Raw genomic sequence first — 56,197 nt, 5'->3', positions numbered from 1 at the left:
AACTGGATTTAACTCCATTCACCACAACTCTCTGGGCCCGGCCATCCAGCCAGTTTTTTACCCAGCGAAGAGTTCTATTATATGCAGTTGTATTATATCTGCTCATGTACTGATTAAAATTGGTGGGAATGAGCTGCTTAATTATACTGGGGGTGTGTGTCTCAAATCTTTGGCAAAGATGGCCCAAGAAGTCTGTGGTATGGCAGGGAAAAGAAAAGATGGGTGAGATTCAGTTCCAGTTTAGGTGTTCACAATGCAAGTACATATGTTTGAGTTTATTTTCTAGGCTCCCGTTATGCTGAATGGAGACCAGGTCAAGAGTGTCAGGGGAGATTGGGTATGATACATCTGGCCAGACATAGACATCTGCTTTAGGATCATTTTAATTGTGTGCTATACCCCATTAACAATACTGATCACAGTGACAAGGTGCAGGCAGTCTTGGAAAGCTCCTCTCCAGGGGTTCCTATAACACTGTCTATGTAACGAGGAGTGGCACTTCTCCACCTTTGTAAAGTGCTTTGAGCAGCATTAGAGGAATGCAACGTGACATCTGAATGCAACATTGAACACAATCCACCTCACATTCAGATCCCACAGTGATTTACAAAATCATATCATTATGACCTTTTAACAAGTACGAAAATGGAGGCATGGAGCGGTTACCTAACTCACCTGACTTCCCACAGGTCGAAGTCCATAGAAATGCTGGGACTAGTGTTCCCGTGGGTTTATAAAATGATTAGCCAAAGCTGTGACGTTTACTCTGAAGTGCTATGTACAATCTAGATTCCTCTAGGCAAAGGAATGAAAGTAAGAGCCATAAATCAATAACACTCTAGGATGTTACTTCCATGTTGAGTTGGCTTTACTTTTATAACTGTCCTGTGAGTGCATTTGAATAGACAAGGCACAAGACCATACTGTTAAGGCAGGGAACGGTTTTCTCATAGGCCCAACTTCTATACAAATAAATTATAGTTGGAGGACCTGGAATGTGAAACAAACTCATCAGCAAAAGTCTTGACCAAGGAGGCTGAATGACAGATATTACTCAATTTCAGTAAAGTCAAGAATTGACCCTGCATCGTGGCTTCTCTGACTGTGCCAGTTCCAATCCATTCATCCTGATGGAAACAGAGAGAGAGGTCCCATCCCGTACGTTGAAGTCACTTAAGAGCACTAGTGTTGGATCTTAAAGGGGGCTTATAAAATGATTACCCAGAGCTTTGACATTTTTTCTAAAATCTGTGTACAGTTCAGATTTCTCCTGGCAAAGAAAAGTCATAAATCAATAGCTCTATAAGGTTTTACCTCCGTCTTGATTTGTTTTTACTTTTATATCTGCTCTTTGATCTGATGAATCAACAGGTGTAAGATGTTTTTTAATACACAATGCATCAGATTTGCTTGTATTTGCCTTCCTGGATTTTCTATCTGTCTTCTATCACTTCCAAAATCCCATTTAACTGCCAGTGTGTGGGAAATGCCCAGAATTCATAGAAATGGCTTGACTGTTCATTTATATTTTCTGATCTATTTGAGGGTTTCACATTACTTCTCATCAGCTGCTGAAAAGCAAGCATTGTCGTTGGTTAGGCTGCCTGCCCACATCACATCAGAGTTAGTGCAAGTCAGTCTCACACTGGAAACAGAAGCTCTCCCCTTATACCTACTGCACGTGTACATCTGTGGCTGTGGCCTTTGCACTTCACTTCTGTGTTTCTCTGCATAATTACATTGACAGGTGAGCACAATATGCTGTGTGCCACAGCAGCATGAGTTCCAGTCCTAGCATTTCTATGGACTTTGACCATCTGAAATGAGCTGAGTTAGGTAGCCACTCCATGCCTCAGTTTCCCTACCTGTTAAATGGGCATAATCACATATATCCAGTTTTGTAAAGCACTGTGGAATCTAGATGGGATCATGTGGATCACATTGCATCCCTCTACTACTCCTCAAAACACTCTTTGGAGGTGAGAAATGTTATCCCCTGTAACACAGACAGTGCTTTAGGAATGCCTGGAGAGGAGGTTTCCAAGGCTGCCTCGCATAGCCGTTGTCAGTGACAGGAATAGCTGGGGAAGCTCTCCCATCTTCTTCATAGTCACTCATCTCTCATCTCCAGAACAGAGACTAAAAACAAAAAGTGGTCTGATACAGAAGATACAAAATACTTTTTTTCCCCAGGAATAATAGAAATCAGGTCTGGAAGGCAGGTTATCTAATCCGTCGCATGTTCCCAGACTGAATCCCTTCCTACTTGATTTTATGACATGGTCTGGAAACACTCCAGACCTGCAGTAATGGAAACTCAGTACCTGCCCTTGCCGGTCCTTTCCAGAGCTTCACTTTTTCGTTGTTAGACATTTTCAATGTCTAATTTACATTTTTCTTTCTGGATTATAAACCCATGACTTCTTGTTCTTTCTGTTATTGACACAGAAAGCACAGTATTTTTTTCCTCCTTGCAGCAGCATTTTATACATTTGAATACAGTTACTATGTCTTCCCCCAGGTTTCTTCTTTAAGGCAGCACTTGGTATCTGGATCACAATTACTCTCATCCGTTTATTGGCCCAGTTCTTTTCAAACCAGTGACTGAGAGAGGAAAATCTATGAGATATTGCAGAGTACAGAGCATGGATGAGATCCAATGACTCAAGCTGGTCTGTGCTCATGCTGAGGTAGTTAATAGGGCCTTTAGACAAACTTTCCACCAAATTCAGCTAAAGAAGTAAACAGAGCAGGAAAAAGCATTTTTCATATGAAAATGTAGTCCTCACATGATGAACAGTTAAACCTAAATTATTTTGGAGACTGGCAGAGTCAGGATTAGAGCTCAAATGCAAAGTTCATCCTCCTCACATGAGGAAACTTCTAGACAACTGTGATAAGAAATAAAAACCTTTCTGAGACCTATGACTTTGAAGAGAAATAGTCATTCTCAAGCAGCCTAGTGTCTCCCTGCCCAAGTCTATGACTAGTTCTCACACTTCTCTGCTGGAGGAAAAGGATGAGGACAGTCATCCCTGAGGATGCTGGGTAGGACATCATTCAGAAAATGGCTCCATTCTGAGGTCACCAGAGAAGGCCAGGACCATTGGCCTCAATGTCTCCTGTTTTGGGGTTTGTATGTGACAGAAGTCAACACCTCCACACGCCAAAACATCGCTTTCCAAAATTCACATGCCTTATATCTTCCTTTGGGAAAAATACAACTCCCAGATGGAGCTGTGTGCACAGGAGTCACTGACAAAGGAAATATACTGGAAAGACCTGTCATCACATTGTCTCTGCTCCGTATTCAGAGAGGATGTACGCAGGACTTTCCAAGAGCCTCTATCTATAGCAAAGCACAGCTTCACTTTTCATAAATCACTGGAAGTTTGTGGAACCAAGTCCAATCTTTGAATCTTGGGCCCCTACAGCCAAAACCAGGCAGAATTGGACTCTCTACTGCTTCTGCTCCTACAGCTGTGATTTCTGCGCTGTTTTATAAATGGCAAAAAGAAGTATCCTTCGCTCTTTCTCATCAAGGGACATCTTCTGTCTATAGGTCTTTAAGTTTTATCTCATCTGTTCATCACAGACTGTATGGATACTAGCAGTTTGGCTAGAGTCAAAAGTGCCAATCCTGAATGACCATTAAACAGAAATTGTTTTTTCCACTATGCTTCCTGCATGGTACATTGGCTCTATGGATAGCATGTAGAAAGCACCACAAATGTAAGAAAGAGGATTGGTCCATGAAATAAAAGCAGATCAGCCATTCCTCTAAACTATTGTTATTTTTTTTTTCATTAGTTTTGCTAACAGCGTTTATTGCCACAACCGGTTGTCATTTCAGTTATGAACATCAGTCACTGCTGGTGCTTATAATCTGGAGCTGTGGATGACTCCAAAGCCAAACATATTTGATTTTCAACTTAATTTGCCTATCCTACACCGGATCTTCAGGACCTGTACTCAGAAAAAGAATGTAGTTTCTTATCCAGGTCAGTCAGAGTCAAAAGTATCTAAATGAGTCGTGAAGCTACATCCCATCCTCAACAATGGTTTCAGGTTGATGGCACTTTGGACATATTACTCAGAATGCCATTTAACTGATGACTTGATGTCACAATACATTTTTTACCCAATACTCTCAAGTGAATTTATTAATACTTATCAAAATCTCATATTTTATCATTAACTGTGAGATACTATAGACATCTTTGTAGACATAAGAAATTGAGGAAGACAGTTTTCATGACATATTCAAACTCAAACCAGTCAGGCAGTACAATTTTTAATGTGCAGGCTTCTGTTCCTTATTTGGTCATTTTTTTAAGTCGGGACCTTTCATCTGGAGCACCAGAGGTAACACAGTATGGCAGCATCTGGTCTGACATCCTTTGCTGGCCACTTACTTACTGACTAGATTGCTACCATGGTCTCCAGTCAAGTGATACCGAAGAGCTTTAAGCCACAGGAATCCAAGAAGAGACCAGACACTGTCTTTTTGCTGGTTTACTCCCAGTTTGCAGACTGTCTGCCAAGCAGCCACTCTTTAAATGTAAGACCTACAATTCACCTGTCTTTCACTTAAAAACTCATAGCCTTCCCTGGAGGTCTCACTGGATGTGCAGATCTCATGCTCTTGGGTCTTTAGGTGTCATATGAGCAAGAAGGCTTTGCAGGGAGGATCTAGTAACTCAGATATTTTGCTTTTTTGGCTCAAGCTTGAGAGATGACAGCCGACCGGAATATAGTGGATTTCCAAGTGAAATGCTCCTTGCCTTGGCCTTGCCCTCCCTAGGAGTATTCTTGTGGTTTCCATTTGTGTTTAGGAAGGCAGGAAGTTCCTGTTGTCTGCTCCGAGTGTGATTGATCTTGTTGGCCAGAAGAGGTCACAAGCAATAAATCCCTCCTATCCAAAACAAGCTGTCCTTCTCTGCGACCTATATCAGACACTTCTGAGACCCTCCGCCAATTCTTTTTTTTTCTTCTTTTTTTTTTTTTTTTTTTTTGTTCTTGCTGCTGCTAATGCCCTAGTCTCCTCATCTTGCTTTAGATCAGAAAGAAGCTCAGCAAACCTACTGAATTCTTTAACTCTATACACTCATCTGAGTGGCACACACCTGACTACCAATGAAGACTTGATCTGGCGGAGACACAACCCACTCCTGACTGCCCATGATGGACCCCAAAAGCATGTTTGGCATTTCAATGACTTCCATAGCAGTGATTTCATCACAGCAAACAGTTTTCACCAACTGTATAGGGCAATTCCAGATAGAAAGGGTCTGTAATTGAATTCTGAGCAAGGATAAAGCACAGGGAATCTGAGTTTCAGTTGCTTTATCCATCCTGAAATGAGACATCTATTTTATATACATTTTACTGGCTAGGGAGGATTATGGCATCTTAGAGCTTAGGCCCATTTTTATATAAGCTGTTTTAAATCTGAAGCACAGTGCCAAGAATGATCAGTACTCACAGGTTGCCATTTGGAGAGCAAGTTACGAGAGTTTTCCCTGTATGTCACTTACATATAGGAATTTCCATACCGCACTAGACCAACAGAGTGTCTGCTCTGCTTAGTCTGTCTCTAACCTTGATCAATGCCAGATGTTTTGCAGGAAACCATATACTACCATGCACTATGATACTCCCTGATAGGTGAAAAAGGTTTCCTGTCCCTCCTGATGAGGAGCAGAGCACGTTTATCACACAGTGCATGGATGTACAGCAGAGAGACTAATTAGTTGTATAATGCTTGACCTGAAGCTTGTCCAAGTCACCGACAGCCTTGACTTCAATGTGATTTGGATGAAATCAGTAGGATAACACTGAGCAAGCAGTTTAACTCCATGGTCACATGTTTTAGGGTCTTTACCTGGCAGACATGAACAGCTCCACTGAATTTGCTGGCATTATGTCACTTAGAGTAACTGAGGATCAAGTCCCACATCCTGCTTGCAGCTCTGACTCACCCTCTTTTTTTGGTGAGGGTTTTTTGTCAACATGTAGCAATTACAGTATCCTGTGCTCCTCACTGTTAGTTTACACTAGAAAAATTACCTTTACACTGTCTGAACAGCGAGTGAGGACAGTTGGGGGTAAAAGTAGATATTTGGACTGCACTTAGTGCTTTGGCAAAACACGGATTTTCCTCTTGGAATTTCCCATGTTCTAAAATGCAGGATTTCCTATCTGCCTTGGCATAGAGGGATGGAAAAAACAATTCACTTAAAATAAACAGGTCCCAGGAGATGTGGAGCCAGGGAAGAGCCTGCTCAAATGCTGAGCACAAGGCCTGAAGGTCCAGTTCAGAGCTCATAAAGACAATAGCAAAAAAAAAAAATCCTATTGAGTTGAATGGGATCAGCCCTATATTCATTAAGCTTCGAAGTTCTCACATGCTTATGCACAGATACCACATAGACAGTCATCTATAGAGAACAGAATAAAAGCCATCAGCCTTTATGATAAGACTGAATTCTCACCACTGAACCGCATGGAGTTCATAATCCTGAAATCCCTTTCATGTTGTAGCCATTATACCAGCTTTCATGAACCTGGTGATTGCCCTGCCAGTGAATGAGGGATCTCTAAATAGAAATTGCTGATGGCCTGCAATGCTTAGAGACTTGCTTGTCACTCAAATGCAGCCACCTCTGGGGTGGAATGTACCTGTCATACAGTGAGTGCAGCAGGACTTAAGAAGGGAAAATAAAAAATGTATCTTTCTACATAAAGTCATAGATGGAATTTGCCAGAATAATTTATGCCTAATGAGCTGCTAGCATTCATTTTTCTTGGTGTCTTTAAGAGATGTGTCCTCTAGTTTCTAATACAGTCTTGACCCTAGACAATGCTGCTTTAATACAATATTGGGGTTTTACTTAATGCCCCATTTGGAGCAGAGGGAAAGTGAATGAAACACCTTGGAGAACTCCCAACACTGCCAGTCCAGTTCTTGAGAAGTGATTAAGGCCCCACAAGTAACAGAACCACGGGTCATAAAATCTCTCCTTACCTTCAACTTTCCCATTGCCTTTATGCTTGCTGTTTCGAAGGGGAGGCACTTCCAGTGAAACTATGCCTGAGTTCTCCAGGATGTTCACCTCCACTCGTAACCTCCCCACCAGCTGCTGGGGCCGGATGCTGACTGTATACTCATATTTGCCCAGTCGCCTTTGCAAAAGCTCTTCATAATGCAGTAGGAACTTGGCCTGCATCTTGCGAGGAATGAAGACAGAAGCTTTGAATGTCTCATAGCCATTCTCCCTGGAAGGAAAATCCAAAGACACCTTCACACCCCATACACATCACATACCACCTCCTCCAGTGAATGATGAATCTGGATTTCGTTGGTCCAATGAAAGTATTTCCTATCATTGAATATACGAAACCAGCAAGAAAGAAAACATCCTAATACTTCACAAAGCATTGGGCACGTAGGAGGTTTCCACAGGAGGAAAGGTCTTAAAAGATGAGATGATTTCTTACAGAGAGGAATATGACAGACATATATAACATGGAGCAGGGCCAGAGGAAAGGCTGTCTGTTGGTTCCTTACACAGAGGATTTGCAAGACCCATATTTAATTCCTGACTTTGCCACTGCTGCCTCATTGTAGTATCTTAAGCAAATTAATTCCTCTTCCCTAATATTAGGTGTTTATAGCTACAAACTTCTCTAAAAAGACTCTTCTCTTCTGATTGACCACAGCGTGCCATCAGTCACCCAGCGTACAACTGACAGTCAGCTTTCTGTTCGCTAGTTCAAAGTGAGATGAATTCCCACCTTTAGCCTTTATTGGCTTCGGCTGCTCTTCTGTTAAACAGAGATAATTTAAGATGCTCTACCTCCCACACAGTGTACTGTAGCGTCCAGCTACCAGGCACTGATGTGATGCCAGGCACTACTATTTGTGAAGGGAAAATAAAAAAGCCATATAACAAGAATGGAAACCTTTAATGCCATATAGGGGTAACTTCAGAACTCACGGATGTGAAATTTTGGTGATGCCCACAATTCAGTGAGTATTGAAAAGGATTTGAGACTTCGATTTCTCTAACACATATAAAAAGATATTTTTTTTTTAATGTTAGCCTTTAGGACAGTTGGAATGACATCTCTGGGTCATACCAGTGGTCTAACAATGACAGGTAGTAATTGCCTACAGAAGAGGATGCAACAGGGCAGGACAAGAGAAATATAGTGCTTCAAGAGAAATACAGAACTCCCTCAGGTTCTGCCAGTCTGTGTCTGGATCCTGTGACAGCATCCTTTGCTAATGGTTCCTGATGGATTTTTCCTACCAAAAATTCATCTAGTCACTTTTTGAACCCACATGAAGTTTAGCATCCACAATTTCTAGTGGCAAGAAACACAATTTATGTGAAGAATACCTTATTTTGGCCATTTTCGACCTGTCATCTGATCATTTCATTCAATTTTCCCTAGTTTTTCAATGAAAGACAGAAAATAAAAATTCCTTATTGTCCTTCCACATACCACTCATGAGTTCAGCTCTCTGACAGACCTCTCTGTCCCCACAGTTCATCGTTTCTCTGGTCTGAAAATCATAGTCTATTTAGCTGTTCTTGATCATGTGTTTATGTTGGAATAGTGCTACTGTCCCAGGTAACTGGGAATAGTGCAGGATTTTCCAGAGCAGCAAAATCCATCCAACAGTACATATCTTTGGGAGCTATTTGGGTGAAATTAGAAGGAGGAAAATACCCCATAGTGCTTCCGAAGAAATGCATCCAGGTGAACATATAGGTTTTAAGATTATTAAATGGATGAGACTTTCTGCCAGTGCTTGGCCAAGAGGACTAAACACAGCCAAGTGCCAAGAACAGAGTAAGTAAGCATGATTGCAAAAGGCTACCTGTGGTTCTACCACTGACTAACTTTATGGTCTTGAAGTTGTAACTCATTGAATTTCTGTGTGCCTTAATTTTCCTGCCTGTTATTTAGGAAATAAAAAGATTTCTTTCCCTCTCAAGTATGTCCTGGAGCGTCTTGGACCTGAAAATGTTGTGTAACAGGGCTAGAAAAGGCCACATGCAATTTTACCTGACTTGGAGTATGGGAGTGACACCAGGCAGCGTGAATAACATTCTATTTAGTTCCTTCTTCCTGTAAATCCAGGAAGAAAGATGGGAGGAGAGTGTGTCACTTCCCAGAACACAAACCAATGCACGACACTTACCTTCCATCTGTAGGGCTCGGAGGTTTCTTGTGCCTTGCTTTGTCGTCACTGTTATGTTTCTTTTCTTTCCCTGTGACCTCCCCATAATAAGTCTTGTTGCCGATGCTCCTGGAGAGACCAGATATGGCAGCATGACCACTCTGCACCCATATATATACAGTGACAGCTTGTCATGGTTTAACCTCAGTCAGCAACTGAGCACCACACAGCCGCTCACTCACTCCCCCCCCCACCCAGTGGGATGGGGGAGAGAATTGGAAGAGCACAAGTGAGAAAAACTCATGGGTTGAGATAAAAACAGTTTAAGAATTGAAATAAAATTATGATAATAATAATAATAATAATATGATAATAATAATAATAATAATAATAATGCACAAAGCAAGTGATGCACAGTACAATTGCTCACCACCCGCAGACCGATGCCCAGCCAGTCCCTGAGCAGCGGCCCCCCCGGCCAGCTTCCCCCCGTTTATGTACTGAGCATGACGTCACATGGTATGGAATGTTTCTTTGGCCAGTTTGGCTGTGCCCCCTCCCAGCTTCTTCTGCACCTCCAGCCTTCTCAGTCGGTAGAGCATGGGGAGCTGAGAAGTCCTTGACTAGTGTAAGCACTGCTCAGCAACAACTAAAACATCGGTGTGTGATCAACTTTGTTCTCATCCTAAATCCAAAACACAGCACTGTACCAGCTACTAGGAAGGAAATTAACTCTATCCCTGCCGAAACCAGGACACAGCTGCACAGCTTGCTGTAGAAGGGTTCACAGACTGCGCACATGTGAATAGGCTAAGTGCTGCTGGTGTAACCCTCCTAGAGTCCACTCACCTCACTGAGACAGAAGCCGACTTAGAAGTTCCCTGGCTGGTTATACCAGCAGAGTACATTTTTAGTCCAGGAGTTTACCTCTCTAAAATGCCAGTTCAGTAGATAATCTCCAAAGAATAAGAATGCAAACCAGAAAGCAAAGCAATTGCCAAGAATCCCAATGAGCGCTTTTTTTTGTCTGCTCTCAGATCCACCATCTGTGTCAATACACATGACAATATTCAGGATGACTGCTCTCAGTTAGCTGCCTCCCTATCTAAAATGCTTCTCCCTGGGAATGAGTTACAGGGCCATGGATTCCATAAGGAAACAGCCCTTAACATACATTTTGGCTGGTCGATGGCAAAAGACTGTTTTTCCTCCTATTCAGTCCAAATGGAAGTCTTTCTAAAAGAGCTGGTCCCCTATCTGCTATGGTCAGGTCCAAAGTTGTGGCCCCAATATCTACCCATAGGGGGATCTGAGCATAACCAAACCAAACATGTTTTTGAAACCAAAAGCTTAATTTATTCCTTAGTGAGTCATTTCAGTATGAGCTTGGTTGCCCTCTACTTGCTCTATTATCCACAGAGAGTGACTAGCACCTCCAGCAGCAAGTGAACCTATCTGCTAGTTGGAGTTGATTCTCCTCCTCCATTGACAGTATGGAGAACCTGGAAGAACAAGGATGCTTCTTAGGCACCACAGACAATTAGGAAAGATAACTATAGTGCACCAGTGTTGCTGAAACTTTAATTGGAAAGGTTTCTGAGGGCTAGGAGAGATTTTTTGGTCCAAATCAAAGAGAGAGATGGAGAAGGAAGTTGTTAAAATACACTCAGATGGGAAATAGAATAATTTTCTTTCCCATGTACATTGAGGACTTGAATCTTAGCATCCTGTCATCCAAGGACTTGCTCTGTGCTTTGGGGCCATGACCAGTCTCGGATGGAGTATATCATGTGTGTGGTTTTATTTTTCCCAAACAAATGCAAAAAGGCCTTGATATAGTCCTACTGCAGATTAGCCAGTTTTTGAAATCTCAGAGCGCTATCTGTGGGATGAGAGAACCATTGTCCATCCAGCTGTCAGCTTTACTTACTTACATGGTAAAGTTGGAGATGAAGGCGGCAGCTGGGATCTGCATCTCAAACACAGCTTCGCGTGCCTCAGATCCACTGTTCACCATTGTGCACGACACCGTGGTGAAAGCATACCGAGAAATGATTGTGGATTTCACAGTGAATTCAGACATCCGAGGCCTGGTTTCCTGTAGGTATCAAAAGGTTACCTATTAACACTGACAGCTAGATAACTCACCCCTTCAGTGTTTCAATGGCTTTAATACTTAATATGCTCAAGCAAATTACCACCCTATGAGTATTAGACTCCCCTATGAAAAACAGTCAACAGCAGGCAAAGTGGGCTTGCCCTCAAAATTTCAGGTGAGCTGCAAAAGGTAAGCCAGGAACATGGTACTGCCTTTGTTCACGTGCAAGAGCAAAGGCCACAGTCATTCTCCAACACTTGGGAAGGGTCTGGGAAGGACGAGAGCTCTGATTATTCCAGCCTTTATGTTGTGAAACACACTGACAAAATCCACCTGTATCCTAAATTGCACCCTTCAACTCTGACTGTATGAGAGGATCAAGATTAGTCCTTTATGGCCTGGGAAGAGAAGCCCAAAATATGTCCCCATAAGGTCCAGAACTGATGTCAGAGAAACTGCCCCGTGGACTGTGCACAAGAGCAGATGTAAGACCTCTTGAAAGACTGAGATCACTGTATATGAAGCAGCATCTTCAAATTCACACAATCAGATCCATAAGTTATGTAAACAGAAAAACTGCTGTCAATGGAGCAGGTTGAGTCCTCCTCTGCTGAGAATCCATCCTGGAGGTCTCAGCCAATGGATGGAAGAGACTTAATAAGAAACACTGACACTGTGACATCTCAGGCAAAATATTTTAAGCCTTTTAGACCACACTGGATTCCTTCCAGGAGAGAAGCAGCAGAGGCTGCAACGAATGACACATGATGTAGCAATAGAAGCTGAAAGCCAATTTCAGCTTCTTGGAAATATGTTTTTGTGCACAATTCCTGGGTTGGAGCATTCCTCCAGTCTAACATTGACAGCAATGTCAACAAACAATTGACATTGATTTTTTGACAGCAACATGGAGCTCAACAGTTTTCTTCCTGGAACACTTCAGTGTATTTAACCATAAGCAGTCCATGTAAAAACAATTTCTGTATGTTGCCTTAAACAGTCAAAGACCAAACCCTCAAAAGCAGAAGGAAGCTAAAGAGTAAAATACATTGCAAATACAGAGCAACTTCACTAAGCCAAATAAACTGAGACTCTTCCTATTGAGGTTGATAAAAAGTCACAGCCACTTAAGACTTGTGAAGACAAGAATATGCTCTTCAGCTGCACTTCCAGGCTTTTTTTCTGAACAAAATTCATTTTAACGAAAAGTCATTTTGACAAATGACTTAACAAAGAGAGCAAGTGGTTGTATGAGTAAGTATGAAACAGGAACATTTCTGCAGTAGCTGATGGCACCAGAAGCAGTAATAAGTGAGCATCCAACTAACCAAGCTGCTGGGCTAGTGAATTCCAGGCAAATGATAGAATGAGGATCCACTGGAAACAAACACAAAACCGTCAATAGCCTTGGAAATAAAGCCCCACCTGTCTACACTTTCAAGGCTTGGAAAGACTCTGATAAATGTGTCTCAAATGAACCTAATCGTGATAGATATCTTTAACAGCTGGAGAATGTGTGATGTGCTCTGTGTCCGCTTAGCACAGGCTCAGCTCCCACGGAGAACAATGGCAAGAAATTAACACTTCTAGGGTGTGATTCATCTCACTGATTTCAGACAGCTCAGTGCGATGGATCTAGACTAGAACACATCTGCTCAGATCTAATGTCTCCCCCTTAGGCCACTAGTGGCTTTTACTCAATCGCTGTTGATTAGAACTAGATCCTGCTGTTCTTAGGACCTTCCCTGATACATAGGCATGGCTTTCCAGTCTCGTTACCCTGAAGGTGGAGAGGATGGGGAGTTTTGATCAGAAGTAGTGTTGTAGGAACGTGTCCAGATATAATGAGCTGATGATTCATTTAGTCTTCCATACCACTAATTGCCTGTGGCATAGCAAGAGATATAGAGGATTTAATAACAGAAGCAAAAGAATGAATCTGAAACTACAGCAAATTCTTTGGTTCTAGATGTCCTGCATCCACTCCCATGTTCTGCATTTCATCGTAAGCTGTGAGTTCAAACACAGTGACAGCTCAACAGCAAAAGAGAATCAAGCCCTTTGCCTTTTACTTGAGATACAAGGTGGTTCTGCAGTGACAGATTTGACACGGAGTCTAACACTGTGAATGCAACGATGGATTTATCTGAAGTCAGAAAGTCTTTAGCATACGGCAGAGGACATGGAACTTGCCCTTGTTATGACAAGAACATAAGAATGGTTGCATTGGGTGAGAACAAAAACAATTCTAAGCCTATAGCCTATCACTGGCAGAGATCAATAGAATCATAGAATCATTAAGGTTGGAAAAGACCTCCAAGATCATCGAGTCCAACTGTCATAGCGCATACTTAGAGAAGAGTGTAAAATCAGTCCAACCTGCACTGATACTACCCAGAAATATTCTCTCAGTTTTCAGTAATTTATGGCTGAAGGAACTCCTGAACCAAGGGTGGTATTTTTGTGCTTAGTAAACCACCTTCTACGACTTTACACAGCTGCTTTTTGAATCCATGTAAACTTTTAGCATCCCCAACATCTTGTAGCAAGGAGTTCCACAGCTTAATGATATTTTATATGAAGAACCACAACGCTTAGTGTTTTTTTCTGAATCTACTATTTGCTGGCTTCACCTGATATGACAGAGTGTCATATCTCTCTATCCCACTGAACAAGCTCCAGCTCTGATATCCTCACAGACTGAGAAATGGCAAAACCAAATGAAAAAAAGACATTCAACACCTCTCCCTTTTCCTGGTGGATAGGAGTTGCTGCTGGAGAAAGCAAACACTGAATAAGGGCATCACATACAACTGAGGATGAAAGAACTGATTCATCTTCCCATCCCTGGAAGGGATCTGCCATTCCTTGTATATAGAAAATATAAATGGTGGGGGCAGAGGCAGTTTCCAAACAGGTTGCTAGGCTGGGCTTGGCGGGCAGCCCAAGTTCCAGTCTGTGATCCTTGCACATTCCCTGGAGCTCTTGCACAATCCATCAGCGCTTGATGCTCTGACTTACAGCTGCGCAAATGCCTGTTTGTTTTCTCTGCTTTTTATTAAGGCCTTCAGAAGATGAGAGGCAGCACAAAGGAAAAAACAAACCAAACCATTTGTTTAATATTATTATTACTGTGATTTATTATCCCTATTAAAAATAAAGCTAGGGATTGCCAAGGTGGCAGATTAGCACACTGCTATGAGGCAGGTTGGCTGGATGCTTTATGAAGGTGTCCTGGTGATTATGATGAACTGGGAGCTGAAATTTTCTTGCCAAAAAAATTATTTTATGCTTGTTTACATCAAATGTTTGGAAAGACAGAAGAGGGATGAAGATCAATGAAATACACTCCGTGTTTTTACCTTTATCAGTTGCTTTAATCAAAATGAATTGACTGTATCTCCGATTAGAAGTAATAAACTGGTAATAAGACTGAGAGTTGCTCTCCTCTAGGCTCCTGACTCAAATATCTCAAAGATCAAAGAGACCAGAAGCTATTAACATGTGATGGCTGCTCAGTGTGTGAAATGAGTTCCTCCAGTTCTAAACTGGGAAGCCCCCATGCCTCAGAAAAGCCAGAAAAATAACTGGCTGTGAACAGCAATTTCACTGGCTGCCTCTTTAGCCAGTTTTGATCTAAGCCATGCAACTCTTAGCGCAGAAATATAGCCAGATCTCACAGATTTGCTGTACATCTCACAACTGCAGGTAAACATCTTAAAGCTTAGGTTCCCATGCCAAAAGAAGGATATTGGCTTCCTTGTTTTCTTCCTTTCTTCAGTAAATTTTTGCCTCTGCATCAACAGAGAACAACAGAGATCTTCAAATTTCAAAGCAAACTGTCCCTTTCCCTTCAAATTCAACGAGATTTCATCAGGCTTATGTTCACTGCATGGTTGAGGTTTGTAACACTGGATGTTCTCTCTCCAAATCTGGGGTTGAGAAGATGTTTTGGGAAGTATTAGAAGAACCTGTACCCATTGCATTGATCAAAATGAAGATTTTTTTTTTACCTAGAATCTTACCCTACCATCACCCACTGACATAGTTCATTCCTGGGCACTGGGATGCACACAAACATACATATAGAGAGCAAGTGTAACTCCCATGAGGTAAAATAAAGACACAGTGTGATACGTACCAGCCTCTGCAAAAATTTGGCCTGTCTTGGAACACGGCGTGCAACCTGCAAAGAGTTAAGGGAGTTAATAGAGCCTAGTCAACTTACAGAAGACATGTCACTTGTTTAAATCCAGACATGGGTTTGTGTGACTGATCACCCATGGCCAGGTTCAAATGTTCCTCTGGTTAAAATTAAAACCTAAATCTCTTCTGTATTAACAGACCCACTGATCAAAGCTCAGCAGTGGAATGCAGCTCTCGCAGGCGAGGAGGTACTGTGTGTTTTGCAAATGCTACTTGTCAAGAGACCCTCTATATGAAGGCAGGAATCTCAGCCTTTAGCCCTGGCCCTGGACACTATGTCTTGGCCCTGGAAGTGTATTCCCCTATAGCTTCCTATGGAGCCACACAAAGGCTCTGTGTCACTGTTTTTGCCCCATTGCGTGGTATATGGCACATGATAAGAAGGGCTGCTAAACGGTCCACAATCCTCATCAAATGTCATGCAGGACCCATCTACATCCTCAGGCGAGTAAAAGCCAAAGCCCATTCCCCAGTCCAGAAGTGGTCTACATCCGTGCAAGAGCACTCAGCACTCATCATGGGTTACAGACACTGGGCAGGGAGAGGGCTGAGGGCACAACAAGCTCGGTCACCTGAGGCTGTCCTCAGCTCAGCACAGTGTGGCTGCTTCGGGCTTGAGCAGCGACCACGTTAACACCTAGCACCCATGAGGTGGAGCTTAGCAAGCATAACCCCATTCTGCTGCATGTGTGGACCTGCTCCAAGGGAGGACTTGAGTAAATTAATGTTACAGCTTCAGCTTTATTTATACTACCTCAATAGCAGATCTGTTGCCTAAAAAGTCTCCACAGGTGCTATGGATTTATTGCACAGTGACAGAAAAGCACTAGTTATGTGCAAAAAGGGAAGGGAATAAAGGTATTTAAACTCAGCCACAGATTTTATTATGAAACAGAGTGCGTCACCTATGACAATGCAATCGTACTCATTGTATCGCCCTTCACAACAACAACTCCTCTGACTTCTTCCCTGCACATGGTGTAAGTCTCAGCTTAGCAACATCTCGAAATCAAATCCCTCCCAAAACAGAGAGTACAAGTCTCTTGTCAATGAGGGAAGCCAAGTGACCTCTTAAAATGTCGGTGAAACTCCAGAGAGCAGAGGAATGCAATGATATTTTTACCTGATTTGCCCTTTCTGTTGATTTACACTGAAATAACAGCACTCCTTGCCAAAGAGATTATTTTATGTCTGTTTGTATCATGCATTGCAAAGCTAAGGAAAGCCCAATAGAGAAATTAAACAGTCTCCTCTGCTAGAATCCTTATTATTTCCTTCTTCATTATTTTAGCCAACATCTTGTAAATTAGAACCAAGGAAAAACAGCTCCCTTGGGAAATTCTCAATGGAGAGGAGAGGAGAGGAGAGGAGAGGAGAGGAGAGGAGATGAGAGGAGAGAGGACTGTTCTGTGTTTGAACATATTCACATTTAGGATTGTATCAACAGTAAAAAATTCTTCGGAGAGGAGAGGAGAGGAGAGGAGAGGAGAGGAGAGGAGAGGAGAGGAGAGGAGAGAAATTCCCTGCAGTTTAAATTTTGGAAGAAACTTTCTGTCTGGGTATATTATGTCAGGCAAGTAAAGCACCTCAGGAGCCTGCTGTGAGAGGCTGCAGAGTTTCCATCACTGTAGGTTCTTCAGAACAAGCCAAACAAATGTCTGTGAAGTTGATCCTGCTTGGAGCAGAGGCAGGGATGAGAGATGAGTGATCCTCAGTACGTTTTTTACTAAAGGATTACCTTTTGGAACAAATCCACCTATCATCCTGTATGGAACAGTCACAATGGTTTTTACTGACTAATCAGTGAAACTGGAAATTTGGTTACTGGTTTTATCTTCCCCCACCACACACCCATTTTGTTTACTTGCTGATTTGCATAAGAAGGTGTTGTATGACTTGGCTCCTTCAAAAGCTACCTTTTGAAGTATTGAGGATAGCCAGTAGACATCGGTGAGTAGCTAAGGATCACCAGATAACAGTATTCTGTTTGCTAGGACTTCATGACTACTGCCAAAGCACTACTGCAGGGTTTGTGGTACTGATCAGTCCATCGAAATGTTTTGAACAAGCCAGCTTCACAAGCATCATCTAATGGAACAATTTCCAAGTTCCCATCAACCTTTATCTTTAAGGCCTTCCAAAGCGCTCATTAAAGCCCAGTAATTGCTACTAGTGACCCCATAGCTGTTGCCATCTGCTAGTGTTAGCATGGTATACAGAGAATAAGCTGGGCAGTAGCAACCCAACTACCCGTGAAGAGCTGTCCAGAAGAACTACCTCTAGTGTAACGGTAATAACTACCAACCTTGTCAACTACCTTGGCAGAGTGGTCAATCATTGGATGAGCCAACAAGTAATCCACACTCATTGCAAATACAATGATCCTGCAAGGACCTGTGTCTGTACTTGCCTTTGTGTAGGAAGATCCTTCCAGTTAAACACAGTTTTATAAGCTCTCAGAATTAGTTAGAGATTTGCTTATAGGGGATGTAGTACGTTGATCTAGGGAAGCATTTGCCTCTTCTTAACCTGGCTTACGTGTTCAATGAGGATGGACAGATGTCCTCTTCTAGATCTGGCTGTGCCAGGGGACTAGATCACCACCTCTATTTATACATCACTGCTTTTCTGTTGGAAGTTACTGCTGCCACTCATCTGCCAGCAGCACAGCTCCTGTGAAAACACCTTTATTTGCCTCAAGCAAGATTAGCCAGGTTACTTCAACGCTGTGAGCCAGTTGCTTGAGCTTCACAACTGTTTTTCCCCCTAAAGCAGATGAGTGAGTGTACCCAGATACCACTCCACTGGCAGGACAGTAGTGGAGATATTGTCTTCCACTTGGACAGGTAGGTCTGCAAGACACTTGGTTTGTGGCTGAATTCCCCAACAAGGAATATGTGTTCACAGTAATCAGGATTGACAACAAAGTTGCTGAGGTCCTCATACTGGAGAGAGATGGGCACTTCTGGAGACAAATTCTTCTCATTCTAGCATGGGTGGGATGAGCAACTGAATGACCAACTCTGAGACGGGTACAGATACATATGAAGAGCCTTACTCTTCCCGCTTATGGTATGGCAGAAAATGTCAAATACAGGTATCTAGTGACATTTTAGACACGCTAGGGTATCCCACCTGGCCTCCAGCAAGGCACAGGTCTTCCATAGGTCCTGCATTGTATCTGCCAGTCCCACATGGGTGTCTCAGATACTACAGAACCTCTCAGATCTGATCAAATTTAGATAACTGATTGATGCCCTAAGTGACCGAAAGTCACACATGATAGCTCATATGGACCTGAGGGATGTGAGCACAGATCTGAAGCTCAGCCTTTTAAATCACAGCCTCCTAAACCACTATCCAAACTCTCTTGCTAGCCTGCAAAAAGTTCATTGCCTTTTCAGCCCTATTTCCCCAGAAAATCTAAGCCACACAACGACACAATACAACAGCCTTTACTTGCAGAATATTTTTTTTTCTCCCCTGGTCAAGAAGCATTTTACAAGCTGAAACTCATGTGGTTCATTTCATCCAGCATGAGTTAAAAATCAAGTATGGTGAGACTGAGACCATAGGCAGAAAAACTTTCCTCCGAGCTTGAAATACTCTGAATTACTCAGACTGGCGTGCAGCCAGGACACTGCGTTAACTCCCTTGTCCCTGCGAAACGCCTCGTTAGCACAGCTCTCGGGATGTCGGCTTTGAACCCAACCCCAGGCAGTAGCACCCAGAACGGGAGGGTGCCAGTGCTCTCCTGGCTTAGCACCTCCAATAACTGCCTGCCTCGTTGGTAGCAGCCTCGGCGCCTGCCGCAGCCATGGGCACACTGCAGGGACGGGTGCAATAAATGCAGTTTTAGCAGACTGCCCTGCCTGTCAATACTGATGGTTAAGAAGGAACAAGCCAGCCCCGGCCACCAGATGCCCCCGAATGACGACCGCCTTAAAACCTACTTGCTCCATGATGCTGTAGTCTGCCATCAGCTCCTCTTCCAGGTACCTCGCCATCAGCTCCGAGTCGGGCTGCCCCGCCGAGATGGAGAAACCCCAGCAGAGCCACAGCCAAAGGATCATGGTGGAGGGGGAGCACTGGCCGGGGCTCCCTGCCCCGCAGGTGAGAGGAAAGCCCCGCTGCCTGCAGCTGCTGCCTGCGCTGCCGGACGGGCTGTGAGGAGGCTGACAGGAGGCAAGACGACCCACCCTCTTCTCCTCCTTCCCAGCTCGGGACCGGCCCCTTTTCCACTCAGGGCGGCTTCCTGTGCTGCCAGGGGCTGCAGGAGCGGGCTTCCCACCCTGCAGCTCCTCCCCCCAGCCGGGAGTCCCGTGGGCCGCTGGGCACGAGCCACCGCCATGCCCCTCTCGACGCCGGCCTCAGCCTCCATCTCACCTCGTGCGGCGTAGAAGGGTGGCGGCGCTGGGGGTTCCTGAGGCGCTGCCACCTGTCGTTGTGGCACCAGCAGCACCCCAGCCCCGTGGTGGCCCTCGGCTGGGGGGAAAGGCTGAGGAGACATTTCCTCCACCTGGCGAGGCGCTGAGGCAGGGCCTAAGATGGCCGCTGTCACACAGTGCCCACCTGAAGGGCTGGTGCCCAGTGCCAGTGGGAGCTGGAAAGGCGTGATGGGCTGCTGGGGTGTCTCCTCATGGGGTCAGCCATGGCATCAGGCAGGCCTGAACGGCTTACACCACAGTCCATATTAAAAAGCACCCTCCTACCCACCCCCTTAGGGAGCACAATCCAAGGACACACTTCAAGGCTGGGGCTTTACCAAGGAGTGGTAAGACCCTCCAGTTTCACCCTCTCTGAAGGGACACCTTCTCCTACTCCCTGGTCTGGAGAGCCCTGGTTTGTTTGTGAAAGCTGCCCCAGGGCCCGCTATCCTGGAGCAGGGCAGGGCTCCCTCCGCACCCTTGCCTTGGCACCCCGCCGGGCACCCAGGTGCCTCCCCGCTGGCAAAGATGGCCAAAACCCATACTTTCACCCCTCTCCCTTATCATCTGGACTAAGTTTCTCAGCTGGGCAAAGCTGGGGTGAGCCTCCTGCTCTTCCCTCCATTTCCCAGAGGCAGAGCCCTCTCCTCCGCGACCAGCCCCAGGGCAAAGGCGGACACTGGCTGGGCAGGCTGGGTCCCCACCGCTCAGCTGCCAGGGACGTTCCTCCAGGCACAGCTGTGCCAGCTGGCACGGACCAGGCACATCTCACCCCCAGGCATTTGGGAACTTGCATCTGCAGCGCTCACCTAACCCCAAATCAGATGCATTTACTACTTCATTTTTCTATGCCAGCAGTAACCTCTTAAAACCAGCAGAACCAAATTTCCTCTTTTTGTTTGATTTTTTTTTTTTTTTTTTTTTTTGCAGGTGCTAGGTGCTGCACGCACAAACCTGTCAGGATTCGAACCACTATATTTTCTTTTTCCTTTCCAGCTCTGGGTCATCAGGGACTGAAGCTGTTTTGCTTCAGCTCCAGTCCATGGCAGTGACAGTCCAGTGAGCGGCTCAATGTCTCTCCAGCCTTGCTGGGATTTATAAACACACCCTTGGGCCACTGGAGTTTCTCCTTCTGGACAGACACACGTGCACCCACCTGAAAGCATATGTCCACTAAAAGCATATGTCCTGGGAGCATTATGTCCTCCAAATCTAGCATGTGTAATGGAGGAGCAGGAAGGTGCTTGCTCCCCATTCAGAAGGGATGAGGGGAGCTGGAGCTGGAGTAAAGGGAAGGGGCAGCAAGGTCAACACCTTTGGAACTTCCCTTTAGCAAATCGATGGCTCAGACTTAGGCTGAGGACACACTATGTTTACACACAGGCCCCTTCTGGCATTGCCAGCAGGAGGGAAGGAATCAAAAGCCTGGCCAGCTCCTCTCCCACTGGGACCAGTTCACCACTGGCAGGTACAAAGGCCTCTGGAGTGGCCACATCCCTGATGGGAGCTGCAGAGCTGGGCAATGACAAAGGGCTTACGTGGCTGGAGAAGAGAAGATGGTAGGAAAAAGCTGGAGCGAGGCCAGGGCAGGATGCTTCAGGTCCCCAGAGACACTCCAAATGGTTGCTGTGCTGATCTGGTCCCTGCCAGAAGATAGTCAAGGCATTATCATCAGCTCCTCGGCATTTCAAAGGGATATGGAAGAGGGCTCAATCATCAAGCTGGGAATCAAGAAAGACTGGGAAGCAATGGTTCAGGCTGAGACCTGGTTTAAGGACACCCAAAGAAATGGTTTAGAGGGTTTTTCCTCTGGCTCCAGTTTGTTTCAGCTCCTGCATGTCTTGTCTAGCTCAGACACAGAAGTGCACTGGAGTAGCACAAGAAGTTGGGGTGCAGCCTCCTGTGCCCTCACTACTGACATTAGGGTGGGCTGCTCCTCAACCTGCTCTGTCCATGTTTCACTAACCAGGGGACACAGATGAACAAAAGTCTTACAGCATATGCTTAGAAATACTGGAAACGAGCATTTAAAACAATATATAGAGGATGATTTTCCTACTGTTTTGGAAAACCTAGAGGAAACCAAGGCACCCCTGTAAAAGCAAGTCAAAACTACCCTGCTAACCCTAGAGGTAACAGTAGTTCCTGGGCAGGAAGGGGAGATGTTTGCCAGTATGAAATAATCACTGGGGACTCAGGAGGCATTTGGAAAAACATCCACATCTCACCAGCTATCACTCTTTGCCTCCTGATCAGTATTCAGCTTGTTTCTACAGCCACTCTGCTTCTCCCACTGCACAAGTGAGGAGCTGAGGGACAGAGTAAATCAGAACAGTGAGACAGTGCAAAGATATTGCAATAAAGCTGATCCTAAGCACATCTGGTGAAAGAAAGATATTCAGACCAAAACAGGACCCTAGAGCAGGTGTGCGATAACCAAAGGGCATGAATGAATGAGCTGGGAAAAGCACTGCCCTTCCCAAAGTGATTAGGAGCAGCCAGTTCTGCTCATGCTCTCCTCAGCAAGGGCACATAAGGACACAGCACGTAGCTAAATAAGGCCAAGGTGTGTTTCAACGTGGTTTAGATGGGGTTTGGTTTGGTGAGTGAACGTTAAGCCTGGGGTCTTAGTTGTTCACATTATCCCCTCTTCCCCTTCCTTGGAATACGGTCTCCTGATTTTGGGGGCAAACGTGGCAGGCACTGTTCTGGGGATGCCGTTGGAGACCAAGATAAGCAGTTACTCAGGTGTGTTCACATTAGACATGTTTGATGCTGACTTTTGCCGACTTAGCAAGATGAGCAGCTGTTCTTTGGGTGGGAGCTCAGCAAATTAAATTGCCTGGCATGCCTGCGGCCAGCATGAGCAGAGAGATTGGGGAGAGGCATGATCTAACAGCTGAGCTTCCACACGCATTTCACCTGGAACCGATCATGTTATATCAAGGAATCTCTCTGTGTTGACACACAAACACATGCACCTTGGTGATGCTCTGCCATCACACATCTGCATCCCCCTGTTTTTCCATGCAAGGCTCATGGGTAGGACTAGTCTTCCTCATTTTCACCATACCAGTTAAATAAACCCTGTAGGGAGTGTTGAAGCTAAAGAAAATGTTGGCACCTTCTAGCTCAAGAGCAGGGGTTTTCCAGACTCCAGACTGAAGCTGAGGGAACAAGATCAGAGCTGCATTTGGCCATAACATCGGTGCCATGGCTGCATGGATTCATAAATTAAAGATTTCCAGTTCTCTGTTCTTCTAGGTAGAAGAATGGGACCCCAGACACACACCTCATGCAGAGGCACCTACATTAAATGCCCAACTAGAAGTGTCTGAACCACAAACTGAATCTACCCAAAGCACTACCAAACCGTAGAATTTAGTGGCATTCAAAGCCAGCAATTTGATCAAGAAATTGGCAAGAGTCCCAAAGGGTTACACAGACATAGACATAGATAAATGTCCAGAGGTAAAATTAATTACGGTGAAGTTCAGGGAATTATATTAAATATTTTCTTTCAGGTCTTAATCTAATCAATCTCCTCTGAAACATCTGGATGGGACCTGATGGTCCCCAGTTCTCACACTATTTGGGAGGTTCCTGTGTTCCTGAAAGGTCTTTTCTGGTGTCCCAGTGCCTGCTGATCTCCCTGTTGCCATTAGCTGTGCGCACCATGGCCCAGCAGAGCATTTCAGAACTCCAAAATCTGGTATTCTTCTGATGAAATACACCCGAAGTCTCTGCCAAAGGGCCTTGGTGCTGGGGATGTCTGACTCTGTCTGGGGGACTGCTGTGAAACCCACTTTGAAGAGGTCATCAGGACAGACAGGCAGGTTGCCGAGTCCTGGTACCTGGTATGTCTCCGTTGAATGGCAGTACAAAGAGAAGAAAGTTGAAGCACCAAGAAAGCCTTTTCTATATGTCTGTATATCGTTTCTCAGAATGGTTGGTGTGTAGTGGGATGAATGTCAGGGCAGTAGGCACCCTGGGTAAGTGTGTTGCCTTGCAGGTACACCCTGTTCTTACCTGGATCACTGGAAATTTTCAGACAAGAAATTCAATATGGGAAGGGGAAACTGGCTATCTCATAAGACACAGAAATTGTGAGCATTTCTCTGCGGGCGCAAGCCAAGTTAACACAGTTTAATCATTCTGAGGGACAGACTCTGCCCAGCAGTAATTCCAAGTGCTTCAGGGAGGACACTGCATGAAAACTTCCTTCCAGAGGAATCCCAACGATGAGAGGACAACTCATGAAACAGCCCAATGGACACATACCACAAAACATCTTACTGAGATCCTGTCCTCTTCATGAAATTCTGGGGAAGTTCACCTAACCTGATAGCAAATGGTAGGGCTCTGAGCATCCTCAGCACTTGTTCCTCCCATACATTTTCTGTATGTTCTCCTTGAGAAATTTCAGCTTTTTGGACTCTCTCGGACAGTATATTTGAGCAGTTCGTGCCATCTAGTGGTCACATTGATTTCCCAATCTTGTTATTTTTACCGAAAAAAAATTAAGCCACATTTGGTGATTATGAAAGCACTGAAATAAGGGGTTACAAAATTAATGTTTAAACTAAATTCTGTTCTAAAAGAACTTTTTCATCTCTTCAGAGCAGCAGTGATTAAATTCCCGGTCCAGGGTCCCAGATACCTCCAGAACAGCTACCTTAAGCTTTACATTTCTGATGAGAAAGGACTGGTCACTCTGAGCTAGGGGCACGTGTGTGAACAGAACTCAGCTGAGATGGAAAATTCAAGCTATAGTAGATACTGTCAACACAACAAAGACTGGGTGCCCCATGCCTGCTGCTCTTGCAGCCCTGGATAAGCCCTGTCATAGCCATAGCCCCGACAACACTCATGGAGGTGTTCCTAAGCTAACTTTAAGGTAGCTGACTTAAATACTGCTAGGACTACAGGCACACGGCACTGAGCAAAATCCACCTAAGAGACTGAGTAAACACTGAGTCCAAGGCATATGGTTAGATTGTCAGTCCCTTGACTACATGGTTTAAAGCCAACCTGGATGTTTTATGTACCACAGAGCTGTAAGCCAACCTCCTGTTTGAAGCAGCATGCCTGGGATCTTAATGCTGAAATTCCCCTCTGCTCAAAAAGCCTACAATGGTGATAAATGCAGAGCAGCTTACTCCAGGAGGTAGAAGTCATCTGATGAAGCATAGATGCCCCCAGAGCTGGTGTCCTCCTCTGAGCTCTCTGACTAGACTCCCTATATAGTACATGGCATGAATTAGACCCAGCAAGGGCAGAATTCATCCCATTCTATGGTGCAGAGTCAGGCACCATATGGTCAGAAGAAGTCTATTTATTTCCATGGACTAAAAAGGGGGACAAAGCTGTACAGTGGGGTAATCCCATCCCTCATTATGCTACTTTGGTTGACAGCCAGCTGAACATGAGCCGGCAGTGTGCCCAGGCGGCCAAGAAGGCCAACGGCATCCTGGCCTGTATCAGAAATAGTGTGGCCAGCAGGAGCAGGGAAGTGATCGTGCCCCTGTACTCGGCACTGGTGAGGCCGCACCTCGAATACTGTGTTCAGTTTTGGGCCCCTCACTACAAGAAGGATGTTGAGATGTTGGAACGTGTCCAGAGAAGGGCAACGAGGCTGGTGAGGGGTCTGGAGAACAAGCCTTATGAGGAGCGGCTGAGGGAGCTGGGGTTGTTTAGCCTGGAGAAAAGGAGGCTGAGGGGAGACCTCATTGCTCTCTACAACTACCTGAAAGGAGGTTGTAGCGAGGTGGGTGTCGGTCTCTTCTCCCAAGTAACTGGCGAAAGGACGAGAGGAAATGGCCTCAAGTTGCACCAGGGGAGGTTTAGATTGGATGTAAGGAAAAATTTCTTTACTGAAAGAGTAGTTAAACATTGGAACAGGCTGCCCAGGGAAGTGGTTGAGTCACCATCCCTGGAAGTATTTAAAAGACGGGTAGATGAGGCGCTTAGGGACATGGTTTAGTGGGTATGGTGTTGTTGGGTTGACGGTTGGACTCGATGATCTTGGAGGTCTCTTCCAACCTTTAATGATTTGCCCAGGGAAGTGGTGGAGTCACCATCCCTGGAGGTATTGAAAAGATGTGTAGATGTAGTGCTTAGGGACATGGTTTAATGGTCAACTTGGCAGTGTTAGGTTTATCATTGGACTCGATGATCTTAGAGGTCTTTTCCAACCTAAATGATTCTATGATTCTATGATTCTATGATTATTGAAGAACCCTGTTCCCATCCTCCCCATTCTCCTCCTGTACACTCCCCTCCTCCATGCACATCACTTACCCCGACCTCCATGGGAAGCTGCAACACAGAAGATGATCTGGAGTAACATAGGGGAGGGGAAGACTGGCCAGGTCATGCCATTTGGGTCTGAGGGATGCAGAACTGCTTATCAAGTGACCTCTGCATTCAGAAACTGTCTTTTCAGGAGAAGCAATGATGCAGGCTCTACGTGTGCACCGTCTGAGAACTGAACCAGAGCTTAGAGAGAAAGTAATAAATAAGTGGTGTGGGGAACCACTGTGTAGATGGATCAATGCAAAAGCAAGATGCATGTGCTGTGAAGGCTGTGTACTAGTTTGGGTACAGCCTACAGGCTCCTAAGCTTTCTAGCAAATCTGGAGCTATGTCATCTCCAAGTTTAATATCCAGGATTGCCCAAAAGACTGTGGGAGAGGGCAAATCAGGACTAATTATTCAATGCCTCTTCCAGCGTAACATCTGTGAAACAGTATATGGAGCTATCATGTGACAAGTTCGAAGTGATCAAAAGGCCATGGCTCGTTCTGCATATGCTTAAGGTGTGGAACTTCTCACAGGATGCTATGAATGATAATTTTTTATCCAATCTCTTCAGAGGAGATGATAGGTTTTTGGAAAATAAATTAACTGAGGACTGTTAAATAAATGGAAACCATCTCCTTATCAGGGGGTACCACAGCTACAAGTAGCTGGAGACTAGGAAGGTCTTTGGAAAAGACCTTAAGTGCTTGCTCCAGTTCTTATGTTCTCTCCTAAGCACCTTTGGCAGCTCTTACATGGCAGTGAGCTGAAAGGTCACTACTCTGCTTGGGTTCCTTGTGAACCTCTGAATGAAGTTTCAGGTCTCAGGCTGAGAAACAATCTATTGAAAAGATGGAGGAAGGATGTGTAACAGCAGACTGGTGCTGCAGAAATCTTTCACTGAAACATCAAAAAGTAACATAACATAGGGTAAGATAACAGACTATAATTAATATAATATAGTTAATATAATATAATATGTAATCTTGTCTGCTGTTTTGTCCCTGGGTTCACATAGTAATTTTCCACTGAGGTTGCTCAGGTGTCTGCAAATTTCTTTTCTTCCTGGAAGAGTGGAAGGGGTACCCTGCTCCTTTTGCCAGAAACCTGCTTCCTCCCTTCTTTTCCCCTTTTGCTTTGCTGGCTTACTTTATCCCATCTCTTGAAGTACCCAAAGAGGCAGGGAGGCCAAAACAGTTTCAAAAGCACCCAGGAGCCGTACAACATGCATCTGAAAATACCATCAGATGTTTTCACATGACTAAACTTTGAAAAACTAGAGCTATCCCACCACCAGCTATGATCCTTTCCCAGCTAGAGTGGAAGAAGGGTATTTGTGTGGGTCAGGATCCAGCCCAAAGGTCTCTGCCAACTCCTGTGAGATGGCTGGGTGGGAGGACCCTGGGAGAAGCAAAATGTTGCTGCCTCTATCACTCTGAGAACCAGTCTTCACTTCATTTACTATAAACAAGCTAGGAGTGAGTTCTTGCTTTGATCTTTCAAAGTTCTGGATACTCCAAGGTCTGAGCCTAGCAGGAAACTAGTCAAACATCATGGGAAGCTACAAAAGCAAGAAGTGAGCCTATCCAAGCCTGAGCTGTTATCGAGGGCAGAGGCGAGTGAAGACACTATTTGGATAACCCTTGCTCAGGCACCACAGCTCAGACTTACGTTGCAGGGCAAATATTTACCTACGGCCTAAACAAAGTCAGCGTTTCAAAACTTTGTTCAAAATACTGCATAACCCGGAGCCGTTTCCTTGAACTTGTCTCAGAGAAGGAAAGATCTTGTGTCTAGTACCTATGCGGGCTGTTCTCAGGAGACAAGCAGGAAGAAAATGAAGCATCTGCTCTGCTTCCTGGTTTTGTTCCTCATTTCTGGAGTAGGAAGCTTTGATCTTGTTATCGATGAAATCCCAGATGTGAGTATTTCCAGGCAGGGCCTAGGTCTCCCTTCCTTGCTGAAGTCAACATCGAAGCTGCAGCTGGCTTCTGTGGGAGCAGAATTGGGTCATTGCTTCACAGCTCTGCTTGTATCTCATGATTTCTCTTCTACTTTTAGCTGTAAATGGGATTGTTCTGATAATTGGTTTTCACCTGTCATTTGTAGTGTTGCTTTTTTAATATTATTTAAGATGAGATAGTATGAGCATAACTCCAAGTTTCTTTTCAAGCAGGATTCATATTTTTACCTCAACTTTGCCTTTTCTGGTGGTTTTAACCTTTAAACATTCAAGTGGGCTTCTATGTTCAGACCTTCAGCATATTTTATATCCTGTTTCCCTGGAATAAGCAGAAACAGAGCATCTAGATATCTTTGTGGATGGGATCTCCTGTATGAACCACTATGAACTTCAACAAAGCTTCATATGGACTCAGGTTTTTGCTAGCAGGAATTCAAATAAGGAGTTAAGAGCCTATTGACCGTACATTCCTCAGCAGAGGGGTGAGGTAATTTATAAAAGAGCTTGTAATTGCTTAGGATAATACAATGATAAAAAGAAGTATAGTTATAGCTTTGACTCTGAAGCTGAGTCCAAATTTAAACCCCCAGACTCAGGTGAACTTAGGTTTGGGTGTCTACACCCATTTCCACATTCCCTTATTGCAATATTTCTGTGAACTCAGCAGGGATGGTGTGAAGCTTTCTTTTCCTTTGCAAGATTAACAAAAAGAATTAGTGAGCGGGTATATCCTCTTTTTTTATCTTCTTACAGCACTTTTCGTGACACAGTGAGATTTTTATCCTGAGTTTGTAATTCCCAGGAAAAATATTCCGGACCTGTGGTCCCTTCTAACTATAGATGCCGTATCAGTTTAACATCAATGTGCTTGAACAATTTCAGTTAATTTTGTGCAAACCTTTGTGTATATGCTATCATATAAGTTGGAGAGCAACTCATGAACTTAAACTCCTTTATTGCCATAAATTAAACTTCTAACGGACTTTAATTAAGACTATTACTGTGGTGTAAGAACCACGCTTCTAATTGAATCAGTGCAGCTTTGCACTTGGAAAAGACCTGATGTTCCTTTGCTGTCAATGGGACAAATTCAGTTCTCACGTATATTAGTATAAAACCAGAGACAATTTCTACTGGTTTGAGCAGAAATTCTTTGAACTTGCTGGTTTAAGTGAGATCAGTATCTGAAATGCTATAGTTACCATGGCTGGACCCATCCTGATGATAATCTGCCTCTTGTTCTTTATGGGCATTTCAGCGTGTTAAATATTAGTCCTTGTTTCAGAAGGAAAGGTTGTAAAATGATAGTAAAGGTCATGGTCTTATAAGAGTGTATAGAACTAGCTGGCCACAGATGGAAACTGAATGTGTGAAGGTGCAGCATTTTGGTCTCAAACGTTTGCACTTTTGCTCCCCAATTGCACCAAGGGGAGATAAATTCCCTTTGGAACTCTATTAGAGTGTTAATCAATAATAAATCAAGTGATAAACAGTAAGGCAGCAGCAACAGCTCTTTCTTTCTTCCTCTTTCTCCTCTAGGAAGTGGAAAACCTGATTGACCTAGAAATTGAGGGATTTCCTTCAAGCTCCAAGACGAGAAATGGCAGGTACCAGGTACAGTACCCAGAAATGCTTTAAAAAAAGGGAAGCGAGAATGCCTGGGAGCTCTCTCCAGGCAGCCTATTCCATGTCAAGGATTGTGAGTGTGCAATCAGGTGGGACCAGCAGGTGCTTATATGCACTGAGACCTCCATATCTCTTGTTGGGATAAGAACTGCTGCTATCGTTTATGCAGTACCTAGCATAACAAGGTTTTGTTCCATATCTGAGCTCCTAAGGAACATAATACAGATGATAAACAATGGAGATACTTGTCTAACTTCATGTGTCGGAAAAATCCCATTGATACTGCTGGGGCTTTTCCATGAGAAAATGGAAAAGGACTTCAGACACTGGCAATGTAGGCTGAAACCTTTCAGTACTGCAGGTAGTCCATCCATTCATATTTAACTCAGGCCAAAAGAGTGCAGCACGGTGTCACATGGTAATGAGCTGGTGGAGTCTGAGACCAGGGAAGAAAATTTGCTTCCAGCATGCTGATGGGTTGTAGATTATTGTATTCTGTCGGCTTTTGAAACAGAAACATTTAAAACAGCATTGCAGGAGTTTTCTTGTGTTTTACACGGTAGTAATTAACGATAATAATAATGAAATCAGTTGTTTGAAAGTATTAACTTTTATTACACTGAATGACAGAAATGGTGATCGGAGTGGACCTTGTCCTCCACCAAAGCTCTGGTGCTGCCCTTCTTGAGTTTGTTCAGTATAGTGAAAACAAAAGATTGTCTTGAGTAAAGTTGGATTTCCCAGCATCTTTGAAGTTAAGCACAGGCAAACATGATTATTCTTTATCGTAAGGCTTTTCGAAAAGGGCCTCACACAGAGTGTAAATGTAACTTATTGACACCTAAAGCCCCCATTACCCTGCCAGAAAAATGGAAGATTTTAGCACAAATATGAATCAAGCCAGCTCACATTTGCCAGACGAGTATTTAAATAATTTCATCATGATCTACGCAGAAGTCCTCTCTAGCTGCACTCCTTCAGGTCATCATTTCTTTCCAACATGTCTGTATTAGTGCCATATGTATTATGTTGCCTCTGTTCCCCAACTTTCCGGACACATAGTGGTATAAACATATGCATGCAGTAATTTGCAGTTCTACTGGTGGTTTCATTATACCAGTTATTCCTTATATTCCTATATATTATTTCCTGTCCTTTACCTATCAAATGAGTTTTTGCAAACCAGTAGAACTAAGATCTCAGCTATAGGATGAGCTAACCTTATGTTAGTTGAGTCACAATAAAATATTAATAAATGAGATTAAACTGAACTACGTGAAACATCTTGAGACAGTAGCTCTTGGCCAACAGCAGGCACACAGTTATTTACTGTTAATGACTAGAGGGAAGCTGTCTTCCAAATTACTGTTTTAGCACTGTGTTTTTCTACAGTGAGGTCACTAGCCCATTGGCAACAAGATGACAGAACTCCTCTGCAGACTCTACTGATTAGCTCTAAATAGAAAGAATTGTTTTCTAGGTCCAGATCAGGTATTCTGGTGAAAAATATTTGCTCCTGAGTAATTCCAAAAATACAGTGTCTCAGGTATGTGAATGGTCCTCGTGACCACAGAAACAGAGCGCCCCATGGGCTGGAATGCAGGTAACCTTGTGAACCTCTATGTGATGGTGCACTGCCGTTATCTCTGTTTTGGAGATAGATAACAGAGCTTGCGTCTAGACTGTGAGGCAGGATGTTCTGTAGCATGTCCTCCAGTCTTGGTCCTGATCTCTGGCTGTCCAGAGCCAGGTGAGATCACACCTATTTCCTTACTGCTCTGCCAGCCCGGTTTCCTTTCCATGAGAACCAGCCCAGGAAGGAAATATGGAAGGAGAGAGAGGGTGGAATCAGCTGGTTGGAGAGCCCCCCCAGCTCCCAGGGTATAAATGCAACCAGAGAGACCAGGATCCACTGTGAAGACAAACTCTGCCAAGCCTTAGGTTTGAAATTGCTCTTCTTGCACCTCACAGTAAGGGTCATGATCCCCAAAAGGAGCCTGAAGAGTCTGCAATGAAATTGCAGTGTGTTAAAACCTGCTTAGGAAATGACGCACATGAAAACAAGCATGTCCTCCAGTCTTGGTCCTGATCTCTGGCTGTCCAGAGCCAGGTGAGATCACACCTATTTCCTTACTGCTCTGCCAGCCCGGTTTCCTTTCCATGAGAACCAGCCCAGGAAGGAAATATGGAAGGAGAGAGAGGGTGGAATCAGCTGGTTGGAGAGCCCCCCCAGCTCCCAGGGTATAAATGCAACCAGAGAGACCAGGATCCATCTGCAGCACTGTGAAGACAAACTCTGCCAAGCCTTAGGTTTGAAATTGCTCTTCTTGCACCTCACAGTAAGGGTCATGATCCCCAAAAGGAGCCTGAAGAGTCTGCAATGAAACTGCAGTGTGTTAAAACCTGCTTAGGAAATGATGCACATGAAAACAAGTGAATCTATGAGGAAACAGCACCTCAAAGAACTGGGAGGACACGCCAGGTAGATCGCATCTTCTCTGTAGTTTCTCATGCTGGGCATCTGCTTTTCAACCTTTTTCATGCCCCAGTAGAAAAGTAATTTCCTTTGAATGCAGTATAACATCTCTGAATCTGCTTTCCTTGTTTTACTAAGTCACACCTCAGAAGTAGCCTGTGGACTGCAACTTGAAAGCAATAGTAAGTTAGGCATCCGATAGATGACGTAAAAACTGCAATCTCTTGTAATGCATTACCTCTTGTAATACGTTCCTCCCTCAGACACCATGGCTTCTTCCTCCACGGACAGGACAGGAGGAGTCAGGGCCAGCAGCCCTGGATAAAAGTTAGCTTGAAGTACCCAATGTTTTCTTGATGGTAGACTGCATAGTAGCTGCAACATTCATGCACAGTGATTTGAACAAAGATCATTATGGAGGGCTAAATATCAGCCTGCACAGATGTCAGGAGAAGACGGTCTCAGTACCTGAAGATAGTGCCCAGCATCTGTCAAGACCAGATCCTTAAAACAGTTCCTGAGGCACTTGTTGTCTCCACCTTAATTAACAATTTACTACACATTAGATATGGCACAAGATACTGTTTCTACGCAGTGCCATCATCAGCAGACCTGGATGTGGTTTAAAGGCAAGGATCAGCCATGAATCCTCACGACAGAAATAGCACAAGTATCATGTGCCACAGAAGTCCCTACAAAGCCCATGTTCTCAGTGACCACATCAGTGCTCAAACCTGAAGTATATTCACCTACAGCTCTGTCCTCCTGGCCTTTTGGAGTGGCTGCCCTCTGCAACCTTTGAGATCCTAGGGGAATGGTTGGCCCACCCCATGTCTGATCTCTAACAACAGCCGTGGAAGTCACTACATGTGCAAGTGACAAGCTCATGTCTCCATCAGCGCCTCCCTCCTCTCCACCCTCACAAAAACAAACAAGAGGGAAACCGGGACATCTTGAAAGCTTAGAACCCTAAGCTTTTCTGAGAACCAGAAAAGTATCACAATAAAACAAATCCCCTCTGTGCTAAGGTATTGGTCTTCATCTTTTAAAAATTAAATTTGCTTCAGTTAAGCTTGGTTTAGTCTTAATTTTTATTCATTCTGGTAATGTTTCCTATGCCAAGGGTATGTGTGGGGACAACAGTCATTCTTCATGCTCTGGTTCTTTATCAGATGTGAAGGGTCCGGTTCACTGTACAGTGATGTTTGTGGGGTGTCAGGATGGACTGAGCAAGGATCAGTCCATCAGGCTTTGCAGAGGGTCTCTAGAAAGCCATAAACTTCCAGATCCTGAAATCCCAGTCTGAATGTTTCAGGTGGAGCCTGTACAGCTAGTAAATAATACCCCACATTTGTTCTCAGGCAGGTGGAAATCCTGCAGTTTCTCTATCTGGCTTTGAAGGATCCTTAAAAATCATCTCATTAAACCGATCTTGCTATGACATGTATCATCTCTTATGCAGCCCAAGGTTTTCCTAGTAACAGTATATTAATTCGCTTCAAATGAACTTAGTAACTGTATAGCAAGACTTATATGCACTATGTGACTAGCAGTTTTCGTGAGCATCTTCTGTGGTTTTGGGTCCTCTTGGATTCAAGTGCTACTGAAACCTGAGATGAGATTGGTATGCGTTGGTACATTTTTATAATTTAGCCATCAGTATCTGAACTAGTCTCCCTAAGTTCCTGCTCATCATCAGTGGAGTTGAATGGCTCAGTTCCGTTGCCTACATGTACAGATCTAGCAGTGTCCAAGACATCTTACTGGCTGTCAGATATCACTCAAGACCTACTGGAGCCTCGTGACCTCCTGGAGCCTCAGCTGAAGACCAGGGTGGTACCCTTGGGCACCGCCAGCGGCACTGGATACCCACACCTCTAATCAATACGATCAGCATGGTTTAGGGCAGGACTCGTTCAACGAAAGGGGAGTATCTATTTTCAGATGAAAGGGATCACTCCATTGACTGTAAAGAGCTAAGTTTGCCTAGTTGTGATGATAACACCAGATAGCTGCATTAAACAGTTGCATGACCCCCTAGAACTAGGTGAGCCAAATCCCATCCCGGGTTACTCATGTGGGTTTAAGTTTTAGGGAATTAAACAGCATGATTCAAATGGCCACAAGATGTCACCACCTCCTCATAGAAATTTCCAAATGGAAATACTAATACGGCGGGGAAAAACCACCATTAATGAACAGTTTGAGCTCTTCTAAGCAGTGCATACATAACTAACTTTACATATATATAAGTATATAAATGTAATATCAATTATGCAATAGGTTTTTGTATACATACATATTGCGTATAATACAATAATATAAATATATATTCTATAATGTAAATGAAAACAAAATGAGATAAAAAGGTCTGGATTTTGAGGTTTTTCCACTTTTCCTAGGAAAAAAAAAGAGATTTTTTGTGTTAAAAGCTAGGGTTTCTGCGTATGACTTTTTGCCAGCACATTTTGCTTTCAGGAAGAATGTTTTTGTTCTAGAAGAGAATGTTTTCTATAAAAAAATAAAGACAGAGGAAGCAAGCTGTCCTTCTGTTTTTGATAGCCTCTAAGTCACAACTGGGAGATCACATGCTCCAACATCCTGTGTATAAATACATAAAAATAAGACAAAAGGAATAGGCACACTAAGTCTTAGGTCTCAAACCTACTCTGGTCATCTGGGAAAGCAGCTTTTAGAGGTTACCACTGTCTGAACCCTGTCTTGAAACAGCCACAATCTGTGTTCTTAGCTTTGCTGAAATACGTTCTCCATATTTTTCTTTTCCAGCGAAGCACCTCTGACTGGGGGTATGTTGGAGATCTGGTGAGTTTTTTTCTTCCTCTGTGGAAAATAATACTGAACAAAGTGATTTTCTAGTTAACCATTTTTTGGAAATCAATCCTTTTATTTGTTCAGTTCCTTGTTTTTACTGCTGGTTGGATATTAACCTATTTTCTTTAAACAGAGCACTGTTTGCACAATACTGTTCATACAACTGCTCTTGGAGGGAGAAGGGTATGGTAAAGATGAAGAAATAAGCAACAAAAGTGATTAGACAAAGGCAAAATCTTAATATATCAGTTTAATACTGTTCTCCCACTGCCATGGTTTAACCATTTACAAGACTAGGTCAGTAACCAGTGCTTCAGGTCTCCTTTATTCAGGACCTTTATTGAAAATGTAAGCTCTCTCCTCCTCAGTATATAATGTCGAGGACTACCGTGTTCCCTTCTATGCTGGATTGCACCAACAGAGTCATTCCAAGGACTGGTTGCATGGTCAAAAGCAAGGAAAGCATTCCAGCTTAATAAAGTCCCCCTTTCAGCTGAAATGTTGTAATGAACTATATTCACATGAGTATCCTGCCACATTTGCCAGGTAAAATATGGAGGTGTCTTGAATTTGAGTTCATATCCAATCTGGCTGCCATATTGTAATGGACAGCAGTTGAAAAAAAGGCACTGAGATTATAGAAGGGGTTGATATTGCTCTAGGGAACATTTTCTAGCTATGTCCCAAATTTATAGAGTAATTCTGTCAATTACAGGTGGAGGACGATGACAAGATAGGTCTTTACAGCTACAAAGTTCAATCCACTATAACGTCACGGCTGGCCAACACAATGATCCAAGCCAAAATGGTGAATAATGCAAAAAGGTCCCAGCACATAGTGTTTGATGTACAAGTCCCCAAAGGAGCTTTTATTGACAACTTTACTATGTAAGTAGTGGGCAGGTATCAGCCTTGTGCTCTGTCAGGGTTCTGTGTGGTGGCAGAATATGGTGGGAGGGAAGTAGTCATAAAAGCAAAACATCTCTTATTATTTTCCAGCTTCAGTGTAATTTTAACAGGCTTTCTCAAAGAAAAAAGGCTTATGTCATCATACTGTCTATCTGTCCATCGCTTCCTCTCCAATAATTATTGGGCCATTGGCCAACATCAACAAAATATGACAAAAGGACAGAAGTCTCAAATAGACTAAGCTCCTACCTGTCTTGTGCAAGTTGGCACCAGATCAAAGGAGAGAGAGAGAGACCCAAATTAGAGCCCTCGCTGAACAGAAAGAAACTAGCCTCGTTCAGTAGCCATTCAGAGAGGCAGCAACCAGCTTGCTGGTCAGGAGACATGTCCTGATCCATGTTCCTACTTGAAATAAAAAAGCAGGTAGGGAAAAAGATACAGAGCTATTGGAAACCAGACTTCATTACTTCGGTGTTAAACAAGAGCCTTATTATTTCGTTTCCCACCAGATTAGATTTCACTGATGTTTTTCTAAAGTGAAGAAACAGTCGTCGATTGTAAAGTTGTTTCTTTTGCAAACTGACTGTGCTTCTCTCTCCTAGGGATGTCAATGGTATAACATTTACCAGCAAAATTCGGGAAAAATCTGAAGCCAGAAAAATGTACTCTCAAGCAAAAGCCAAAGGCAAAGCTGCTGGAATAGTAAGGTATAAAGACTTTGGCATATGGATATTGTACTGAATTTATTCATAGGAGCACTGAGGTGACCCACCCCAGGAGGAGATAGATGAGGTGGGTAACCCTGGGAAGGAAAATGGGTTGCTTACTTACAGCAACTCTGATATTTAATTGTCAAGGACTTAACTTGTTTTTCTGCTTTCGGCTTGATAAAACATACTGTGCTAACAGACAACTGCAGTTCCTTGGTATAGGCCACGGCTAGAATCAGACCCAGCAAATGCATAACTCTAAACCAAAATGCAGAGAAGCTCTCTTTCTCCTTGTATTTTCTCAAAATAACCCCACAGCTGACTTTTCAGGAGCAATGCCTTGGATATGGAAAACTTCAAAACCGAAGTGAATGTGCCCCCAGGGACGAGGATCCAGTTTGAACTTCACTACCACGAAATGATTCGAAGGAAACTGAGCTCCTACGAGCACATCATCTCTGTGAAGCCAGGACGCTTGGCAAAGCACATGGAGGTAAAGTAGAGCTGGTGTGTGTAGGCAGCACTCCACAGGTGAACCCTCATTGGGAAAGCAGCCAAGGTTCCTGTGAGCTCCACAGCAAGACACTTCATCTACAGCTCCTTCCTTTTATATGAGCTCGGTACAAATAGCCTCAAGGTCACTGTGCAGACCAGCATGAGATACTTCAAACCAGGAGCTATGTAGCTACATGAGTGAGGAGCAAATGTGTCCTGCCTCCTCTCGTACTAACACAATTGGGCATCTCCTGAATCGTGACTGACTCGTGTCAGAACCACTTGGGCAAACAATCTTTGGCCTATATATACCGTTGTGTAAACTTGCTTTGACTGAAGGAAAACAAACAATATTTGCTATTTATTGGGAACAGTGCTTTTCACAATAATCCCAACTTCATGAGATAGCGTCCTATGAGAGCAGATGTTCTCTGAATGACAGTCCCTCCACAACTGGCTGCCAAAAGATGATTTGTCTTATTCTTACCCTCTTTCTTACACACATCCAAACATGTCCTCTGTCGTCCATCAACAGACACAGGATACATGGCTAGCTGGACATTTCCATCTGGCCATTCTCATGTTCCTGTATCATAAATGTCTTCTTCAGCTTTCCATGGCTTCAGCACAAGCTGTATATGAAAGTTTGCTGCTCACATTTCCTTGGTGCAGGCTGTGATCTGCTTCAAGCTGTCCGAAGGCCTAAGTTAATCTTACTGAAAAGGACACCATGTCCTGTCTCCTAGTAGTCTCACTAACTGTTCAGAAATACAACCAGAAAAAGCCTTTATCTCAGGCTGACAGGATAAAACCTTTATTCACCTTGGCCATCCAAACAAAAGGGAAAATATTCTCTGTCCTGTCAATAGCATGACTAGAGAGGAAGAGAACTCATCACTGAGTGTGAGAACTCATCATCCTCCTGGTCTCCTAACCCAAAGCAACACTTAGGCAGAGTCACTTCATGCTTCTTTCATGCTTTCAGCATAAACAGTGCTATCACCCTTGGCTTCTATCTCACCGCTTGCCCCACAGGGTGGGAGAGAGAAGAAGAATGAACATTTCCACCAAGCTTTTTCTATTCTTTGGACACACTTTTTTTGTCTTTCCATTGTGGCCTATTTTCAGCATTGCATGCATCCCCACCACAAATGAGACTAGCCCTGCAGGAGCATTCTCAAGAGCACCCCAACCCCCTGCTGGAGTTTGCCTATGGAGGGTTCATGAGATCCTGGTACAACACTGGCACTGCTTCATACTAGTGTCCTCCCTTCCTGCTTTTAGGTGGATGTCCGCATTATTGAGCCACAGGGACTTCGCTACGTGCATGTTCCTAATTCACTCGGAGATCATTTTGATGGAATCACCACCATCTCCAAGGGAGAGAAAAAGGTAACACTCACAGACTGGAAGTAGCATGAAAACTTCAGTTTTCACACTTGTTCCTAAGCAGTCATGACATTCATTCATACCTGCTGGAAGCATGCAAAAATATGGCAAAAAAATATAGTGTCTTCATTACTGATACCTAAATGTATGTACAGGATGCTCAAATGCTACAGTGACAGCAGTATAGAAATAGTGTGTAGTCTGTCCATCTTTCGCAAGGCTTTTCATGTGCAATTCTGAAAGAGCAATGCACTGGGATTGCTGGATGTGAAAAAGGTAGGTGATAAATATCAAGTGGAATAACCATTCTGGAATAACTCCGCAGCCTCAGTTTCAACTGAGAACATCTCCATAGGGACTTATTTTAGGACAGCTCTTTTCCTTGATATTCTTACCCTAGCTTTCTCCAGCATAGCTCTTGTATATAAGTGAACCCTCCAACAGTAGAGAAGTTTTTCTCAAGAAACTTAACTCCCTCAAGCAGTGACTCTGGGAGGGTACAACTCTTCTTACTCTTACATAGACACCTAATAAAGGTTATGTGAATCAGGCCCAAAAAGGCTGTCCATGCTACTGTAATAATATATCAGGCAGTATTGTTTCTTGATATCCAGGCTCAACTTTATGTCTCATTCACCCACATTCCTAGTTTAGCAAATTATTTCAGAGGTAGTGTGTGGCTATATATGTTATGTCTTATCTTCTCAGGAAATTTCAAGTTATCCAGTCAAAGCAGAGAAATAATGTCATAAAGTCTGCATAACCAATCATGTGACTAATGAAAGTGATTCCTAGTACTCAATTTACAGACAAATTACAATCTCTCATTTGTATGGGAAAAAATCAATTAAAAAGCCATTAAAAATGTTGATAAAATTATGGATAGTTTCAAATAGGAAAATGTTAAATAAGCCAACATGCTACTTACTCGAAATGGTTTGCACAGCTCTAATTGAACTATTTGGTGCTGTAGATGGGTCATCTTATTTGTGTCACGGTTGCTACTACTGAATCAGCATATCCAGGCAAACCTTAGTGCTGTTTTTCTTTTGAAGTGACAAAGTCCATTTTTGGCTTGAACTAAGAGTACAAATAAAGAAAGAAGAAAAGCATTTGGAGAAGTAAGATGAATAGATGAACTCTTTTTGTTTCAATGATCCACCTTTCACACAACATCTGACTCACTGATGATCACTTCTCATTTCAAGGCTCATATTTCTTTCAAGCCAACGATGGCTCAGCAACGAAAATGCCCCACGTGCTCATCCACAGCAGTAGATGGAAATTTTGTGGTGCAATATGATGTGAACAGAGAAACCACAGGTGGAGAATTGGAAGTAAGTGTTGCTGGTTTACCAGGACAGGAGATGTGTGAATTCAAGAATTGCTATCCTTAAGCAAACTGTGCTAAACTTCATCGTTCAGGAGAATAAGCATGAGAAAAAGCTCTGTATCCAATTGAAAGAACAGAGAGATTTTAAGTGGGCAGAATGGATTTACTTAATTTATGACTAAGACATGGTCCTACATATAGTCAGGAGCAGATTCCTGTCTTGTTCGCAAGCCAATGATGTCTTTTATACCTAGCAGCACTCTGGTGATTTAATGCTGAATCAGAGGACAGCGTCATTGGAAGTTGTACCAATATATCACAAGGAGACAACCAGAACATCACTATTTTTATGTTAACATGAAGCAGAGTTATGAGGTTGAATTATTACGGACAGAACAGTCTTTTTTAAAACGTTTTTCATTCTTCCCTATGCTAGTGCATGGCAGTTGTCTGAGAACCAGGCTCTGCTTTCCTTGATAAAAAGTAAAGACTACAGAGTATAAGTGGTGTAAGGCTACAAATACAGAGAGGTGCAGAGCTGAAAGTTAGATTTGGCCCATAAAGAAGAATAACCTTTTCTGCTCTGTTACTGTCTTGTCTTTTCTGACATCTCTACTATAGCTGGCTTCACTGGGAATTTTTTTATTTTATTTTGCAGATTTTTAATGGCTATTTTATTCACTTCTTTGCTCCGGAAAATCTTGATCCTCTGCCCAAAAACATTTTATTTGTTATAGATGTCAGTGGCTCGATGTGGGGACTGAAAATGAAGCAAGTAAGTGTTTGACCTCTATTGCAAAATGAACCTCCTGCCAACTTTTCCCATGTGCCTCACCACACAATTCTGTAGCAGACTGTCACTCAAAATTACCAGCTAAGTTCTTTACACTTTACTCCGTCGAAAGTCTCACTGAATTCAGAGAATATTTGGTGAATCAAAATCTTCATGATTTTACTCTTTATTTGCAATGCTCCTTCCATGTTGTAAGGAAGAGGTGATGCCATCAGAATACTAAATTAAAATTTTAATTGACAGATCACAAAACATTTTTCAAAGGCTCTGACCCCCTCGTTCTGTAATCTCCTTTACTGAATCCTGAGAAAGTCTCAGTGGGGATACTACATCCCTGCTTTCAAAAAGTTGTGGACGAATTGTTGACAGCCCACTGAAGAGCAGTAAGAATTGTTTAGACAACATAACCCATGGGGGGAGGAAATGCAAACAATAGGATGTTTTAGCTTGTAAAAGAAAAGACTTGGAGACATATAATCAGCCTCCAAATATGCGAACAGTTGTTCTAAAAGGGAAACTCATCAACTGGCATTCATGCCCACCCAGGGTAGAATAAGATGGAATCAGATGGATTTACAGCAGGAGAGATTTATATTGGATATTAGGAAAAACTTTATAGTGCTGGGAGGGAGTTCAGGAGATTATATATCATGTGTCACGAAGGTTTTTAAGAACTGGCTAGAGAAACAGTAGTCAGGGATGATGTAGGTATATTTGGATTTGCTTCGGAGCACAATACTAATGTTTGGTAGATTGCTTCCTTGGGGAAATCAATGCTGCGAAACTGGGATACGGGCTAATTGTCACTTGTTTAAATCACACATCTTCAAACAGATGTTACCCAACCTGAAATGGCAGCACTGCAGACGGAGCCAAGTCTCCTGAGCTGATACGAGCAATTCCTCTCTCCTGAACCACAATGTCTCACAAACTGCTTCTCTCTCTCACCTCACCCTGTGTTAGCAGGAGTTAAGCAAGGATGGGTTGAGTCACAGGGGTTTGTTCTTGCTAATTGCATTTTTTCTGTGTTTCTTTGGAGAAAAGTTCAACTTTATGCAAGAAGTGCAAAAAAGGAGAGATTTGGATAGCAGATGCTATTTTGGATTCCAGTGCTCATGTTCTTATTCATCAGAGGCATCTGTTTGCTTGTAGTCACAAGTTAAGAAGGTGCTTTCAGCAACAGGAAGCATAAACTCGTCTTCTTTTAAATTTCTTCTTCTCAGACCATCGAGGCCATGAAGGCAATATTGAGCGAGCTCCGTGCTGCTGATCAGTTCTCCCTTATCGACTTCAACCACAATGTCCGATGCTGGAGAGATAATCTAGTCTCAGCCACCCCAGCGCAGGTTGAAGATGCTAAGAAGTACATCCAGACAATCCATCCCAATGGGGGTATGAGGTTTTGATTGCAAGGTGCTCATGGAAGTTAGGTATCACAGGAACGGGTACCCCAGACAACCTTCAGATTGGCAGAGTATTCCTAGCAAAAAGTCTGATTCCCAAGATGGGAGAAGCATGCCCTGGGGGTAAAGGAGAGCAGGGATTCCAGTTTATTGTGTTAGGGGATGGGATGGCATTTCCTTCTACAGAATAAGCTACGACAGATAGAACATAGACCATAGAACAGCTGCCTTTAATCTATAGGTCCTACCTCCAGCCTCACAGATGCCAAATATCCTTGAAAGACCAAGGCCGCCTCATGCCTTTGTAAAGCAGATCATAAGCAGACCAACTCCAGGGTCTCCACTGGCGGTAAATTGTAGACTACACCATGACCTCCTAAATGCCAGCCGGGACAAACTTTTCATCATTTTTGTGCCTTCATTCCCTGTCTGATAAACAAGGACTGTTGCCTTTGTCAGCTTTACAGCACTTCGGATGCTTCATTTGTTAGTGCTCGAGCTACTTGTACAGAAAGGGCTCATGATCATTTTAATCTATCGCTCTCTGAAGTGCAATTCTGGTTTAGTTATCCAGTTATTGGTACACCAATAGTGTGTAGAGGCTCTCCCTAAAATCAGAGCCTGCCGGTGCTGTGGCACCTTCATTCCCAGAAACTTTCACTGGCAACACATAAGGTAGGATCAACATGAAGTTATAGACTTATCTGAGATCATCAGTGTGCTGGGAATAGGAACCCATGTTGGGTATATGAGTGCCTCCCAAGCCTGACTTTGTACCCCAAAAGAACTGACAGACAAGCTGAGACCTGCTCCCATCCAGCAAAGCCAGTTTGCAATGCAGCATTTTATTATCCTGTCTCTAGAGCCACTAATGTTTTTTCTTTCTTGACAAACAAAATACCTGTTTTCTGACTGCTCAGCCTTCCTACTCCTGTTCCCCTCATACTAATTCCTTACTCAGTCCCTTCTGTGCCACATGCCAAACCTTTAGGTAGGGTCAGTAAACATGCACCTCTTCTTTTCCAATCAAGATATCCAAGGCTAGCTGTTTCTGGCTGCTGCCAGAAAAGAAAGTTTCTCCTTCTCTCATTCAATCATCTTCCTGCAAACCCACTACTTCTCCCCACAGCAAATAATTCCCAACACCACAAATGGTCCCACTGGAATTAGTGAGGGGGGATGGAGGGGGGCAGGTGGAGGTGACAGCTTGGGATGAAAAAGGGTATCAGCATCTGGTCTCTTAATGGAACTTAGTGCAAAACACATATGTGTGTGTATACAAATGTGTATAAATTCATATAAATATGTATTCATATATTTCAACATCACGGTACGAAAAAAGTAACATGCTGGTGAACAAATTCAGGAGCAGATGGATTGCAGGCTATTTCCACTTACAGAGATGTCGATCTTTACTGATTCTGTTGATTTCAGTAAAAAAGAGAAAAATAGAGGTCTATTTAACACAATGACCCAAATACAACACATTTCACCTTCTATTTCTTTAGGGAACCAGAGTGCTACCGTAAGCATCACAGAGGAGGTGTTTCACTGCCTTGATCCTGGGTCTTGTCCATGCTGATTAATTCCACTAGAATCTTCAGAACTGATCAGGATTCAACAAGAGACTCGACAAGAATCAAACTTGTTTTCTTCATTGTGTCTTTGACAGGCACAAATATCAATGAAGCTCTTCTCCGAGCCACATTCATCCTGAACGAAGCCCAAAACTTAGGCATGTTGGACCCTAACTCAGTCTCCATGATCGTATTGGTGTCTGATGGAGACCCGACAGTAGGTAAGGATCCTAGTTTAGGTGAGAAGAAAGGCCGGTGGGATTAGCCTGAGAAAAGCATGCAACACGTAGACACTTTGACAGTAAGTTAAAAAAATTCTGTTCCCCTTTCTTCCAATGCCTGTGCTGCTGTTTTGCCAAGTGCTATAGGTACCATGGGGCTTTGCACAGAAGCTTTCAAAAAATGAGCAGATTATGTTATGCAAGTTATGTACTTCTTGCAATTACAGAGATGCACAAGTCCTGTAGGAGAGGTAATCACAACAACCTTAGAAAAAATTTCTTCTTCCAATGACCTTAGCCCACACAGATCTATGCAGTCCCAAGTGTAACACCAAAATCAGGAAAATAAAGTAGAAAGCAAATTAATTTGGGTTGGATTTGGTACAGGTCAAAAGCAATCACTTACTGTAAGATGCCAGCCCGGAAGAGGCTGCCATTAAAAATAAGTCTGAAAAAAAAGTCAGTCCCAATGGTGGCAAAGAACATCTTAAGTACAATAAACAAAGTAAAACCTTTGTGGAGATGTCTTAGTCTGCAAAGAGCTTGAAGAAGTAATTCTGGGAGAAGTCTAAATGTGTTACAAACTCCCCAGGAAGTTAATGAGAGCATTGAATATGCAAAGAATATGCATCAGGTACCAAAAAAAGAGTTCAAAGGACTTGTCTTCAGTGGAAACAATTTGTTAATCTCCATCCAGGAGAAGCTCAAATGTCACTGTAGGCACTGAAAATGGAGATTTGGCATCTGAGCTAGTTGTCTAGATTTCCCTTATATTAAGAGAGAGCCAGAGACTCGGGAAGAGCATGAATGCACTTACCTTGCTGGAGACTTCCTGCGTTGCTCAGATGGATGTCACCCTTTGTGTGTCTCCAAGGTGAGCTAAAGCTGACGACGATCCAGAAGAACATGAAGCAGAGCATCAAGGACGAATTCTCTCTTTTCTGCCTCGGGATTGGGTTTGATGTAGATTACGATTTCCTGCAGAGAATCGCAACCGACAACCGTGGCATGGCCCAGAGGATCTTTGGAAATCAGGAGACTTCTGCCCAAATGAAGGTGCGTTTCTGGCCCATTGCCTCTGAAACTGAGGGCCCAGTTCTGTCCGCAGCTGCGGAGCTGGGTAACTCCACTAGCAAAAGTAGAGTTACTGTGGGTTCATAGGGGAAGTCACAAAAAGCATTGTTTCTTCTGGAAACTCCTGCAAGATGACCATCATGCATCAGCTTAAGTGCTCCTAGTTACAGTTTTTGTGGTATCTATAATACATACTTTACTGCTTTGTGTAGGATTTATATTCTATAAAACAGTTCTAACCATAAAAAAGATTTTCTGAATTAAAATTAAGGCCTGGATTTTACCTCAGACCACTTCAGCACTAACAAAAGGCCTAGATATAAATGCTAAATGCTAATCCAAAGTTTGCCAGTGTAAGAAAAAGTTCAGTTCTAGGAAGCTATGGCTCCAAATCTGCGAGCAGCAGTTGCTGATGAACAAAATCTTACATCCTTATTCTGTTTCTATTCACTGGTTTCAGCACCTATGCAGGCTTCTCATGCTGCTTCTGTCCCAACACAGGTGTGCCAGGACACACACAGGTGTGCCAGGACACACTACATGGCGTTCTGCCAAACAGAGCAGCTCTGAGGGTGCAGCCCCTCGGTATGAGACGGCCTCCACCCATAGCACTGTGTGGGCACCTGTTTTCCCTCTCTGGTCCCATATGCTAAACACAGCCGTGCACACATCCCAGTTCACATCAGCCAGGTACAATAGGGTCAGAAAAGGGTAGACAGTCTACGGCACAGAAGCGAATACAAGTGAGATATTGGTCTAGTTTTTGGCAAGAATTAGGTGGGACGCAGCTGTGTGTCTAACACAGTGGCCAAGAGCTGACCAACCTGATAATAGATTCAGGCTCATGTACACCTGTGTTCAAGCCTTTTAGGTCTAGGAAGAACACAGCCCATGGGCTTCTGACCATCCTTTGACTTCCACAAGACTTGGGCCAGACCTTCTTGCTGTACCCTCTTACAAGTGTACTAAGGTCTAAGTATAAAGGTGTCTGCATTCTCTGGGACAAGGAAAGTGCCACTTGCCCATTGGGGCTCCAGGTTTTGTCACCTGCTGTCCTTTCAGTAAGAGTGGCGCATGTGGGAGGGTTGCTTCAGGTACAACAGGCTCACTTCTCTGTCTCCTTCCATCTCAGAACTTCTACAACCAGGTCTCCACTCCGCTCTTGAAGAAGATTCAGTTCAACTACCCCCAGGAGTCAGTGTCAGACGTCACTCAGAGCAGCTTCCACAACTATTTTGGTGGCTCGGAGATAGTAGTGGCTGGGAAGGTCGACACGGAAAACCTGCAGCACTTGGAAAGCATCGTCACAGCGACAGCAGTGAGTGAAGGTGTCCCTAGGATACCTGCTCCTGGGGTTCGGGCTGGTTCCTTCGCTCGTGTGCACAGTCTCCTTGCTAGAGGTTATTGCCAGCAGAGTGTTTTGTCCACTTGGGTTCTGGGTGGGAGTGTGGGGAAACTCATGGGGGGTTTGTCCAACGATGTTTCACAATAGCTTCAAGTACAGCCACAAATAGTCACTACCTGCATCCTGCAGCCTCCCAGAGGAACTTCCTTCTAATAAATGTACCATACAAAATTCAATTACAAACCAGACTAAGACTATGGAGTCCTCCTTCATGCTTTGCAAAGGTGCAGTGGTGATCCCCTAAGGTAGCTCCTTTCATGGCTGAACCTCCCACTGTTGGAGAGTTCAGGCTGGTGGGTCTACAGTGTGTCAAGTCCTAGCACTGTCCTTTTATGCCCTGCTTTGTGGCATGTGTGATGAGACTTTCCCCATGTTTCAGGGCTGCTCTTCCAGGTAGAGTGGGCTGGGGTGGGAATACTACATCCAGATCCTTCTTTCTGAAGAGGAACTGAAATATCTGTACCCTTTCAGGGCTTAGGAGTTGCCATTTGTTATCTGCTGGAAAAATCAAACACGTTCAATATTCTTTCCTGCCAAAACACAGTGCAGTCCAAGGGTCTGTGGGAGAAACCAGAGTTTTGTTCCTGTTCCTCAGTAGGAATTGGATGTGAAAAAGCCTCTTTTTCTTGTCCTGTGGTAGCACCCTCTTTGGCTACTGCTGACAGCTCCTTTACCTGTTTTACTCCACTGTCACTAAAAGTGTCTTTAACAGAAGACCCTCTTGCTACAGCTCCCCTCCTCATGGCAGTCAGGCCAACAGTGATGGGACTTTCTGATCTAGCAGTGACCATGGGCAGAGCCAGAGCGGGTCCTTAATGCCAGCCATGCCAAGAGGGGAACTCAAAGTCACTGCATTCTCCTGGCTCACCCTCCATTATCTTTATCTGTCATTGATTGCATAGGCAAATGCAGAGCTTGTCATGGAAACCCTGCGAGATGTTGAAGAACTGGATGGCTTCATGAAGAAAGACAAATACGCAGATCCCGAATTCACTAAGAAGCTGTGGGCCTATCTGACTGTCAACCAGATGCTGGCAGAGAGGTGAGGAGAAATGTGGTCTGTGATGGGTGGGAAGTGGAGCTTGAGAGCAATCTGGTCCTCTCTGAAACCACAGCCATGAGGCTGCTCACAGGGTTTCAAATGGGTAAGGTAAACAAATCAAAATAAAGGTAGGTGATATCTGCAGCCACATACCTCCTATTTTTAGCACTCACAGATATCAGGGAATAGAGTTTGGAAGCAGTTAATTAGAGGAGTAAGTGTCAAACAGACCTGGCTGTGGGCCTGAGTGAATGAAATGAATGGGAGATTTGCCTTATAGAGCCTGACCGGGAGAAGGACTGGGCTTCTTTGAGTCCAGGCCAAAGCCCACAGAAGCCAAGAATAGTCTTATGCAGAGTGCATTCACGCAGGCCCTCAGCCTTTCCTTCTTGCAACGCCTACCAGTTTGTCTCTATGACTGCTCTGTGGAGGCATTGTCATGGCAGCTGCCCTGTAGAACTGCTAACCATGCCTTCTGTTTTGTTTTCCACCCAGAAACACAGCCCCCACAGCAGCTTTGAAGAGGAACATCACCAAGACCATCCTACAGATGTCTCTTGACCATCATATTGTTACCCCCTTCACAGCCATGCTGATAGAGAATGCCGAAAAGGATGAGATAATGCTGGCAGACCAACCCAAAGACCCCAGAAGGGGCTGCTGCCCAGGTCAGTGTCTCAGTCTGTCTTACTCTACCTCTCATTTTGGCTTTGTTCTTCTTGTGTTGGAAGAACAACTGTGTTCATTGTTCACTCCGGGTGTTTGTGCTTATAGGATAGCCTGTATTTTCAGTGAAAGCTGACCAAACCTTCAGTCGCTTTGAGAGCTTCCTGTTACACAAGTGCCGTTTGGAGCCATTGGCTTCAGTGAGGACTGAATGTGCCAACCTTGCAATGATGAGTTTTCCAATAAGCCTACAATGCCACAGATTGAACGTCTTCTTACTGGGACAGATATGCCTAGTTCCCCACATTGAAGCTGTAGAATTGACTAAACCGTATCTTATCTCCACTTTTAAGCCTTGGAAGCCTCCTAAGATTGTTATCAATCAGCCACAAGCCTACATGGAATCTGACTTGTCTTAACAACAGAGTTCCTTATTAATTAAACTTCTGGATTTCTCCTTTAAATCCATGACTTCAATACATGTTCCAAGGTCCCCATTACAGCAACCTTATGTCCAGTCAAATGAGGTGGGGTTGGCTTGTTCTGGCAATATATGGTAGAGTCAGTCTCAAAGCAATAGCTGTTGACATCCGTGGGTGTCTAGCAGATCCAAAGTCATCCCTGCACAGCCACGTGCTTCCAATGAAACTTAACAGCAGCTATTTTGCGCCCTCACCAGTCAGTGATTTGAAAAAGCACAACTGTTGCTGTCAGGATAACACTGCCAGTGCGATGCAATGGAAGCACTGAAAGTAAAAGATCAACTCCTCAACCAACTGAGTCTGCTGATTTAAAACCTGTTAATAAATGGGAGAGTTTGCAATGGTTGTGAAGGAAAGAAAGAACCTACATTATAGCAACAGACATCATCCATCTGGCATTTCGCACTGGAAGTGATTATGACTTTGCTGAAACTCCAAGCGCGTGTCCTGCATGCTCAGTGCTCATGCTCCCGGATAACTATAAAAATGGCCTGTTGCTGGCTCAATGAAATGGGGATTTTATGTCTGTCAATTGTTATTTTTTGGTTCACTTATTCTTCTTTTCAATTTTAAAGTCTGCAGCTGAGACCCAAAGAGAAATTAAATAGTTGTTATGGATACTGCATACTACAACTCAAGTTCACGGAGCATCTGGAGAACACTCTAGTCATATGGTTTAGTTTTAGGTTGTCCTGCAAGGAGCAGGGAGTTAGACTTGATGATCCTTATGGGTCCCTTCCAACTCGAGATATTCTGTGATCCTGTAATGAACTCACAACCACCAAACAGTTCAGCACAGAAATAGCATGTATTGCATTCATGCATAATGAATTCATTATACATGGTACCAGCTGACTAGTTCAGACCATAATTACCTTGATTTAGATGATGCAGAGAATTTAAGTGATTTTAATGTAGGTTCTTGTGTCTTCGTGTTTGATGGAATAGTCAAAACTTAACAGCACTGAAATCAGCGTCAAGGCATCTGTGGATTTCAGGGACAGTGGGACATGAGTCTTGAACCTTAGCAGAGGGCAGAGCTTGTAAAAATAATATCAAAGTAAATCTGTGCTTAGGATTGTGCAACACGTGGCCTGTACCAAAAAGTTTGTACATACAAGGCATGGAATGGGTAATCTGAAATAGACTTTTCTGTCTGTCTGTCCTTTCACAACTCCCATCAGAGCTGCACTGCCTCTTCACAGAGACTGTATCTTTCACTCACTTTTCAAAGGATTGTCTAATTGCTCTTTTATCATGACAGACTTATTGCAAAACTGGACTGCGCATGGGAGAGCTTCTTCAGGCATAATAGTCTGTGAAATTAATATGTCCTGGAAACTCCAAAGTCTCTGTCCAGTTTTTAGTTCCTGTATTATCTGCACCGACTTCACATATAACTGTGCTAATAGAAATAACTCTGCCTGAGTAAAAACAGCCTATGGTCTGAGGTAGGGGTTCAAGAAGGAAGATGCTGACAGAGATTTAGAAGATCTAGCTGTGCAATCTTCTGTCCTGCTGTTGTCCCCCAGCTCCTTTTTCCCCTTACTGCCCTTCAGAGCAGGGCCAGCAGATGGGAACACGTGCCCTGCTTCAGCTTTTGCTGTTCTCTGCCCAACATATTAAAACAAACCAAGTCTCACGCATCATTTAAGATCATATTGCTTTATGAACTAAGTGGGAGAGAGAGGGCACATGTTACTTTCTCCTGCCTCTGTCATGGCAAAGGCAGAGACCTCCAGCAGAAGGGGACACATTAGGGGACGGTATTTTAAATGCTTGCACTTATTTGCAACCTTTATGTATGTGGGTCACCCCAGGGCATGCAGAAAGAGTCCTACCTTTTCTCAGGCACCCCAAACTCAGGACCCAAGTCAGCATGCTAAACTTTAAAAATGCAGCTTTTTATCTGGCAAAACACTTACGCCCTCGCATTGGGGGCTTTGCTAAAGTGGGGCCTATTCACATGAATAAGAGTTAAAAAGTCAGGCTCCATTTTTCACCAGTAGCTTATGATTAGCTCAAGTGCCCTGGTAAGTCATATTCCTCTGATGGAGACACTGGAGTAAATCCATCCTAACTTCACTATACAAAGCTGTCTGTTGTAAATGGTGTTGCACCTGCTTTACATTGGTATAACGACATCAGGCTCTGATCTACTGCATTACTTTAAAAATTGCACTATTAAATATGTCAGCACTAACAAAAACCTAATTATGACTGTCATTTAACAGGTACTCTAGGATTAACTCCAAATGCACCTAATAATAACAAAGGTATCCCAGCCTGGGCCAACGTCACAGCTGTACCAGTCAGCTTCATGCCTGAGCAAAGGAGTCCTCCTGTGTCCTCTCTGAGCATAAACAGAGGTAAAAGTTACAGCATTTCTCTGCAAAGAAACACCAAACAGCAACACTCACCACCTAATAAACAAATAAAGGTGATATAACCAAAGTTATTGGGCGCTTTGGGAATTTCAGCTTCTGTGACAAGATGCTAAGCCCAATAATGATGGAGGAGTCTATCAGTTGTCCTAATTTTTCTTGCTGAGTTTTCTGAATTGTTGTAAAAACTGTATCTTCATTTAGGGGCTAGTCCACAAGAGAATAAATCAGCTGCTGTGACTAGCCGATGAAGCCACTTCACTGCTGTTGCAGAGGACATCAGTGTGAAAGGTCCTCGATACAGCCTCTGCTGAAGGTCTGAGCAGGGTGCAGTCATGTGCATCCCAAATCACAGCCACCTCAGTCAATTTTGTGCAAATCCATCTAGCACCTAAGGATCAAGCTTTTCTTTATAAAATACTGAGTCGTTTTGACTTTGAATAGATGAACCTGTACAAATATGCTCTACATTACAAGCATGAGACTCCTTTAGATCCTAATAGGATCCCAGCGACCCCATCTTCTGCTGCATGCTTCCCTGAGGCTGGGGCTGCTCACTGAGCTTACATTCAGCTTCTCTGCAGTAGCAAAGCTAATGTAAAGTTACTGCCATCGTAAATGACAGATGAATGTTCTGTGGTAGATAAAAATCTCTGAATGCACTGATCACTGATGGATCCTGTTAAAGCTTGGGCCTTTGCCACAGCTTAGTGCCTACTTAAACAACCCAGCTGTGAGAACCGTTGCCTATAAAAGCAGTATAACTACCATAACTCTGGGAGCGTGCCTGCGTGCGGATGCGTGTATTTACGTAGCTATCAAACAAAGAGCTGTCAAACTCCTTCTCAGCATAGCTCAAGGGTTAATCTAAGCCTTTGGTTAGTCAAGAAAATGCTGGGAAAGGAAGGTGAGCCAGGCAAAGTTACCTGTCCATCTTATACATGTCTTTTGCACTGGAAATTCTTTTTGTTCCTGGAAATGCTGATCGGAACAGGCCTTGGCATCAAGTTGAGGAAGATCAAGCAGTTGGTGAGAATAAGGAAAAATGATTGAGGGCTATATTCAAGAGACTCATTATATTCAAAACAGTCAAGACATTCAAAAGCTCCTTCACCCCTTGGAGGGTGCCTACCCTACCGTTTCCTGTGAAGACATTCCTGGTCAAGGGTCTAGGATTTGTCTAGTGCACAGGAAGAGTTAAATGCTTCCGGAAGATGAGGAACGCCAGTGAATGAATGGAAGCTGGCCTGGCTATCCCCACAGGCAACACTGAGCACCAGGATGTCTCTGAATGTTGACAGGGAAATGCCAACCACCACCAAACCAGCAAGAGCTGGGCAGCGCTTTGCACTTCAAGACGAGACTGGAGGCAGCTGCCTTCAGTGATAGGTGCAGGTGTTTGTCTCGTTTGAGGCAAATTTTAAAGAACATGTGACTTTCAGAGGGGGTCAGTCCCACCAGGGTGTTAAACATACTGTGAGAACAAGTCCTGGATTGTATTCCTCAGGGGAGTTGGTAGGCAGGATGTATCTTTACCCAATATCAGTATGGTGGTATGGAGTTGTAACGTGTCTGAGAGCTTCTTAGTTTGAGAATGATACCCTGGGAGTGTGTCACTTCTAGAAATAGGCAACAGCTGGGCATGGGAGTGTTGGATATTAGTTTTGAACAGAGGTGTCACCCAAGTCCTGTTTTCCATGCCTTAGGTCCTTTCCTGGATCTAGGCCTCAAAGATGTGTCCCTGTCTGTCTGGTGTGCAGATGAGTCCTTGGTCTCACCTGGAGGCTGGCTTCCATCATGAAGAAATAAAGCTCAGCTTCTAGAACTCTGGGTTGAGCCTATGGCACCCTAGTGCGCAGCTAAGTTAAGAAGTTAAAGCAGACCAGTTAAACCAGTAGTTCACTGCACTTGACGGCGCTCCTCAAGCCGATAATGTCATGTCCTTTCCTTAAACAGGGGAAGTATATGAGGAGAAAGTGTCTGAGGGGCTTTTGTGAGAAGCATTTGAGAACTTCCTTAGCTACTGCAGGGGTGGAAAGGGCCCTCATCCTACTCTGAGGAGTCCCAAAAAGTGCTTCAAAATCCTCCGAAGAAAGTGACTCAGTCCTTGTGTCCCTTACCTCTAGGGCAGGTACCAGCCTGCTTCTCACGCCTGTTTCTTTTCTGTTTCAGTTGACAATGACCCACATTTCATCATATACCTGCCCAAGAGCCAAAGGAACATCTGCTTCAATATCAACTCAGAGCCTGGAAAGATCCTAAACTTGGTTTCTGATCCTGGTACTGGTAAGGAAAGAAAACATGGTTTACTTTACAGCACACTTTTCTTCTCAGTTCTGAAAGGTGTTCAGAGGGAGCAGGGGAAACGCCTACAGGGAGGACTGAGTGCTAACAGGAGTGTGGCCAGCAGGTTGAGGGAAGTGGTTATTTCTCTCCATGTCTGGAGTATTGTGTCCAGTTTGAGGCTTGCCAGTTCAAGAAAGGTGGTGACAAACTGGATCAAACTCAGTGGTGGCCACCAAGATGATTTTGGGCTGGAGCACAGGACATCTAGGGAGGGGCTGAGACAGCTGGGTTTGGTCAATCTTAAGAAAAGATCCACAGTGAATCTTGTCGCTGTCTACAACCACCTAATCAGAAGGTAGAGATGGAGCCTGACACATCTCCAAGACGCATAGCTAAAGGACAAGAGGCAACAGAAACAAGTTGCAACAGGTAAAATTCAGAGTAGGAGTGAGCTATTAGGAAAAACTTTTTCACTGTGAGGGTGGTCAAACACCGGGAAAGGAGCCAAGAAGAGAGGTGAGGAAATCTCCATGATAGGTGAGTATTCCCCTCTCTCATTTGTACTTTTAAAGAAGTGGAAGATAGATACAAAGAGAAACAAAACTGGAGGCATCCCTGGGGGCAGGCAGAAAAAACGTGTAACTGTACTCCCGAAGGAATCAAAGGGAATCAGCCCCTTCTTCTCAGAGGGCTTTACCTATCAGCATTTTTTTAACTTCTGGAATATATGTGAAAAGCGATAAGCATTTGGAGGCAGGTTAAGCTGGGCTGGAAATGTGGTACCATTCCTCCCCTGCCCATCTGCCCCATGCTTTCACAGACAGCAAGGGCTTATGAATCAGCTCATACTACCAGCCAGACCTAACATCAGGTCCACAGCTATACACAGCTATATCCTCAAAGGATATGAAGGCCTCTTTAGCATGGATCTTTGGGAAAAATAACAGAACATTTAGACACTGTATTTCTATGCTGTATTATGTTTACCTTAAACCGTGTTTATCTTAAACCATCATCCAATACCATTTTCATAATGGTTGGGTTTGTTTGACAACCAACGCATGCATTTGGTTTTGGTCTTAAATGTGACCTCTGCTTGGGCTACTGACTGAAGGTTGTTACTCACGTAAGTTTTCATGATCCTTTACTTAGATTAAGTGGACATCGTTCAAAGCTGTGAAGCTGTTCAGGTCAGAAGTATGTGATCCTGCTTGCTCTCCAGGGAGGGAGCACTGCCATTCCAGATGAAAAACACTTGCAGAAGTAAAGATATCCATACAGCAATTGCAGAGATGGTGGTAGGATGTACTTGTCAGAGACAAAAGGCAATGACAGGTTAAGTCACCCAGGTGTTGCCCATACCAATTTCTTTTTGAGGCAGGTTTGGTACCGTATATGGTCAGGAAATGTCATCAGCATCAGGTCACTGGTGACAGACACATTTCAGAGCTAGGGAAGGAACCATACCACAATCCAGAAAAACAGGCTGTTTGGGAAGCCAGAATTTCTTCCATACCAAGACAGTCTTGATCCAGGACTGTAAGAATGGGGAGAGGCAGTAATGTAATGCTGCTACTGGACGGTTTCTAAAATGTTTTTTTTTTGTTTCATTTTGGACGTTTCTTCCAGGCCCAGGCAATCCTTCATTTTTTCTCCCAGATTGAAAACAGAAATTATGTGAATGGTAGATGAGGTGAGGAATTTCCATTTCAGGTTTAAATTTATTTTTTCAAATTTCATACATATTTTTAAGGCATTGGTATTATTACAATATCAGGAAAGGTCATCATCTAGCATATTTTGGTAATAAAAGATTTTTTTTTTATAAAATATTATCATACTCTACAAATTCAGGACTAGCATAATAAGAAAGGTGCTAAAACTAGTACCTGATTTAAAAAAAATAAATTAATAAATTTTAAAATATTCTCACAATCATGTGTTATTGATAAATCAGCATATGTTATTGTAAGAATATGATTTCTAATAGTGTAAATGGAAATGCTTCTTTATTATTTCCTCCAAGCCTAATTGAGAAATATTGCAATAAATAATTTTTATTATATACATGGGAAAAGATATAGGGAGAGACACTGGTAATTTAGTTTTCTTTGGTGTCTCTGACTTTTCTTTTTTCCAAAAAGAGATTTCTAATTATGATGGAAATGCCCATTTGTGTCACTGAAATTGTATTAAGTTGATAATAACAACTTCGTCTGACACTTGTTATTTTTTCAAGCAATAAATCTTTATGCCCCTGTTGATCTGTCCTAACTCCATAATGGTGAATGACTTAACAGCACCCAACTTGGAGAGTCCCATTATGTGGCTTCTTTCTCTTGTCTCTTGTCACATTGATGAGTAAGATCAGCCACAATTACTAAGTAAATGAGCCAGTCTTGCTGTACTAATCCAGTCCCTGGATATTGCTCCTTGCTCCTTTCCAAGAGCCATACGGACATACAGCAGGTTTTTAACAACATTCACATACTGCTCCTGGTCCCGAGAGCTGCAGAGTCCTCCTGAGTAAAGGGGATCTGAGGCTTGCTATGCAAGTTTAATGTTATTCTCTTTCTCTTTACCCTGCAATTGGGTTACCCTTGAGAAACTTGTGTAAAAGATTGACCTACTTCTGGAAAAGAAAAAAACCAAAAATTATGCAAGAGGTGATGTTTTCCACTACTGGAAGTCTTCAAATTCCAAAAGGATAGGGTTTGGGAGAACAGGGGCTTGAAGAGAAAGAAGAAGGTCAGATAGGAAAACTAACAAGCTCCAGAATTTAGAGCTCCTATGGAAAACTCATTAGATATTGAACAACATAAAGGAGAATGATTGTATATTTCCCCAACTAATGTTCTTCATATTTGATTAATAGGCTAGTGTCCCTTGTAACTATACATAAAGCTG

General features: G+C 43.5%; 2 protein-coding genes across 2 annotated transcripts in view; one reads left to right on the top strand and one right to left on the bottom strand.

Moving 5' to 3' along the window:
- Nucleotides 1-19,626, bottom strand: part of ITIH5 (inter-alpha-trypsin inhibitor heavy chain family, member 5) — a 50,885-nt gene extending 31,259 nt beyond the window's left edge. The window contains 5 exon segments of the mRNA XM_009328673.1: nucleotides 7,028-7,278; nucleotides 9,215-9,322; nucleotides 11,128-11,291; nucleotides 15,433-15,477; nucleotides 19,451-19,626. Of these exon segments, the coding sequence (XP_009326948.1) occupies nucleotides 7,028-7,278; nucleotides 9,215-9,322; nucleotides 11,128-11,291; nucleotides 15,433-15,477; nucleotides 19,451-19,570 (688 nt within the window). The 5' untranslated portion in view covers nucleotides 19,571-19,626.
- Nucleotides 19,627-28,013: 8,387 nt separating this feature from the next.
- Nucleotides 28,014-53,290, top strand: ITIH2 (inter-alpha-trypsin inhibitor heavy chain 2; the record flags this gene model as incomplete). The annotated part of the gene is made up of 17 exons (XM_009328691.1): nucleotides 28,014-28,145; nucleotides 29,727-29,801; nucleotides 35,077-35,112; nucleotides 35,837-36,009; nucleotides 36,633-36,737; nucleotides 37,071-37,233; nucleotides 38,520-38,627; nucleotides 39,833-39,961; nucleotides 40,616-40,732; nucleotides 41,974-42,142; nucleotides 43,826-43,951; nucleotides 44,826-45,007; nucleotides 46,158-46,343; nucleotides 47,333-47,472; nucleotides 47,968-48,140; nucleotides 50,855-50,989; nucleotides 53,177-53,290. Coding segments are annotated over exons 1-17 (2,215 nt in total), but the record flags the coding sequence as incomplete, so codon positions are not given.
- Between the last annotated feature and the right edge of the window lie 2,907 nt (nucleotides 53,291-56,197).

This window comes from Pygoscelis adeliae, unplaced genomic scaffold, assembly GCF_000699105.1.
Source record: "Pygoscelis adeliae isolate BGI_AS28 unplaced genomic scaffold, ASM69910v1 Scaffold207, whole genome shotgun sequence".
NCBI classification, from domain to species: domain Eukaryota; kingdom Metazoa; phylum Chordata; class Aves; order Sphenisciformes; family Spheniscidae; genus Pygoscelis; species Pygoscelis adeliae.
Note: the sequence above shows the minus strand (reverse complement) of the source record. Positions and strands in the feature narration are given on the sequence as shown.